The sequence below is a fragment of the Athene noctua genome, chromosome 2 (genome assembly GCF_965140245.1).
Source record: "Athene noctua chromosome 2, bAthNoc1.hap1.1, whole genome shotgun sequence".
Lineage (NCBI taxonomy): Eukaryota > Metazoa > Chordata > Aves > Strigiformes > Strigidae > Athene > Athene noctua.
Genome location: NC_134038.1, coordinates 51,291,394 through 51,363,482, shown reverse-complemented (window position 1 = coordinate 51,363,482; position 72,089 = coordinate 51,291,394).

Sequence of the window (72,089 nt, the reverse complement as noted above, 5' to 3'; positions counted from 1 at the left end):
AAAGCTAAGAATAGCCTGCAATCTGTGCCACACAGTAATGGTTGATGGTCACCTCCCTGCATTGGACAGAAGTCAGGGCTCATGCTGGCTCTCCAAGATGTCTTCTGTCCCAAGTTTTCACCTGAATACCTTCAACCTCAGTATCTGAGACCTGTCAACTGCTTTGGAGAGCCTTGATCTTCTGACACATCTGTAATCCCTCACAGGGGCTGGTGGAACCAGCTTGGAGTGGAATTGCTGGGAAGATATTTGTGTATATATATATGAGTAGAAAATGCTTGTGCAGCTAATTAGAGGTAGTTGCAACATTTTGTGGCATGTTGATATAATGTCATTAAAGTGAAAGGTCTGTCAAAAACCCGCTGCTCTCTGCGACCTCCTACCTGGCAGCACTGTGAGGACAGAGATTAGAGGCACGCACAGCAGAAAAGTTGCTGTATTGCATGCTTTTATTTCAACCAGTGTATGCCATATACAGCACAAAATACAGTAATCTTTATTGTTCTCAATTCTCCTTTAAAGTCCTTGGTGATTGTATTTGTCTGTACGTAGATACCATTGTGAAGAGGGATGATACTTCTTTATAATGTATCTCTCCCTTTCTCTCTTTTTTTTTTTCTTGTTTGTATTAGGAAAAATGGATCAAAGAAGTGCATTTTGCTTAGGAAGCACAAAAATTAATGCCTATCATGATCTTTTTCAGGAAGGCTTGGAGGAAAACTTATACATTGACTCACTATTGATTATCTCTTTCAAAAATGATATGCAGAAAAACTTTTCCTGTACAGAATCTGACCTTTAGTAAAGGGCTAATCATGTTCTAGAAAAGCTGTTTTAAATGAGAAATATCGTAATTCTGGATACCAGCATAAGCAGGAAAACCACTGTGTTGACCAATGTGAATGACTGTTCTGATTTTGAAATAATGACAAGAATGTAACTGCAAATGCCATGATTATGTAGGTTATACTGCTTGGATACTTCCTAAGGATCACTAAAATTTCCACCAGATCTGAACTGGGACAGTGGGCAAAGGCGTTTCTGATGAGGAATTTTGAGTTGCATTTCCTTGCTCACATGCTAGGATCCATTGGGCAAGTATGTCCTTGACAGTAGAAATATACACAATGAGATTTCTTGAGATGGATCATTGGTCATCCTATAGAATGTCTTGATGTAATTGGTAAATTGAAAGGATAAGGATAGGCTACCATCTAGTGGATACCTTGTAAAATTATTACATTTGGATTTAACCTGTTTGTAAGTTGAACAGCTAAACCAAAGAAAATCAATTCAACTCTTTCATGCTGAAGTGCCACCCGACACCACTCTGACCATGTATGCATTCAGACTGATTTTAAAAAATCTTGTTGTGCTTTCTTCTGATACCTCAAAGCAGCTCTACTAGTCCCAAAGCTAAAAGAGATGAGGCAGATAATACCGTATTTGACAGGTGTCCTTATTCCTCATTTACCTCTAGTATCAGGATACAAGCCATACATTAGTATCTGTAAGGCAATTTTAAGGTGTAAAGCACAGAAAGAGGTCTAAGATAGACAAAATAGAGAAAATAAGAAATTTAACTCTAAATATCATGGCACATGTCTAAAGGCACAACATAAAATACCCAGTGTAGTAGTTAAGATTCAGCAATTGCTAAGGAAGGAGTACAGTCCAATTTTGCTTATATCTCTGCTATACCCAAATGGCTTCAGTGCAGTGATTTCTAACCTGAACTGCCATGCTTGCCTCTGGAGGAATAAGGCCTCAAAAGCATCTTAATATACTGACATACCTCTATGTACACTATGTTCTTCGTGTGATGTAAGAATAACAAGTGTAAATCATGTAAACTATGACTCCCAAGTCTAATCTAAATTGGTGGAATCATCGCTGCGACTGGACAGACAGAAAGGGTATATTGTTGCTGGATGCATCTACATGTCTTTGTTGTTCTGAGAACTGCAGCTCAGCTGTAAAGGACATGGTATTAAATGCAAAACTTATGGATGAAGAGCTGGGGACCAAGTTCTTTAGATGAAGCTTCCTGTCACAGAAAGTACTTGCATAAGAGTATGAGAGATAAACACAAAAATAGAGCAGCCTGGTCTATCAGGCTTGTGAATAACACTGATGATGCTTTGTTCTGATCAGATGATGTAACTCCATGTGATACTGGCTTCAGAATTGTCATTGTCTGATGACAATGAGACATGACATAGATCTACCTTATTAACGGAACCACAGATATGTCTAATCAGTTTCTTAAACAATAGAAATATGAGCTGGCCTGTGTGCCAAACCTCTTTGTGCTGCCTGCTGACCTACCCTGACCTTCCACTATCTGCACAGGGAATCAAGGGTGTATGCTGTGGGATGAGCACATGGTATGTTGGGGTGGCTGAAGGCTACCTTTCTCTCAGCACTGAGCTGGTATGGGGGGGTGGGGGGTGGAGTGGGCAGAAACTGCTATTTCTATGGACCTGTAGTAGATGGCTGCCTCTCTGAGGCAAAGAAGAAGTAGGCTGAGGACATGACAAGCCAGATCATGAGATATATTCCAGCTAGCTTTGAGCTAGCTGTATCCAGTAGCATTAGCAATACAGCCATGGGAGCACATAGTTCAGCATAGGTATTTACCAGCTATTTTTTCATGCAGATTTTTGGGCAAGCTATGCCACTTCTGCTGTTTCAGTGTAACTGAAACTAGCCCAGGCAGCCAGCTCTACGTTACAAATTCTTTCCTAGACTAATGGTAACCATAATAACATGGAAAATACAACGTTCATATCTAGCTTGTTGAATGTGCCAACAGCAGCTTTCTTTAACTCATTACCTGTGTAGCTTTGGAGCAGTCTGGCTCAAGGTTTCTCAACCTTCTGTAGCTGTAGCTGTTTCGATGGCTCAATGTCTGTACCTAAGCAGATATACAAAGCAACACAAAGGAAGGAGGTTGAAAAGGAAGCTTGCTCACAGTCAAATTCAGGTGGACAGTTGTCATTCTGCCAAGATGGAGCAGCAGTTCCTTCCTAGAGGTAGCAGCCTCCTCTCTGGTCCATTGGTTTCTGGCTGGAAGCTGGAATTGGAAGGGAAGTCTTTCAGCTGCATGATGTTTCCTTCACTCTCTTGGTGGCAGGTGACAAGACAAAAACCATTAGGTGAACAGGTAAAATCCAAATCAAGAGTCCTTCAAGTTAAACAGTGAGATATAGCAAATTCTAAGGCCTGAGGTTTACTGTTAAAGCCCGTGGGACTTCGTGACAGGGCACCGAGACTGCAGAAAAAGACACAAAATAAGAGTTGTGGAAACTCTCCACCTCTGATAAGGTAGAAACTCTTCACTTTTACAGATTTTTATATTTCTGCTCCTCAGAAACCAAAGAAATCCTCTTCTAGAGTTTTCTAATAGCCTTTGTCCAACTGGTTTTGGCCCACCAAGGTCATACCAGTGAAGTTTGGTTCCCAAAATAATGCTCCTAACTTTCATAGAGTCTGTCCAGATCAGATATTTTTAGATAGGTCTGCCTGAACTGTTCTTGTGTGGAAATCTCTTTTCTGCATGAGTCACCTTCTGCCTGTTACCCATCACAGCACCAGCACTGTAGAATAGGCATTGCTGAACCAATACTGAGAAAAATATTCCTGTTTTATAGAGGAATAGGGTATGATTACCTCTGGTGTTTTAGCTACCTTATTATCCAAAGGGTAAAAATTATGCCTAGTGCTACCAAAAAGGCTCTGTAAAGGAAGCCTCAGTTCATCACCCAAGTTTTGCAAAAAAAGGGCACAAATTAAGAACATAATAGTTTTTCTACATGTGTGGGGTTTTTTTCTGAGTTGCCAATAATATCTGAATCCTTACAATTCTTTTCCAGAAAAAAAAGTTGGTACCAATAACCACAAACTCCTTGAATTCAATATAGTGAGGTGTAAACATGGAATAGGTTCTCAGAATACAGCAAATCAAGGATAATATATAACCAGAGGACACATTTTTGTGAATCGAGATGTTTTGTGAACAAGATGTGAATACTAAAATTTACTGGCATGGAAGAGAGCTGGAGATGCCCCAAGACATCAGAGTTGAGGCACAACAGCTTGTACAAGAGGAAAGGACAAGATGCTGAAGAGGCAAGAGTGAGAGGAGAGCAAGAGTCCTTATACTGACATGTTGATAGTTTTCTAGGATGGGGAAGTTCTCTTCTGATCCTTTCACTTAGCCTGGTTTCTGTCTGCACTTATGAAGATTTATTTCTGAATGGACATTTCTATCTGCTGCTGCACTGAATTTTCACCCCACAGTTGCACCACCTCACAGTCATGTGCTTATCTCTGTTTTGAAGAATGGAAACATTTTTAAAAGCTTTTTCCCCATCATGTCTGTGTGACCTTGCATTGAGCAGAGCTAGGCAAACATTCAGAACAAAATCCAAAAGTGAACCTGAAACCTGCCTTCGGGTTTTGTTATGAACTTGAAACTGAATTTTACCATAGGTTTTATGAGCCTAGACTGAGTTGGAAGGGACTTGGGCTGATTTAAGGTTTTACAGGGAACCATTTGATACTCAGAGGCTTAATGTGATTTTGGCTTGAAACAAAGCCATCCTTGGCTGACTTCAGTCATTTGAATCCCATATCCAAGGCGAAATCCAAGGGCTGTGTAAACTTAGGGCAAATTGAAGCTAGTCTGTGCAGGCGCTAGTGCACACGCAAGTTGCATCTTAACACTCATCGCCAAATTCTACATGGGATTGTGGCTCTGTTGAGAAGCACCTGGACGAGTCTCCTGAAGTACACCACCAGAGCTGAGCACGCTGACAAAATGAGTTGCAGACAATTAAAGCTCAGACCCTGCCCTTCTATAAACAAACACCTCACTCTCCGTATGTTTGTGGAGTAATAGTGACATCCTGTGGCCAGTCCTGATTAGTCCCAAGCACGGACAGGCTGTTTATTCCTACTGGTGCTAGACATGAGGACCTGCTGGGGAAAAGGGTGAAGGCAGAGCCAGAGAGGGAAAAAATCCATCCTTCGTTAATCTAAATGTGAAATTTCAAAGGAGAGGAAAGAGTTACGACACGCTTGCTCTTTAGTCATAATCCAAACATTACGACCCTTAGCTAATTTAAATGTAAAGTGATTTTAAACATGCTTTCTGAAGCTGCGCATAGAAATGAATACCCATGGGAGTTCCTGGGCATAGCAACTGAGATGGGGAATAGGGAAACTGAGCTCGGACCCTAGTGCAGGGAGATGCCTTCGGCGAGGTGGGAGGCAGGAATGTTTGAGACCATCCTCCAGAGCCTTCTGAGATGATCCAGATAAACCAAGTACAAAGGTATAAGCAGGAGGTAGCACTGAAATGGGAGAGCAGTTTCATTTCCCAAGCACACTGTATTTTGATGTTAACAGGCATGGCCGTGGCACTGTGGCAGGTTCAGTGAGGGACAGCTCTTTTTTTTTTCCCTGCATTTGACATGTTCTTGCTCAAGTATAGAGGAAATATACTGCCAGGTGAGTCAAGTATAAGGCTTGCCCAGAAAAGAGAAAATTTAAGAGGGAAAAAAAAAATAGGTGTAGGGCAGCCAATAAATTGTCAATGAAGAGAGAAAACAGGCAAAGAGAGCAGCTGGCTAGAGCCCAGCAGAAGAAACTCAGTGCCTGGGAGACCAGCTTTCTGTGCTACATTATTTCAAAAGCCAAGGAGCCACTGGAGTTCAAGGAGAAAAGAAGCTGGACAGCCAAGGTGACTTTTCTTACTGGTACTTTCATTTTTATTGCCTAAATTATGGTAACGCCTGTGATGTGACAGAGATGCTGTTCCTGCCCTGAGATGTCCACCAGTGTTGTTTGATGTCTTGGACAGTGTGATGCAAGGCCAGCCAGACTCCTGGAAGCCAGCTAGGCACCAGGAGCATAGTGTGATGTGGCTGACCTGAGTGGCAGAAGGGAAATATAAAGAGACAAAGAGTGTCAGAGAGAGACAATTATTTCCTGTTTACAGAGAAAAGGAGGAGCGTGGAAAAGATGAAGTTGGATGTTTTCTCATGACCAAGGCTTCCCTGTAGAATTTGATTGTCCCAGGATATTTCCTGAATTGCACAGGCTTGTTATATGGGATAGAGCTCACGTTGTATTTGGTCTTTCAGAGAGCACATTTGCTCTTGCAGATATTTGATTTGCATTTGGAGCCTACAAGATAGTGATGGATATAAAGTCATCCCTTGGCACTGGCTTGAGGTTCAAGTACATGTTTCCTACTGGGGTGAGAGACCTGTCTCACTGGACAGCTGGCAGAAACAAATGATTTAGTGAATGTGTAGAGTTTTAGACTATTCTCACAAGATGGACTGAATTTCAATTGATGGGACTAGTCTTCTACCTTCTTTTCAGATAGGTGTAGAAAGCCACAAGTCATTTTGTGATATTGGGGATCTGATAGAGAAGGACCATTCCCCCAAAACAAAAAATAAGCAAAATTTGCAAAAAGACACATTAGTTACAAACCAGTCAATGTCCCTGGTGACTGGCACAGCAAACTGTGGGCTGATACACTGGGCTGTAATTCAGTGTCTCTGAGAAACAGCAGAAAGACCAGAGCAACTGAGGGAAGAGTCAGTGAGGTAAAACAAGACAGATGCAAGAGCACTACTAATGTGGCCCTGAAACAAAACAGCTACCTGGAGAGAGAGCTTGGGGACTGAATGCTGACTAAAAGAAGCCAGGAGCCGTAAAAAGTGAAACAGGCTCCTTTTGTCTGGTTCTCTGCCCATGCTTTGGGAAGCAAGGCTTCATGCATTTCTGTAAAATAAAAGGAACTATATCCAAAATAGTAGATCATCATTATTTTCTCACCCTAATGGGGACAACCCACAGAGCCTTGGATTTGAGCTAGCTGCTTGGGCAACAGAAGCTTTGTTTGATAGATCAGCAAAATCTCTGTGGCGCGTTTGTCATCACTGCTGATTCAGTGCCTTCCAAATACCTGCTTCTCATCATTGTGGCGCACAATTCCCGAATTAGGTTGTGATGCCAGGTACCGTACTCTCCCACTTGCTATGCTCTGATTGAGTTTGTAGGCCATACTAACACAGAGGTAATACTATTAGTTTTCAGGAGTCAGATTCTTCGATCTGATCATTAACTTTCTCCGTTGCTCCTTGCCCCCTTTGCTGTAACTCTTTCCTGCTACATCCATAAACTGCTGCTTCTGCTGGAATGGTAAGAGATGGGAGACTCTTAACCAGCCATTGGAGCTCCCTCCACCTTCCCAAAGACCAAGGTTTACAAAAGAAGCTTTCAGGATCTCTCACACTAGAAGAAAGTAATGTGCTAAAGTTTGTCCCTCCCCTTGCTGAGATTTGGCTTTTGTTTGTTTGAGGATGTAGTACTTCCCAGACTTAAAATCAAACATTTGCTTACAAGGGACAAATGTATGCAACTGGACCAAGCCTGATTATAAATCTGACCTGTGATAAAAATTGTTTCTGAACAGATCAATCACAACAAAATTCTATGGGTCTCTTCAAAATATATGTAAGCATAGCTGGCCACTAACATACCAAAGACGTTTAGGTGGGGATGAGAGTTAAGGAGAAGGCCTAGAGAATCATCTCTTCCATCCCTTGAGACCTTGAGATTCTTACATTGGTGAAATTGGTGGAAGATCCTTGTTTTCCAGTTTTGATTTTTTCCCCCCTTTTCTTTCTCTCCCTCTCTTTTCCTTCATTCCCAGATTTCAAGACCCTTTATTCTGTTGTGAAAAAGAATGGGTGGTTACTGCCTCTGTAAACACATAGGCAAAGGAGAAAATCTCATATTTCATGGGGTCTGAAACAGTTTGGAGATGTTCTGCAAAAACACTGACATTTCACCTATTTGCTTTTTTCTGCAGCTTTTTTTCACGATGGCCTTGAGTCCCCAGCATACAATTGCCTTCCTGGCAACATCTTCCCCTTCCAGAGCTATACCGGGTAAGTGCATGTGTGACCTATTGGTCCACGTGTGCTACATGTGGTCCATGCCAGACCTGAACCATTTACAACCTGACTGTGTGCCTTAGGCTGCAGAGGTGCATCTCTGATGGACCCTGATGAAATCCTGGGAAGTCCATAACTGAGTCCTCTGTTGTGGAAGAACCCTTTTCCTCAAAGTGCCTCTCTTTTATCCCATTCAGTGCTTCCAAACTATTCTGTGCCCCTTGTATACAAAGGGATTACAAGGTTTAGGACCCTCACTGTTTTGGAGCAATTGTCAGGGGAGCCCCAGGGAAGATGAGCATGGACAGTCAGACCAGCAGTGCCCTCAGGGCCCTGAAAATAAATGTCAGACAAACATATCAGTGCCCATTAAATCTCATAAGCAGTTAATTCAAGTAGTCATAGGTTTAAGCCAGTACTTTCTTCAAATAACTATCAGCATGTCCCTCAAACTGGCTTTACTAAAACGAGGTTCTAGTATCTTCACCTAGTTTTCCTGTGGACGCTGGTAGAGCCACACAAGAAGGAACTTGTTCCCAGGCACATGACATAGCTGAGCTCCATGAAAGGCAGAGGAAGAATGGCAAGAGCAGCCTGGTGCATGTCTTCATTAGTGAAGTTTCATGAAGCGCAGTCATGGTGCTAGTAACGTACATCCAACACTACTTTCTGTTTCAGACAATTCATTGCTTCCTGTACAATAACTGGAGTACTGGAAAAGTACATATTAGAGCAAGATGTGAAATCTAGCATTTCTGTTAAGGTTAGAAAAATTCTGGCTGAGCTGCAGCAAGAAAACAGGTTGTTAAATGCCAGCTGAGGCAGAAGGTTTTGTCTCATTGGAACTCTACTTATTCCATGCTTGAACAGATCTTGCAGCAGCAGGAACCCAAGTAAACCTGTGTGTACAAAAGACAGACTTAGTAGATATTAAGCTGGCATTCATTTATTGGAATTAATTTTGGCTACTTTTCCTATTTCTCTCCAGGAAGCCTTGTTGGTGGCAGGTGGGAGTTAAGATAGCTGTATTTCTGGTACCTGCATCGCTTACCTGTAGACTAATCTGAAAAATTAAAAGGGACACTTATTCACTAGCACTAAAAAAGATGGGTTTTTTTTAAAGAAAGTTGGGCTCCTTTTTATTATTATTATTTTTATACCCTGAAATAATGCTGTGTTTGATTCCTATTTCACAGAGGAAAATGAAACCTTAGGATGAATATATTGGTCCCTGGAAGGCAATTCCTGTAAACAAATTAATACAACTCAGGCCTGCCTCCTCTACATTTTGTTCCTTTTCTTGTGCAGCCTATTGATTGATTTACCTCAGGGAAGAGATTCCTCTGACTCAGATACTAAGCAAGTTCTTAAGGAAAATATCAGCTTTAAAAAGGGAGCAGAAGAAAGAGCAGCAGTTGCAAAAATTGCTAATCTTTCATTTGCAGGAGCCACTGAACATCTGGATAGTATGAAGCTCCTTTAACCCCCTGAGTGCAGAAAGAATTAGCACCAAAGGGCAGCCCATGCTAATTCAGTGCCATTAAACTTGTATAAGCTAGAAGAATGTGATGTTATACTTCCATAGGGCCATATGGATACCACTTTGCACTTTGTATCCATCAGAGGGACTAGCAAAACTAGTTCAGTACTATACAGTATGGCTTTTAGAAAGATAAAATAGCCCCTCTGCAATATTACACAATATTACACACGTCTGTCATATCACATCTTGAAACCAACCTACCCTTTTAATTATAGGTGAAGAGCTTGTCTGCTGACATGTAACTTCTGAGCTTCCACATTCAGAAGAGCAGAAGACTAAATACTGCAATAAAAACAGAGGCTTGGTTTTTGGTTTTTTTTTGGAGGACTCTTATCTTTTTAAGGAATTTGGCATTTTTTTCATTCTGCTGACTAGAGACTTTGTTTTCAGACGAGTCTTTATCTTATGTCTCCAGCATTAAAATATGACTTCCCGCTAATCTCACTGCTCCCTTCATTCACCTTTGTCCATAACCGAGGGGAAAGCATAGCACATCCCTTGGAGCCCCCTTCACAGCTTTCATGTTACCTTCAGTTAAGCCGTATTTTATTTCCCTCTCAGTATCATCTTTCTGAATGTTGAAAAGCGAATAGGCTTTGCTTTCAAAGTCAACATTATCTGTGTTCAAAAGTAACAATGTCCTTAACATTTTATAGTGACTTTCATATGCAGATGTGAAACTGCTTTAACAAAGACAGAGAAATTATTTTTAGGCCATTGGCAGAAAGGGCAGACATGCACAGAAGTTAAGGCTGAGATTTTTAAACTTAGTTCCTGCCATGAGGGCCTGACAGCCAAGTTGCACAACCCTGCCCCGAGTAGTTCCTTTGCTATGAGTTAGTATCGAAGTCTTCCGGTGGAGTTATTTGCCCTTACATAGGTATAATTTAGATATGAATAATTCCTAGTATCTTACCTTTTAAATGAGCTGTAAAATCAGTCAGCATACACCATACATCTTGCAATGTATGCTTTCATGCGTAAGGAAAATTAAAAAGGATTATAAACAAGAACTGCACTTTAAATACAATAAACCAGAAGGCGAACACTCTACTTACAAAAAAACCCCTACTTCAAACTACATGTAATTATGCAAAATCCAAGTAATCCTTATCTTTCCCTATTGCTATAGGAAGCCTCCTCACTGAAACTCTGACTGCATGGGAAGAAGTCTCTGGATAACTCTTCAGAGACTCAAGGACTGCCAAACCCCAGCTTTTGGAGTTCCCTGGGGCTGGGGGTTTAGGTAAGGACTCCACACTTGGATCGAGCCTCAGGATGTTCTTGTTTTCTCTCTTACAGTGGTGAGTCAGATCAGATCCGATTCACAGGCTCAGCCTCCCGCTGGGCAGTAAAAACACCGCTCTCCTTTTGGGTATAGTTTCCAGCTCCAAAATAAACACCGAGAGCAGCCAAACTATGGTCAAAAAACATCTAGAATGAGCACACTGGGTTGCAGCGGGATGTCAGGAGGCTGTCGCTTCAGACAGTGCACCCTGCCGAAACTTCTCACATGACCTTCAGCATACAGACAGGTCTCTGCTCCCGTCAAACCCAGGAGAAATGTTTGTACATTCCAGTTAATTGCGAAGCTTGGCAGCGGAGCAGCAGAAAATGACTGCAAAGCATGAAAACATCACAGAGCTGTAGAGTGGCCTGCAAACTGCACAAGCTTAGGGGGTCTGAATTCAACACACCCAGACCCAGTTCAGAAGAAACGCCCCTAAATTATACCAACCCCACCCCCTGAATTACATCCCCCAAAATCTTAGAGTGGGGTGCTAATGTTATTTTTTTTTAGGGGAAATGAGCCTAAAGAATACAGCCTTATTTCTTCCCCTGGATTATTTGTGTGCATTGTCAGACTCGCTGTAAAGCCCTGCCCTCTAAAGCTGTTTAAAATAACACACCTTATTGTTGTAGCATGAAAGATAATTCACAAATCTCAGGGGAAAGACGTGTGACTCCTTTGGCAAAGGGCCTCTCAAAAATTGTCTGTCACATTGGAGCCTCTAGGCTACTCCTCCCATTCTGGAAGGCTCCTAGAGTGGGCTATGCTGTGTTAGTGATAATATCAAGGTGATTGCATTGCAAAGGCCAAGCATCTTGTTTTGAGCTATATTTGTCTGAGGTGAGTATCCGGCTGAGATATTCAGTCCCACAAGAGTTCATTCCCAGCGCAGCTTACAGGCTTCACTGGAAACACAGTCTTTGGTCCTGGTATGCAGAGCAGACACCTTTTTTTTTGTCCACAGAGAACTTAGTGATTTCTTTAACAGTGAAGGAGAGTTGACATGTAAGCCACAGTGGGCTCCTTTTTTTGAGTGAATGCTCCATGGACTTAATCAGACTCTGGGTTTGTCCATAACAAGTTCAATAGTTGCTATTTGCTCTTACATCCTCAGCTTCATTAAATGTAAAAGTTTCTGCTTTTGCCAGCAGTTAGTTGCATCTAGATCTATAAAGGCTGTTCTGTCTCTCTAGGATGAGACATAAAACTGAGGTCTCGACCATCTGTGGTCATTAAGGATCCCATGGCATGCTTCAAAAGGTGAAGGTGGTAGCTTTTGTCTCAGGACCAAATTCTAGTCTGAGTAACTAATCCTTTCCACCCTAAAATTCACCCTGAGCTTTTAATATGAGATACAGTGTTTTTCTTCAGAGTTCATAATAGTGGTTCACTGCTAGCTGGTTGCCACATTCTATCACAGAAATTATAGCATTAAAGCAGTGGATTAAATGAAGTGTGCAAGTACACATGTTCATCCTGTTGGTCACAACATGACACAGACTGAGCCTGTCTCAGCACAGTAACGTAGACACATATACACACAAGTGCACGTAGACCACTCAGAATGCCAAGGTTTTCATTTTTATTTATTTATGAAATTATAAATCTGGTATTTTACAGATTCTGAGCTTTTGCTGGTCAGTAGAGAGGCAAATCCCACTGGAAAAGAGGTAACGTTTGCTGCAAAGGACAAGCCATTCCTCCCATGTCTGGAAGCTAAAAACAGTGTGTAAAAGCAGAAAAAATTATCCACCATTACCTCAGTGAAGTGTTTTTAATTTACTGCCCTGCTGGATGCAGAACATATACTTGACAAAAATAAGGAGGACTGTATTTGTCTTGAATGTGCTTTGTGTCCCATAATGCAACACACTGCACATTTAACATCCTGCCATAATGTTTTGGTTGACTTTTTTTGAATTCTGCAAAAAAGGGAATATATTTAACCCCAAGATACCTGCTATTCCAAATCAGTGAACCCATCCGTCTGGTTTGTGTGTCACTGCTGAGGTGTTGTTCTGTGCGGAGCTGAAAGATTGTATTGCCTGTGTGTTTCAGGACATGTTGCAAGTACTCAGGCCCTCTCTACCAGTTCTTAATCTATAGAGAACTTAATGAGGTTTAGCTCTACATATCATTTATCTGTGCATGGACCAAATCCCTGAAATAGAAGGAAAGGCCATAGAAAAATGTCTGGCAAAATAGACACCAGAGATCTCAACGTACTTGGAGAGTCCACTTGATTAAATATGATACAATTATTTGCAGTTTCTTTCTGACTCTGGAAGACAGAGTGGAAGATGGACTACTTGTAGCAGAGCATGGAAGAAATCTGGACATTGCCTAGAGTACAGATTTCTCAATAAAAACCTGAGCTGAGTGGTCAGTGCCTGCTTTTCCTTCTGCTTTTGTGAACACTGGAATTGTAGATCTAACCATTGGAAACAATTTTTCTATAAACTTCAGTTATTCGTAATACAGTAATGCTTCATATGTGCTATAAACTTTTGGTTTCCCTCTCTTACAAGTTGCAAGATTGAAGCGAAACTCGGCAATATTCTGTTTGTTGAAATGAAAGGCCCTAGGTCAGATTCTGATCTCCCATTGGCCTTACACCTGTGAACTGACTTTGATGGAGTCATTTTTTACTTACTCCAGCATAAGCAATAACAGAATCAGACCATGCATATGCTTTTTATCTAAAGCTGTGTTCCAGATGTGTTTATGTAAGCTGTTTTCAATAAAACGTGTGCATTTTAAAATGTAAATGGATTTTTCTTTAATTATAACCATATGGACTCTTATTAAATTTTCATTTTAAGAAGTGCAGATATAGCTAGCCCAGCCATACTGAAGCATCACAATGGGTTCGCTTGACCAGTGCAGCTTTCTCACAGCACCCAGGCAATTGCAGGACTCTTAAAGCTAGGAAAGATGGGAAAAATGTGAGATGGCATCCTCCGGCTTCAAAGTGTGTGAGTTCATCCTTTGGAAAACTGTGCCTTCTTCATTTTCCTGATATTAGCGGGCCTCACCCCACTGAGGTATTTGCCTCACCCCTGTTCAAGAGGAGGCAAAATTAAGTGCAAAGCTGGTTCAGCATATTCCTGCAAGCTGGGTAATCGCTACTACTGGGTTCCTTTCTTTCTGTCTTTGCTGCAAATTATCAGCAGTGCTCAGCGCTCAACTTCTTTACAAATTCAGCCTTGAACCGAACAAGCCATCAAAATCAGATAGTTACATGGCTGGATCGGTCTGTTAGGAGGATCTGTGCATATCTGGGGGGGGGGCAGATCTGAAACAAACATATTCCTCCCTCCCCTTTCCACCTCTATGTTGCAATACCACATGCTGAGGCTCTGGGAAGGAAAGGTCAGCCTGCTGCTGCCCCCAAACCAGCTAACGGCTTTGTGCACAGTATCAGCAGTGGTGCCTGAGGGGATGAGACCTCCCTGACTCTCCTGCTCGGCAGTGCCCGTTCCTGGGGGTCCCTGTGCCCCACACAGCCTTTCATGCGTGTCTGTACCGAGGGGCTGGTTCCCAGCCCGGACTGAGGGATTGATTTTTTTCAATGATGGAAAAGTAGGGGCAAGTAAAAAAGTTTTGATTGATGGATTTTCCATTACAAAAAGAAGACAGATTTGTTAATGAATAAATGTTTAAGAGGGAGATGTCAGTTTTGAGGGAGTTTTTCATGTGATTTTTCTGTAATGAAGAATTTCAGCGAGGTAAAAGAAAATTCACTCTAATAACTTCTTTTAATTTCACATCCACAGCTCCATGAAAGATGTGCCTGCTGTAATCAATACCGTGCTTATGTTTTTCCTTAGTACATTCTGATGTTACAAAATGGAAGGTTTTCCACTATTGTTCCATGAGAATTTTATTTATTATCTTTATGTGTATGTTCTGTTTGTTTGACTGGAACAACTATTTCCAAGTGCAGAGATATCTCTGAAAGTGTATTTTAACAGCCAAACCTGGTAACACTTTGAAGTTCAGTCTTTCTTCTGTGCTATAAGGATGCTTTCTTCCTTGGACAACTGGAGAACACAGGCTGTGCTTCTCTCCTGCTATCATTATTATTTCCTCACCTCTTAATTTCCATGTTCTGGGCACATTGGATATTTATGTTTGACCCATGTCTTCTCCAGAATACAGCTGCCAAGCAATGGGGAAGTTTGATTATCTCAGACTTGGACAAATTAAAAATGTTTTTTTCTCCTGGACTCAGCTATTGAGGGCTCCTGGGTCATATTCAGCTGTGTCCCAGTAATGTATGTCAAAGGAACGATGCTCACACAGAACAACCATGCTGGCCAGAGTACTCCTGTGCTCTCTTGAGAAGGAAAGAGTTTGGTAAACAGAGAAAATGTCTGTTCCTGGCAGTGGAGAATGACAACCTTCACCGCAGGGCTCAGGCTTTCCCCAGACCTTCCCAGGGCTGCAGTCATGAATGCTTGGTTTGGCTGCACTGTGGTGTGTTATGAAGATGTGAAAAGTGAGCTAGATGGCTGAGCTGCCCCATCTGCATTTTTTTGTTGTTGTTTTAAAATTTAATAAAACCCCATGTGGTTACAATTGAAAAAAAATCCCATTAATGTTCCCAAAATGATTCATATCTAAATGAAAATGTATATTAACCTCCCATCCCCCATCTCTAGTGAACAATAAGATATATTTTTCCATTGAATCAGTGAAAATCATTAAATGACTTATTACATCATCAATCCAAACCATGTACTTTTACTTACTTTTCTAATGACTAACAAATGAAGTTTACATATCAATGTCTTTATGTGCATCAGGGAAGAAAGGGTGGGGCATGTGAATGAAGAATCTAAACAGAGATTTTTTCGTATTTTTATATATTTTAAATAGAGGTAGGTGTTTCTGTCTGGAGACCATATGTTTGGGGTTTTTTTTAACAATCTGTATGTATGTAAAAAAAAAAAAATTTGAAGTGGTATGTACTGCTACAGTGTGGGCTCCTCTGGAGTTATGGTGAGGTGACCTAGATATGAAAAGATGTCCAGGTGAAAAATCCTTTTCCTCCAGGCACATGTTCCATTATTTTGATCTTATCTGAACAGCACCAGTTCCACATAGTTCTGGATGTGCTTTTTGGGGAGCAGTGGCAGAGTGGAATTACCATCAAAGGGCTTAGCAGTGTCAGTCTGGCTGATGATATGGGGTGAAAGGCTCATGGGCAACTTAATGGCACCAGTGCTCTGCATGTGGAGACAGTGAAGCTTCATAGCAGCAGACAGGATCTGTACTTCAGCCCCAGAAACTCGAGGCCTGAGTGCAGGAGGGGTTCTCTGTGTTGGCCACACTACCAGGGTTTAACGCATACAGCAGGGCAGTTTTTAATTTCATCCAGTCTAGACAGTGATAAGTTCGCTACAGAAACAATATCCCTAGAACAAAATGGCACTCCCAGCTGCATAAAAAATGAAGCAGCCACCTTTGAAGTCATCCTCAAGCCTGCCCTGTAAACAGCCTGTCTGGAGACACAGTACATCATCAGGTTCATCTTCCACCCCTTGGGGAGTTGTGTGTCATCACCTCTGCAGTATGCCGAAACCCCAGCGAGGGCTCCTGAGTCTACGTGTGCCATGTTGCAATGTGCAGTGCTGCTGCCAAAACACCAGACCAGCTGGTTTATTCATTTTACACAGTGCAAAAATGTTATTAAACTGCACCATACAGATAAGTACTAGAAAAATTGCTAGGTTATTTTTTTTCACATAAAATTATCCAATTTGCTGGTGTATGTAATTGTAAAGAATGCAAAGCATCCCATTCAAGTGATTAACCTCTTAGTTAATAAAAGCAACAATTGCATGTGTATAAATAATATAATAAAAGGAACATTCATATCAAAGTAATATAGCTCATACTATTCTGTTTCTCTCCTTAATTAGTAAATAATTCATCAAATTCTGCAATGAATTGTGCTCCCACCCACATTTCTTCATCCAATTATCGTGAAATAGGAAAGCAGGAGTCTTCCTTCTTTGAAAAGGATGTGATAATGAAACTGTTCAATAGCTCTTCTCAGCCCTCTGCTAGTCTAAATTAGTACTTCCTTGGGCATACTGTTTCTTTTGTTCATTTCTTCCCCGATTCATTACTTTTTTTTTTTTTTTTAATTGAAGATATCTTCTATGTTAAATGTCATTTTACACTGGCACACTTTAAAAGAAGTATGTTCATCACAGTTTGTTTTCAGCAGGCACAAATGAAATTAATTTTACAGTACAGATGAATGGCACTGCTTGATTGTCAAAGTGATCCTTCATGCTTTAGACTGTATCAAACAAAATTAAAAGAATGTTATAAAATACAAGATACAAAAGAAGATGCATAAGCAAGCTCTCGTAAGATCTCAAATCCAGAATTCAGACTGTCCTTGAATCAATATCATGTTTAGATAAGATTCTTCGTTAGGTGATCAAATTCTGTTTCTTCCTGGAGATCTTTACTAGGCTCACTGCCAAAAATAACGAACAACTATACAGTGTTGTCTTTTAGCTATTCGGTGTGTGGCCGTGTGTTTTATGTACCTCACAACATTGAAATCCTGCTCAGAGGACAGAATTCCTCATCTCCTTGTGGACACGTTTATGATACTTGCACTGCAGTACTGGATGGCCTTATACAGAAAGGAACTCATTTTCACAACACTGACATAAAATAAGGCAAGACCGTTGTCTGTGTTTTATGAATGGTGAACAAAGGCACGCAGACATGAAGAACTGAAGTATTCAAGAATTTCAAGTCCTGAATCTGAGGTATCAAGAATCTGAGTTTTCTGAGCAATCAATGTGTCTTTGTGTGTATGAATACATATGCCCTTTCTATATAGGGTGTGTGAGTATGTGTATATGTACACATATATTATACAAAACACTATCTGTTCAAAGGACTGCTGTTATTAAGGTCCTCAACAGCTCTGAGTGCTCTGATATTCCCAATAGGACACAAAAATGAAGGTCCCATGAGAACAACCATCGCTGAGCCAGGCTGCTAGCACCTTGCTGGGAGTCCACCGTGAACATGGGATGAAAGAGCTCTCAGGAGCTTGCATCCAGTCTTTACCCAGCCCCAACCCATCTGTGCCAGGAATTTGCAAACTTAGAGAAAATCCTGGTTGGTCTGTGGTTGGACCACGCCTAGTGGGGACCAGATCTTGAGACGTGAAGCTGCTAAAATCTAACACTTCAGAAGCTTGGTGCTTCACATATTTTGAAGGGTTTGAATGGTAAATGGCCTCCTGTCGAAAAGGTCACACCCTGCAAAATATCAGATCCCTACCAGAATTTTAAATTTGGGAAGAATAATACCCTCACTGGTTTTCTAATATAATTTAGAAAATAGCTGAAAAAAAAAGGGTGAAGATTTTTAAAACCAGTCAGCTTGGGTAGACACCTGGCATTGAGAACTTCAGCAAAAATGGTATGGCAAGTTAATAAGCAGGCGCGCTTTTTTTTACTAGAACTATATAACGCATGAGGCCACCAGCTTTGCTTATTATAAGGTCATTATGGAAACTATATTTAGGGAGCTATATTACTATTTGCTTTATTTTTCCATGTGGGGAGGTAAATTTCACTATAGACATAAAACAATGAAAAAGTGTTAGCTAGTGTGTGGTGGTGTTGGTGTTGCTTTTTTACCTTTATGTGTAAGCACTCTAATACTTAATGCATGGTAAGTAATACTTGGTGCCTTGTAAAAGATTTTTTTCAGAATTCAAGTTGTTAGTAGTGATATACTCACTAGTGAGTATCGATGCTAAAATCTGTTCTTGAAGATTCTGAGTCTATGACATTGCACGATTTGAACTCAAAAGCTCCCACAAGGATTAGAGGAGACAGATTGTCCTCTTCACTCTCTCTGGAGTGTCAGCTTTATTTTTCCTTGTTTTAAAAAGAAGTCTCTTCATGTTATGATAGCAAAGGAAATCTGAAAAATATGACCTCCAAGTGTCAGTGGTGTCCACCTGAAAAAATAGCCATATACTGTGAACTTCCACACTCAGACTGCTGAGTTCAAAGGCTGCTAAATCAGATGCTGGTTGTGTGGTTTTTTAAATGAAGTTTTTATTGCTCCTTAAAGCAAAGGTCTCCTCTTACAAAGATCTATGCTATCTACTTTGATTGACTATTCTTTTGGATAATCTTTTGTCATAGCACTGAGGTGGTGAAGCGAGGAATTAAAAAAGAGTCAGATGTCTATGGCTGATGACATGAGTCTAGAAGCTGGCATTCCAAGAAGGACACACAAGTGCACTTTAAGACAGTCAAAGATGTGGTCAATACTGAGGACTCCTTGTGACTATGGTGGTGTGGAGCTCTGTTTTGAAGGCATGAGCTTCTAATCTGGTGTTTTTGTAAAGGCTGTGAGTAGTTTTTCCAGTATGGAAGACTGAGTTTCCAATTCTTCAGCAATTCTGATGACACAAGCTGTGGAAGGTGGACAGGATTTTACCCTGGTTTTGTTTTTTGTTGGTGGGTTGTTTTTTGTTTTTTTGTGTTTTTTTTTTTCTGTAGGTTTCAGGCAAAGATCATTTTCATCACAAAACAGCACTCCATCTCCTGGGACAAATGGAACACCAGTTTTCATGGTTCTATGAAATGGTATTTCTTGTAAGCAGAATCAGGCTTGGAGTGATGGTGTATTCCTCTGAATTACCAACTCTTTGACAAAACAAGTTATCCCTGTTTCCCCACAGAAAGTGAAATGATACCATTAAAATTAAAGCACAGAAAAAAATGGCAGCTTTTAAAATGCTAAATGACATAGTGGAAAACCTGCTACATAGCCTTACTATGACAGAACAGAATATTAAAGATTATTTTTTAATGAACATATGACTCTTCCCCCCAAATATTTGGATCTAAAGCCAGATAAATTAAAGTATTACTCACCAGACAATTAAAAGCTTTAGTCAAAGGAATTTAAAGATGTGTTAATTAGTCAAAAGAGAGAATCCATACAGTCTTGTAAACATTATAGGAGAAACCGATTAAAACCAGTGAACAGATATTAATTGAAAATGTTGTGTAAGAGCTACAGAGTTCATACAAAGTGCATCTCACTTGATATTAAAGCCTGTGTATATGCAAATTTGGTAGCTAGCAGATTAGCTTGCACTCTGCTTCAATGCCTAGCTGTGAATAACTGAAAAACATCCTCACACATTGGCTGAATATCTGCTAGCAAAGCTGTTATATGCTTCATGGGTATGAAGTGTAAAATAACAGGTGAGGGACTGCCAGGCTTCAGCAGCAGTAGAGAGAGGCTTCACTAAACTCTGAGAGAATCTCTTCTGAGATGGATTTCCTTTCCTCTGTCTTCCTCAATAAAGAGGCTGTGTCAAGACGCTGAGGTTTTGGGTCAGAATTTGGCTCATTTCTAGAGTTAGATTCACGCACTCCCAGATTTCTTTCCTGTGGGCTCAGCCAGGGTGAGCACCTGGCTGTGGGAGCTCAGAAGCACTCCTGGGTGCTCCTCAGATTAGACATAGGCGGCTACCAAGGAAAAGCATCTGATTAAATATTCTGGTTTCACGAGTGGCTTTTCTAGGGAGCTGAAGGTAATCCCTTAGGTGTCTTCATTCCCTCACTCACAAAGTGTCCTCCTGTCTTGCTTTTGTTTTGAATGACAGATTCAGAACAGCCTCTGCCAGTTAAGGGAGAGGAATAAACAAATAGTCAGTCCTAATCATTAATCCTAAATCTGCCTCTGGTCTACCCTGTGGCCTTGTGCCATCCTTACCACCCCTTGCCTCTGCTTTCTTGCCCCTGAACAGTAGGTACTACCCTTTACTTGTCCTTAAAAGGACTCCCAGGTGATTGTTATCATGCAGCTCCAACAGAGATGAGCACTAGCAGTACACAGAGAGCTGTCTGGTGCCTTTCTGAAGCATAAATACACTGAGTTTATTTCCTAATAGTCTCTTGTTGCCCTGCAGTAATTTATTGTGTCTAAGCCCAAAGGCGTGGATTCCCCCACACTGTGATGCCTGAGTTAACAGCGTGGCACCTATGGGGCCTCCATGGACCCAGGGCAGAGAGACAAGCCCAGATGGCCATTCACATCTCAGCGGACTTGAAATGGCTCTCGGAGGAGCGACTCTCTCTCTTATTTCTTGGCTGTAGGAAGTCCAAGACGCCTGCACTCCTAAACTTGTGGCCTCATATTAGCTAGACTTAATTACAATTCCCTCTTCCCCATTCAGCCCAGCCTTCCAGCAGCAGCCATGCTCTCTCAGCTCAGGAACGACCAAACATTAGTTTCCTTATCTTTTTACAGCAGCAGTAGTAATCTCAGTTCATAGGGTTTTTTAAACCTCCCACTCTTCCTACAAAGGCAGAGGCTCCTGCTTTCCAGTGCGCCCTCCTCAATGTGCCTCTGTGGCACAAGGTTTGTTGGTGGCTGGAAACACTCACATGGCTCCAGTTGTGGCAGTGGCTATGCTGTGACCATCACATCTGCATGCACCCGAGCATTTCTGGAAGCACTTTGGGAGCTCCTTGCTTATCAGACTGTTGTGGTTTGCACCCGACCAGCAGCCAAACACCACGCAGCCACTCACTCATCCTCCCCCTACTTGGGGGAAATATACTGAAGGGGTAAAGGGAGACTCGTAGGTTGAGATAAAACCAGTTTAACAATTGTAATAGAACAATAACAATAATAGAAAGTGCCAGTGTGTAATGCACAATGCAATTTCTCACCACCCACCAACTGATACCCAAACCATTCCCAGATAATGATCCTGAAATACCAAGATCCCACAATCGCAATCCTGGGAGAGACAGAGTGCATCCCCCTTCCTGGCCATCCCTCCTTTATATACTGAGCATGATGTTACATGATATGGAATATTTCATTGGTTACTCTGGGTCCAGTGCTCTGGCTGTGCTCCCTCACAGCTTCTTGTACACCTGCACATGAGAAGGACACGGGGAGTTGGAGCATCCTTGATCTCTTAGCAACAGCTGAAACCATCAGTGTATTATCAACATTCTTCTCATACCAAATCCCATACTGAACCCAAAACACAGCACTATTCTGGCTACTAAGAAGAATAATTAACTCTATCCCAGCCAAAACCAGGACACAGACTAAACCAACTGAGTGAAGAGGGAAGGTGACGTCACAGCTTTTCCACTCAAGTGAGTTCAGTATTAAACTATTTCCTCTATTTTCCCCAGTGCTAAGATATGCATACCAGGTCTCTAGACAAATCAAATAGTTGAATGGCAGTTTAAATCCTAATTTTTGCAGTGGTGCAGTGTCAAATTTCCCCAACTTTACTGGTTGGCCAGCGAGTACAGATGCATCTCAGGAGCCAGGAGAATCAGAGAGGCTGTATCTCGGCCATGTTCCTCACAGATCCTGGCCTGGATTGGAGCTAGCATCTTCTCTGGTGTAAATAATAGCAATCCCAAACCAGAATGCAGCTGCTTAAACGCCAGGTTCCTGTGGAGTTGCAACTAGCCAAAGTGCAGATTGTCCACCCATGTATGATCTTACCTCCTAAGCCTCAGGAAAGGTCTGCCTAGGTTGTATATAGGACTTATTCCATCTACGGATATACCCAGTAAGGGGGTAAGTAGGGAGGTACTCCGTTTTGATGATGCCATACCGCAAATTCTTCTATGGCCTAGGAGGAAGGCAATAGTGTTTCTAATTCAGGACCAACCTGAGATATGCTCAGTGAAAGCTCTGTGTGGTTTGGAGGAAGATCATGTCTGAGCTAGAGAGCAGGTTACAGAAGAAGGGCTCTGCAGCTCCAGATTGCTCACTTGTCATCAGCCTTAAAGTGGGCGTTGCCCTTCACAGGGAACTGATAAAATATTTTCTAAAACCACAAACGTTGTTATATGACACCTCTTTCCTCCTCCAAGGATTCTCTTTTGGGAACATGTCCTTGCCAGCCTACTTCGAACATCAGCTCTTAGCTCCCCATCAGACGTGTTGCAGGTGCAAGTATGCGACGAAGTATTTGATGCAATTCTTCCAGATTTCCAAAGTCTAGAACAGGGACTACATAAACAGCTGAATCCAAGGAGTGTTGAGAGCACAACTTAGTTATCCTGTAACTGATTCAAATCTCTGGAGATGTACTGCACTGGGTTACCTCAGATCCAGAGCTGCTTTGGCTATCACCATTCTCCTCACTCTGTTCCTCCATCAAAAAATAGAAGGTGTTACAGTTCAGTACAGTCATAAACACATCATTACCAATGGAAAATTGTGTTGGCAGTTTCTTTTATACCTAGCCAAACTTAGACAAATGGAAAGGTCAGCTATGCAGGCACTGGTTTTACATATGTGCATTAATTACAACACAGTTGCCTTTTGTTATTCATTTCATCTGCTAAATACGTATGAATTTGAATAAGAAGAAAGAGGAACCATAGAAAGACAAACAGAAATGGGAATCCAGGCTGGACTATAAATGGGACTGGTCCTCCCTTTCTGGGCCACACACCAGAAAAGAATCAAAACTAGCCAATTGCAGGGAATGGGAGAAGCAAAACCAAACACATCCCATGTCAGCTACAGCTTTTTCTATAAAGTTTTCGAAGGAGAGCTGGTCCTAGAATTGTTTAGTGGGCCCAGCTCCATTTTTTCCCAAGTAAGGTCTGTGGGTTTAGGCACTCTGATATATTAGCTTCTTTTTAACTATACAGCCATGCTCTTGAGCCAAACTCAAATTTTAATTAGTTCAACAAATTTTTCATCAAGCACCATGACTTACTCCCCCCACTCCACCCCCCCCGCCCCCCTCACCTTACTGGGGATACCCAGCCTTCGTTAATGCTGGAAAATGGGAGAAAAAGAATTATGAACATTAGAAAATTCATTAGGAAATTCAGACTGTGAATTTGGATTCATGTTTGGATTGAACACTTCTGGATATGACAGTGTCTGAAAATTGGACAACATATAGTGAGTGTGGTTAAGAGACTGAATACATTATTATTACAGCCTGCTCACTATTCTTCTTGCAGCTATATTGTAACTGTGTAGTTATCTGACAACGTAGTGCCCAGATACCCTAGGCATCAGGACTTCCACTGTTAAGACATGCACCACAAAAGTTGGCCAAACCTGTCCATTCTCTTCCCAGGACAAGAAAGATGAATGTTGTGAAAGAGTTACAGAAAAGGACACAACTTCCCAGGGTAATGAGCATGTGCATTACAACCAGACTCATGGAGGCTGAGTTAGTGAAGCCTCCCAGCTACGCCAACCTATTTCTTCAGCTTCAAGTAGTACCTCATGGTCTTGGGTTGTGGGAGTCCCCATTGAATCCATCTAGTTAAACCCCTTTGGTTGCAGGAACGTTGTCCAAGTAGGGAGAGCTTTCTGCTATGTTATGGCTCCCCAAAACTTCTGAGCTGGGGACCTCTGGGCTGGGACTGTAAAAAACCCACGGTACCACTTAAGAGAAAAAAGGTTGTGATTTATAATTGTAACATAAAAACTTACATCCTCAGATGATTAATGCAAAGAGAGCTATCCATAGTTTATAAAATATATTTAATTAAATACATATGAAAAATATATTACATAGAATAAGCTGTATAGCCAGGAAGGTACCAGAAGGTTTAGCGTAATTAACTTGACTGCTTCCTCTTAACTTCTAATCCAGGTTATGTGTGGAGACAATAATAGAGATATTCTCACCTCCTCCACACTTCCCCTTTCTGATTTTTTAGTGTGGATTACCTAACCATATGGCTTTACTAACTGCTCATGTAGTCATTTCATAGGAAGCCTCGATCATTTGCTATATATTAGATACTGGTACTGACTTCTAGAGAACATGGAAGAAAAATGGCAACAAACTAGAGGCTCTTTGGCAGGTAGATAATCCAAAAGACCTTCTTCCTGAAACTGTTCTTGTCTCTTTCAAACTGTCTTACAAGAATCCCAGAGAAATCATCAAGTCCACAGCAAATACAAAATTAGCTGTACATTTGTAGCAGTCTAGTCCAGATCAAATTAACATGGATTTTCTCTAATCCATCCATCTACGTTACCATGAATGGGTGTAGGCATTTATCCCAAGAAAAGGGGAATATCATATTAATACTTCCTCTGTGTTCTACAGGGGTGTAGTAGCTTTAATTCCTTGCAGAGCCCCACAAGAGCTGCACTGATAAAAGACTAACAGGAGGTGCTTAGTCAGTGAGATACAATTTAGAGTTTCCTGATGGTGTGATTCCTGCAGCCCCAAGAATAATACTCACTGTGTGTGCATAAGCAATAACATGATGCCTCTACCCTGTTCTCTGTAGGCTGCAATTATCTATATGCTCTGCATCTTGCTAGTCTTTTAGTTAGTGTATTTATTACGCTTGCAAGGGATGGGCTGAATCCTGATCAGATACCTCTTTCTGTATTATCAAAAACAGGTGGGGGGGTGGAGGGGGCTTGCAGGAGAGGTATTTAAGTTTATTGGAGTAGCTGATTACTGATTTGATGCAAAGTTAAGTAACCATACAAGAAGCCACCAACCAACTGCAAAAGCATGACTTAATAATAATGAAGGATTGGGACCTTGCATGCCTCCCTTACCGGCTGCTAGGTAGGGAGCTAGTTTTGATATGAGTCAAAAGCAGGTAGCACCTCTGTGATACAAGTGCATCTTTATACACTGTTCACATTCCATTGCAAAGTGTCACATTTGATATGGCATAATGCAATGTGACTAATTTAATCAGATGTGAAGTGCACTATAGCAACATATCAAGTCTGAAGATTTAAAAAAAAAAAAAAAAAAAAGAAGTTGGGAGGAAAAAGAAAGCTTTTGCCAATCCATGGTTGGATTATTTTTCTCAGCTGGAGGGCTTCATTTTCTGAGCTTGGGTTTTTCTGTTCTGACCTTCCAGCCAAGGGCATGTGTCAGGAGGCTTGTATTTCCCAAAGGCAGTGACACAGTCTATTAGGTCATATGAGCTGGATCATCAAGCCTTCACCCACCTCAACTTCTGGGCCACCATTCCTTGCCCACCCCCGCCTCCCCCAGCGGTAACTCATGATTCGATGCCCTTGCCTTTGACAGATCGGGAGGGAAAGAAGCATTTTATTGCTGAACACGTACATAGCAGAGCCCAGAAACTAAGCGAGCTTACTGTGGTCTGGTGCTAGTCATTTAGTAAGTCTGCATTTAATTAGCTACTTCTGAAATATGACAAGGAGAAAACACAAGATTTACCAGCACAGTTGCATTTCTAACCCAGGGTTTAGCATTGTTCTGTTTTAAGGTGATGATTATAATCATAAATATCAAAACAGCCCATGTCTGCAAGAAGTTAATCAAGCTTTCAGTACGTACCCACATGCATACACTTTGGACTGTCTCTTAGTCTGTGGGTCTGCAGACAGACAGGCAGCTGTTCACAGACATTAGCAATTTTGCTCTTTCAAACACAAATTGACATTTGTTTAAAAAAAATCAGACAAGCCTTTCTTTGGCTTAGTTCTTTCTTTCAGAGCTGCCTTTTCTTTGTACAGCACCTTGGACACAGAAGGCAGTGCAAAAATTCATTTGCCTCCTCTTCATTGTAGGCCTGGGGGTTTTGTGTTGTGGTCCTCAAAGAGTCATGAAAGAGTCTCAGAGGAGTTCACAAGTGCTAGAAGAACCTTGAGAAACACTTAAGCTAGTGAAAGTCTACAAGCTAGATGGACCTAAGGGGGACTGTACAAGGGTCAGATAACCCAGAAGGAAGAGTGTCTTTTTACAAGATCTGGGAAATAGTGCTATTAGGAAGAGAGGAAAAAGTACCTACTCCTATAACTGCAGCAAACACTTGTAGAGATTAAGACTGAAAGAAAACCTTAGAGAAGAGTAGAATAATATCTGTTTATATATTACAACGCAGTAAAAACTATTTATTCTGCCCTTCTCTTATCCCTATACTGAGCATACCTCAACCAAGGAAGACATCCACCCTTCTTTCCCATTTGCCTCTTGGAGGCCCAAAGAAACTTTGCCATGTTGCATTACTTTAAGACCAAAGCATCATGCACAGCTTTTGTGGGCTCTGTTCTCATTTTGCTAGGCCTGATTACAAATGAGAAGATGCTGTGTTAGCTCCTCCTCCAGTGGTTCATTTATTTCTTATAGCCCTAGTCCCCTCTGCTTCCTTATGTCAGTAGAGTTACCTTTGTGTTCCTACCTAAGAATAAGGAAAGGCAGTGCTCTCACAAAAAGGTAGGGCTAAGTTGTAAGGTAAGCTTTTATACCTGGGAAGGGTTGTTGGTGTTGAGTTAGCACTGTGGCTTTGCTTTTCTGCTATAAGGTATGAGGTAAACATGACTTTCATAGCTCTTAGAGCCTGTTTCCCATTCTTCTGTAAAACCAGTAACTTCCTAAATCGTCTCCTGTTCATTAAACTTTATCTTAGCTTTAGGTGGACCCTAATAAAATGGTTTATCAGAACAACCTAAGAGCTTTCCATTCCCCTGGGGAAGATGATGTCACAATAGGCAGCCAAAACCAGCAGCGTGATAGACTACAGCTGGCTAGATCTCAGAGAAGACTGAGTAGACAGACAACTTCAGAGTGGCAAGGAAGAAGCCAAGCCAGGGCCTTGCAAGGTAATCAGTAAGGAGGGGGTAGTAGTTTTGGGTATAGAAAAGGGTGGATTACATTTGATCTTGTTGTGGGTGGGTGCTACTGAAACTGAGTTCCTTGTATGTCTTGCCCATGTGCACATATGCAATTGTCTTGAAGTAACAGCTCCAGGTGACACCCTTATGGCTGTCCTGTTACTTGTCCTTTAGAGCTGCCATTGTCTGGCAAAATGTTGTTTTGTGTCCTTGTATTACTTGTTCTGGTTCTTCACCTAAGGCCTAAAGCCTCCTTCTTATTTATGAAGTAAACAGAAAACTATGATCTTAGAGTACTTGTTCTATAACTTCTTTTCTGTGAAATATGTGTGGCTTTGAAACTTAAACTAAAGCACTCCTTATATAACATTAGAGTTGGTTCCCTATGCTTTGAGTGGAGTTATTTCCCAGCCTCAGGAATATTATCCTCCCGCTGTGCAGATCAGCTCTGCAGCTCACCAAGAACAATGGCACGCAGGATCTCTTGGGTTTGTACTTATGCAGTGTGACTTGGAGTTATAGAAGAAGAAGCACCATATTTCCCACTGATCTGATATTTCTTGTCCTGAGGAGTCCAAAGACTTATATGTAGTAGAAATGCAGGGCAAAGTTACTGCAAGATGCCTTTTTTATAACTGCTAGGCAGCTAGTTTCTAGACCCTACAGACAGTTTGTGTGTGGGAAGTCTCCTGAAGTGCACAGGTGTTTTATAAGTATGGAAATACTGTGACAAGGTAGTAATCATCCTGACCAATTCAAGGGGGACTCCAACCACCCTTCTGTGCTTGCTGTCCAGGGTGGTGAGAGCTCAAATAGCCTTGGAGCAAGCTTTGCTGTTTGACACAGACCCATTTCAAAGCACACAGTTCCCCATTTAATAAGGGGTATGTAAAGATTGTCTGGGAATATTTCAAGGTTAGTAACTATGGGGAAGAGTACTCCTGAGAAGAGAAAGACCATAAATAGAAAGCAAGGACTGTTATATTGGGTGGGGGTCATAGTCAGATGTAAATCAAATGGAAGTTGTGCTCTTGCATGGAAGGTAAAATAAAGTATTGAGGCTCAAGAAGGATTTGTAGTTAGGTTTTACCTTCCTCCAAGGTTTTTTTCTTTTTTCTATGGCTCTAGTCTTCTGTCTTCAGACTCACTTAAATTTAGCAGTCTAGGTGAATTGCAGGATTGTTCCCATTTGGATGGATTTGGAAAACTCTCAGATCCTAAGAGCATTATGACTGTGGCCCCTGAGCTTAGTTCCAGGCCTAGACCACTCCATGTGAGTGCAAAGTAACACTCAGATCCTTAATGATTTGACTTTATGACCTTGGACAAATGTCATTAGTCTTGTGATAATCAATTTACCTCCTTAAAGGCTTGTGGTGAGGGCGTGAGAAATGGTATGAGATCTATTAAGTATTTAGTGATTAGGGGTTGTAGAATAGTGTCAGATGCAAGCTCTTGGCTTTGGATCTTTAATTGCTTTGTTCTGCTTGGTCTGTTTTTGTTGCTTTCTTCTGCAGTCTACAGATTTAGGAGTCGTGCCCCATCTACCAGTGTGCACTACAATGGTGAAGGCTCTTTGGGGTTCTCTAGGATTCTTGCATCGACAGGGGATGGAAAGATTATGGAAATACTGGCTAGGTCTGCCAGTTATTGGGTGCAGCAAGAACCTGCTCGTTGTTGGGTCAGAGACTGCTCTGGGCTGGCTTGCTCAGCTGCAGGTCATCCTTCTAGGACACTGTTGCAACACCTCCTCCTAGGTGAGGAAGACCGCTTGACCTCCCTGATAAGAGAGGAATTTCTCTCAGTGGTTGAAGACAGTGATGGCAGCAGTGGGTGCACTGGGACAGCCAGCTCCCAGGCAGATGTTACGAGTGATGGTGCTCCAAGGAGTCTTGCAGAGGAGTATTCATTGGCTCCCTTAAATATAAGAAAGAAATATTCTGCTCAGCGTTTTGACCAGCAAGTTGCAGACTATTTTAAACGACACTGAACTTCAGCACATCTGTTTGGAATTTGGGAGTCAAATCTGTTGGAGATGCAAATGCCAGTCTTCATGTGCGCAGTTTATAGCAATACAGGATGAAGCCTGCAGTAAAGCCATGAAGGTTCAAAGAGGGTAAAGCCCAGTATATTGCACTTAGATTGACAGACAGTTAGAAAGACAAAACTGGAATGCAAATAGCTCCTTTGTATGAGTTGCTACCTTCTTCAGGAGTTTAAAAACCTGTAATAATCATAAGACATTAAAAATGGAAAAATGACTTTGAGTCTAAGCTAATGTAATGACTATTTCTTTTGCAATTGTAAGGGATATACCAAGAAATATGGTTGTATTTTGTCTCTTTCTCAGCAGTAGAGTCTCTTTTTAATAACTTCTTGAAGGATATTTGAAATTCAAAGCCCTCGTATATGCCAGTATTTCCTTTCACTAAGTGCTTTAATTTACTCTATAGAGGCCTAGAGGGTTTAGTATTTTTGTGTGTGCTTTTTTCTTGATCTACATCTAAAAATTCTACTCCACTGCATATATTTGATTATTCATATATAAACAGCTATGTACAATAATGTGGTACAGCTAGAGCGCCTATTTTAAGAAAAGGAAACCCATACCCTCTAGCTGTGGGTAACTTGTCATATGAATTAAAAAAAAAGAATTTGAGGACCATATTGAATTTTTCTGTTCTTTTTGTGAGATTGTGATTTTTCAGCTACACACTATCTAGATTTCTCGGTTTAGAAATCAGCTCAGATAATTTTCCTTTATTTTGTCAATGTGTAGACTTCAGAAATGTAGCTTAGCCTAATGGTAAAATTACAGTGTGTGGTTACTGTAAAACAGGTATCTTTCAGGAACCTGATCTTTCATGTTACTTGGAAATGCATCCTATTGACAAGGTTTGGCTATGTCTCAAAGGTGGCTCTCTTTAAAATTAACAGACTTGAAATATTGCAGATAATTAAAAATACTTTTGAAGCAAGATTTTGGTAGTGGAATTTTCTTTCTCTACCTTGACAGGTAGAGAATTGTAAGTTATTTCTTTATTATTGCTCATTTGGTTTGTGTAGCTTCTGATATAACCCTTTTTCATGATACCACATATTTACAGTGTATTGCTTTTTGCATAGTTAAACTTCTGCAAGCAAAAAGTGAGTCTTCTGTTTTGGATAGTAGGAGCATAAATACAAAAGGAGGGGTGGTTGTCTGTCCATCACACAGGATCAGGCAGACTGCCTTACTTTTCTAGCAGTTGTGTTGTTGCAGGAAAAAGTCAGTCACGAAGATACTGCAAATGTTTGCCTCCTAATCCAACATACCAATAAATGATATGCTTAATCTCTAAAGACTTGTTGACTTCACTTAACCTGTCTGTGAGCTTGATTTTAAGCATATGCTTAACCTTATTTGCTGAGTCAGTGTCCTCCTTGCACAATGGAGGCACTATATATATATTTATGATAAATCTTACATACTGTGTAAAATTATACTGGAGTGGATCAGGCAACTTCTGCTTTAATTTAAGCAAGTGCTCCTTTAGTCAGATCTTACAGTGTCTACAAATTAAAGTGTGGGGGTTTTTGGTTTGCTGTTGAGGTCAGTCAAAACGCTCAAAGTTGAATGCTAATTCTATGTATGTTCCTGGAAGGAGCGAATGTGAATTGCTGTTTCTTCCCTGATCCCCAAATTAAGTCTTAATTTTTTGAAGGATAGCTGATCATCTTTCTAGAGCATTCAAACACAATTTTAAGTTGTATGGGGTTTTTTGTGGTTTGAGGTGTAGGGGTTTTTTAAGGACTATTCATTGAATCAGTGAGACTTTTGTCTGTACCTTTTAGTAAGGCATTTGGCAAAAAAAAGGACTACTTGGTGTAGCAGGAATTGCTTAGTCCTTCCTGATGTGTGTGTTGTTTGATAATTTGGGGTTTCTGGCAATGCTCAGAATCTGCACTCAAATCCCTTAAGAACTATGAGTCTAGACCAAAAAATGGAAGCTTTTTCTCAGCTGAAACTAATACTGCCTTCTATTTGGTCTATGTTAAACCAAAACAGTATTGTAAGCATGCATAGCTCAATTCACCTGACAAGCTTGCTCTGTGAAGGTACTACAGGGTATGATGCAGAATTAAACTGTTATCTGGTTGTTATAGCTGGAATGCTGTAAGGAATCTACACACACCTCTAAAATAATGCCCTTGATTGTATACATTTCAGAAAGTGATGTATTCATGAAAGTCAGCCTGGCAATGCTTCATGTAGTATTCCAAGAGCTTTTGTTTTCAGAGAACAGCTTGTGAAACATCTTTTTTTTTTAATAAAACAAAAGCCCCCAGAAATGTCACCAGTAGGTAGTAAGATACCAAGCATTGTAGAAGTGTCAGCTTTTTGACAGCATGATTCAGTATTGTGTATTTTCAGCTTGACAACTATACAGTTTTTCCTGGTGAATCTGAGATCCTGTAAGCATTTTTGTGCATGCTTGTCTTTTTCACAAATGATCCTACAACTGGGATTTTTATTACATGTTGAGTTAAACACAGGTATAAAGGTCTGAAAGATCAAGACCTCTGAGGAAAAAATCCTCTCAGAGTAACTTCATAGGAAAGAAAAACCTGTGAGGCATTAACTTGAAATATCTTCGAAGAAAAATAGATCAAGCAAAGCTGAGGAACAATTTGGAAAAAATAAAGTAGCTATCTCTTGAAGAAAATGGATCAGAGGAGATAATATTTTTTCTTTGAGAATTTGAATTCCTGTGCTTCTTTCCAGTTTGACTCTCAGTTATGTGACTGTTAGTATATAGGAGTGAAATCAAGGACTCCAGGGCCAAAGTCCAGTGATGGAATAGCAGCTCCCATGAGTCTGGGTTTTCTCATGTTGCTGAGCTTTAAATCATCAATTTCTTCCAATGTGGGGGTTATAATGTCTCCTGAACTCATGACATGTGCACAACAATAAAATGGCAAGATTGTTGTATCTCTTAATCTAGCTAGGATGGATAATGAGAAAAGACAAAGCAGCCCAGTCCTTGGTATATGAATGCATCAGTCCTGTGCATATACTCTTGTTACTGGTACGTGCTAGCTTTTACACTGCTGCAGCTTCACTGCTGCTGGCACCCTTTCTTGCTCCAGCCAAAAGGCTTGAGTATCTGAGTACCAAAGAAGGCTGTTGACTCTCTGCAACTATTTAATTTTTCTTTCCTTCATGCAGGTTTACAGGGCTCCCTTTTCTTAGTTTGACTAAGGGACTGTGAGAGCAGGTGTCCCTATGGTGCTCTTTTACCATTTGCCTACACCTGCAGAGGTATATGTGTGTTTTTGTCAAGTAAGAGCTGACAGGAGTAAGAAGGTTTGAGAGGAGAACAAAATCAGTGAGCTTAGAGACTAGACTAAGACCTCCTGAGTGCTGGAGTTGTCTTTGTTCTGCCTTTCCACCATAATTAATACAGTGGGGCCCTGTTCCATGACTAGGGCTCTAATATAATACAAATGATCATTAATTATTTCATTACAGTAGCCTCCTTTCTCTTCCCCACATCCAGCTGCCATGTAGAAAGGCACTTCATAATATTGAAAACCAGTGCTGTTTTTCTGGGCCTAGCTCTAAAGTCAATAGCCTATTTTTGCTGCTTTGAGAAAGGATTCAAGGCAAACTTTGGTAAAGGATCAGGAGTTGGGGGTTGGTTGTTTTTTTATTTAAACCAGTCTGTCTGTGCCTACTTAGAAAGATCCAAAGAACCTGTGTCAAAGTGTTAGCTGAAGTGCTACAAATAGCATTTTATTCCTTTCTCTCCACCTCCTCCCCCAAATAACTCTATTGTTCTTATAAATCCGCAGCATTCCAGCTGTGACTTGACAAGAGCCCTGACAGTCGCAAAAGCCGAATCACAGGAGCAGTGTTCTTGTTCCTTGAATTATTTTACACAGCTAAATTTAATACTTTCCCCCCTTTTCCCCACCTCTCATTCTGGCAGATATTTAAGCTGCAAATTAGAGATGTACTGAATTAGCCTTCAAACCTCACAAATGCTGTCAAAAAGCTGACTCTGTAATGATGTGACTTTGATATCAAACAGATTATTGCTTATGTATAGCAGCACTTACAAACATGTGCATACTTGTAACTCCTGGCCTTTGTGACGTGAGGCAGCCAGCAGGTCATTAATGTACAGTACAAACAGGACAGAGCCCCGTGGACCTCGCAATCGGCGCGCTGGAGAGGAAGAGTCAGAGTTTCCAACAACCACTTTCAGTTGGCAGAATTGTGATTGGAACCATGTGACAGTTTGAGGCAATGTACCACAGGCAGCCAATTTATTACATATGGCAATATGATTAATGGTATCAAATGTTTTTATAAAAAAAAAGTCCAAGAATATTATGGGAGCCAACTGCATGGAGTCCAAGGCAGTATGAATCTGTTCCATGAATTTCAAGTCAGGCAGATGAGGTTAAATGAGAGGGCTAGAGCCAAGATAATGATTACAAAGTAAGTTGTTTCAAAAAAACATAGTGTTTAGCATGTGTTCATGAGCAACAGCCCCTTTTCTCTCCTGTCTTAAGCCTTAATGGATATAGTCTGGAACAGATCTCTGAAACTAAACTGCCTTCTGCTCTTAGCCTATTTCCCTGTAATCCAAAGACTCATTAATGGTATCCAACAAAACTTGCAAGGCAAACAGCAGCAGGTTAAGAGGAAGAATGGGCTATCACTTTGGTGAAGAATTTGTTTGCTTATGATGATTGTTTTTTAATCAAACTTTACAGTTTAACAAACACATGGTTGGTTCTAGTGTCTGCCGAAACACAAAAAAAAGTAATGTTAAAGGTACTGATATTGAAGAAAAAATTTCAGAAAATGCAAGTGTTAAGGGGAGGTCTGCACACCACAGGAACTTCCCAGGTCTCTTATTGGCCATCCTGATGAGTCAGGAAGGTCTGGCACAGTTTTGGTCTGTGTCAGGTTCCCAAACAGGAGCTGGGCACAGTTTAAGAATCAGTATGGTGTAGAGGTAGTTTCTTGGAGTCAGTGTGCAGAAGGCTACGTTGCTCTGGAGGGTGATAATAGATGCAGGCTGGCTTGTGCTGGTGTGTCTCCATGCCACAGAGCAGTTCTAAGCACGTTTCAGTTGCTAGTGGTGACATAGCTGAGGGTTACAACAATAGCAGTACACTACACAAATACAGTAAATTATTTGAAGTGTCTCATGGCTTCTGAAAAGCACAAATGCCAGTAATGCACTTGGAAAAAAAAAATAATCCAGAAGCATGAGTTATGCACATCTAAAAGGTCTCATGAATGTGACCTTATGTGCTTCTCTGGCCAGCTCCTTACACACCTGGGGCTTCATGTTTGTAGGGCTGTATTCCCTCCCAATTTCCTTTTATGTGCTGAATGCAGCTGGGCATGCTACACATGATCAGTGCCTTACCTGGGTTGTGGAGCAAGTGAGATGTGGAGGAGCTCATCTGCAGCTAGAGGCATAAGGTAGGAGCTGCTGCCCACTCAGCAACAGCTCATAACCACTACAGCAGTGCTGGAAGACATCTATAGGTACACCTCTTGTGGTCTCACATAACTGGGGTTGTGCTGGCTACATATACATTCAATCTGCGTGCAGATTGCCTGAGCATCCCTTGCAGTGCTTAGCCCTTGCCCCTTCAGTTCCACGTAATTGCATGATGATGATGTGTGTTGAGATTTGTGTGTTTGGATGCTGGGTGGTTGATGGGATTGCTGTTAAAGACTGCGCATGTGTTCAGATGTAAATCTCAGTGTCCCATGGAAGAGAAACCCTATGCCCCAATGACTTTTGCCTAATAACTACAGCAATTGCAAACTGCTGTGTTCCCCAGGGTAGCTTTGAAGGTACAGAGGTGCTAGTCCTGAGTGAGCACACTACAAATATTTGGCATCCAAGTATGATTTCTTTTGTCTACTACTTTTTCTCTTTTCTCACTTGGCTGCTATTATCTATGGTAGCACAACCCTTTTGTTAATACCCAAGGCTCCTTTGCCAGAGTGCTGTAATACACGGCATGAAGAGTAAGGTATTTATACCTCTCCTGACTCAATACAGAATGTACAGCAGGAGGTCCGATATGGCCTACTGCTTCATTTCATACGGCTTGTGGCCACATGGTCTCTCTTTTATGTATGTGTGTTTATTATTGTTGGATAATGCTAAAGCTTGTAGTAATGTGGCCTGCCAAGGGGATTTTGAAAGGCTTATTTGGTCTCAGTCAAGGAAAAGATTTCCTATATTTGTCTGCACTAAAAGAATAGTTGCCTTGCCTAACTTTAGGCATCTGATGTAGATGCTGTGACTTGCCCTTCAGAGATACCCAGCACTGTTGACTGCGGAGGGAGCTGACAGCCCTGACCACAGGAGCTCAGAGCTGCACCCACCCTAAATTCTGAAAGTGGGTGATGCAAATTCCCCCCTCCCACAGACTCATCAGGCTGCACCTTGTGGCCCTCTGAGCTCCTGCTTATGAACGACAGCCTGGTCGTACGTGTGTTAGCATTTTAACAAGACACAGAAACCTTTGAACAAATTGACAGAAAACTTTTAGCAGGGTGAGTGCGTGCAAGCGCTGCCTGCACCAAGTGACCCTCTTACCGCCAGAGAGGGAGAGACAAAGTGCGGCACAAAGAACGAGCAAATGAAAGAGCTGGCTTGCAACTCTGATCCTTACGGACTTTTCTTGAGCTCTCGCAACAAAAAGTGTAACTCTTGTGATGAATACAGTCCTACTGTTGTATTCCTACCTTCCAACAATAATTTCAATTGAACCCTACAGCATGTGGAGTCCCTTTGCTTTTTAGGTCATAAAAGCAATATGTGGAGTAGAGACTTAAAAAATGGACTTTTAAAAGACTCCAATGCCTCAATCTCTCCAAGAACTCGACTGATAAATCTCCTGTGTAAAATGATCACATTTTATAGAGAAGAATCTTTGTTAGACATTCATTAGCAATAACATGTGAGCCAATTTAGGGAATGAAACCTTTCTTCTATATAAAACCCACTGTGGTCACTAAAACTAATGACTTTTTCGGCCTACCAGCCTTTAATTCAGTAGCAAAGCACGTGAATTTTCTGTATTGCTTAGTTCTCCAACAATTTGTTTATCTTTGAAGAGCAGGTCCCTGACTGTGTGAACTCAGGCACATCCAAAAGGTTAAGTAATAATAAAAAAGTAGATCAGGGCCACAAATGTGGTATTTAAAATCATGACAAAGTTCTGACTGTATTGAGGAGGTCTGGAAGAAGAACAGTTAATGGGCTTACTTCTATTTCAGCTCATCTCCACATGAGAAGCAGCCTGGGCAGGAGAGAATTGAAAATACAACATGAATTTAAGTGCTCTGGGGCTGATCTGAACCCATCAAAGTTGGTGCAAAAAAAAAAAATCCACTGACTTCAGTAGCCTTTGGAACACTTGATGTGTGTTCTGTTAATTACCAAAAAAAAGAGAAAAATTAGTTTATCAGCAGTCATGCATTAAATGGAGGTATAAGGAAGGAACACTTGAGGCTCAGACAGTTTTTGTATGTGTTTTTCTTTAGATAGGAAATTTTTGAACAATGAGATATGCAGATGGTAGAATTAACAAAGAACGGACCAAGTTGAAAAACATAGGTGTTTTTCCTGTTTTTAAAACATAGCTGACAACAGGAAGATTTAGGTTCAAATAATATAAGTTATAAAGAGGAAAAAGAAGAAATTGGCCTAATAATTATAAAACAAATTCTGTCTTGCATTTGCTAAAGCTGTATCTATGTTTCTGAGGGCACATTAGCTGTAATGTGCCTTTTCTGAAGGGCTGACCAGACTGTTTCAGGGCTCCCTTTCAGCCTGAGCGCCAGGCTTTCACTACCATCAAAAGGAAGAAAGAGAAATTGCCTGTGTGCGTCTTGGCCAGATGCTGAGGCACTGCATGCACTGGTATCTAGCAAATGGTCTCAGGTCTTAGAGCTTTGAAAAAGACACTGAGTTTCTTAGGTCAAGTCTCCTGGATTTATTTTTCCTAGAGGAATACAAAATTTGAAGCCTGTTTTGTTTTTACATAATCTCCATAAAAATGTAAGCATCTCTGTGAGGCAGAACTCCTTAGTGCCTAATTTGCTTCTATTATATTCCAGGCGAATTAAGAACAAAACCATGTGGGAATGCACAGAAAAGTGTCAAAGTGACTGAGAGTCAATTTCCTGGGACTTTAGCTGAAATTTTAGTTCCCAAGTTGCTTTTAAAACATGAATTAGGTTCCTGAGTCACCCAGGAACTAATGAAAATGTTCCTTTGAAATGTGTCGGGGAACTCAGAGCAGAGTGACATGCAGTCCTTGGGGCAGGATCGCCCAGAGGGAGCGGTGGTAAAGCACATTTCATGTTCGTTGCAGTGTTTTTAATGCAACTTATTAAAAAATAAAATTAACAACGTGGTGCAAGGAAGTGACAGACCTGGGTGGATGAAGAGGTTTTAAGGGTGCTAAAGAGGGAACATGGTTCACACAGTGCTTGGAAATGGGGAGACCTCAGAAGTGCTGGAGTGCACTTTGTCCCTTAGAAAGGCCTTGTCCAGCCTCTTCAGAGCGGTGGCGTGTTGTAATGAAAGCCGTGGACATGAGTGCTAACACTCACAAGGTGCTCTCCAAGTTGTCCCAGTATGAGCAGCCTCTTTTGTTGATTTCCCCAGGCTTAGAAAGCTTGTGTTGAGCTTCATGATCTCTTGATACCAACGTACTGTCAATCTGTGGGCTCCCAGTAAAAGTCGTCTTGGCCGCGTGTTCCTGTGGCCTCCCCTCGTGCTGATAGGAGATGGGTGAAGGAACCGACTAGCTGCAAGCTAATCCAGCAAAAGAAGGCCAGGGCTGAAAACTGATTTTCAACCAGATCAGTTTCTCAATCAAGCTCATATCATGGCTGTGTGGGGCTAATGCTGGTGTGAAGGAAGGGGACCTATTCACAGGGAACATGCACCTCCACCAGTTTAAATCTGCTGTGAAACTGCAGTGTAACTAAAACCCAGCAGATGATTTCTGGATTTATTTTTTTTTTTTCTCTGTTACAGCAGAAAGACTTTTAATTTACCCGCATATTATGACTTTATCATTAATAAGGAGGAAAGTAAGTAATGAGACAATATGTACAAAATGAACAATTTAGTACCGTAGCAAGTTGTCTGGCGAATTCTTTCATGAATGCTCTCTGTGTGATATTTCTATAGTATAATAGATTCTGGCTGTTCACTCTAATAATTCTGAGCTTCAGGGTAAGATTTTATTTCTCTTTTGAAAGTAATATAATCAGTGGTGCTAGCACAAAATTCCCTGTGTGTTTTTGTGCATCCTTAACGCTTCTTGGGATGAAAGTGAAACTTATATTATTTAGAGCAGTTCAAAGAACTAAGTTCCTTCTGTAACGGTGGTTCCTGCTAGAATTCCTTATGAAAAAACATTAACCAACCTAACGGTACTACAAAGCATGGTAGGTATTCTATGTTTGCAGAAGGAATGGGTCCAAAAAGCTTTAGAAAATGTTAGTTTCTTTGCACAAAAGGCGTATTTTAAAAGTCACCCGAGGACAATGTGGATATTTGTCTATCCAGGAATTTTATTTATATGCTATCTGTGTGAACAAAACTCCTGGAGATGAGGGTAAAGGGTTTTTGGCAAAGCATGAGGTAGCTTAGGACAATAATGATGCAGGCACCAGCACGTGTTTTGATTGAATTTTGTCTTTGCTTGTTAGTTTAGATTCACTGCTCTGTTGAGAGGATCACAGAGCTTCCCTGCCCTGCCTTCCTTTCCTCTGTTTGCCAGGGGGAGAGGACTGCTCCTGCTGCATCCATTCAACTCCCAAGCTCCCAGTCCTTTTCTTAATTTCCTGTGAATCTCCACAGTTTTTTCAGGGGAAAGTTTATCATGTCCTCTCCCTGCAGAGCTAGAGTTGTGTCTGTGGCAAGCCAGACTATGCAGTTGGAGAACTTGCTCAGGCAGTTCTTCCCAAGGCACAGGGAGGAATGAGTTTCTCATCTGCTGGCACAAGTGTGTAGCTCCTAAGTGGTTCTCAATATTATAGGGTCTGAGATTTCCCCTCAAATTGCACAAAGTTTCTCATGCAAGAAGAATAACTTCAAAACCAGAATGTGGTCATCTGTGCCAGACACATCCTTCCACTGTCTTCCCACAGTTGTTTCAATCTCTCTAGTGGCAACTATCCTATTTGCTTCAAGACTGAGAAGAGCTTTCCTGCTGCCTCCTGAGCAGCAAGGACCTTTCCTTATGCTTGAACAGGCAGATCTCCTTCCTCTCCTCTGCTCGCTACTGTGCTAGGCTATTCGTGCACGTGTCCCCAAGGCCTTCACAGGACTTTGTTGGGGAAAACTAAGGTCAGCCTGGAATCACTGTTGTGTTTTAGCATGTTGTTGCTGTGCTATGAACTAGATTTCTTTGTAAGAATATTCACAAACCAGAGTAACTTCTGTGCTCATTTTTTTTCTTCTAACCAACTTTATCAAGGTCATAAGTCATTATTAGTGGGTTCACAGGACTGTGAGTTCATTAATATGTAGTAATGCGTCACCTTATGATTTTTATCCATTAAACCAAACGTGTTTAGCTGTTTTCAGCAATTAAATTAGACCTTGGTATGTCTGAAAAAAAAACGAGCATCAAGCCCTGCTATTATGAGGACTCGTTAATAAACAAAACAATCTTTGCAATAAATCATGCCAGGGATTTTAAAGAAAAGGTGATTACCTGCTTCAACAGCAATAAAACTACCAGCAGAAATTCTCCCATCACCTACACACACACACACATGATCCCCTAAAACAAACATATGTAAGTACTTAACAGATGGACAACTGAACCTTGGGATGAATGTATTAGAAAAACAGAGCAATCACTGTGTTTTTCAGCAGAAATTATATTAACATCTAAGGACTAGGTAAGAAATATTTTGATTAGCTGGAAGCATAAGCTCAGTTCATAACAATCAGTTTCGGTCTTCACCTCTCACACAGATAACATATGATTTGTCTCAATTGCTCTGAGATTTTTAGATGGCATGGATCTGATGTAGGATGAAATTTTTGCTTTGTCTTAAACCAGTAGCAACCTTGCTATCACATTTTTTCATTCTCTGTGCACACTGAGGTCCTACAGTAGTTTGAGAGCTGAGGTTGCCCTGATGCCCTTGAGGAGTACTTTTTGCTACTCAGCTGTGCAAAATGCCATGTGTTGCTTCTCATCACTGCTCTGCAGAGATGACTGCATTGCAGTGGACTCCTACCAGTTCACTGTGAAGCCTGTTGTAAGTGTCTTTTTGATGGCCTGAGAGAGTCCACAGAACATTGTTAAAAGCTGAAGAGACCTACAATGAAAGCTAAATTAATGGCCAAAACAGACTGCTAATCTAACAAAGTATATCAGATGAGGGACTTTGTTTTTGGAGGCTGCATTAGCGAATTTTGTATCGTACTCTGGGATGAATTGCATTACAGAAGAATGAGATATGGCTGTTAGCAACTATTTCACTGCTCCAGTTTAGCTTGTACTTGGCTCTCTGTCTTTGCATCCTTCTTGTGTGAAGAAATGCATTGAGATCCTCTTCATCAGTGTATTGTGCAGCAGTATAAATACATTAAAGGGCTTAAAAATGAAACCTTCACTGAAGGATCAAGTTGTGAGCCAGGAACTTTGTACTAACAGGACTTTGTTGAACTTCAATCAGGATGAAAAGCGCTCTGCTCATCCTGCCCCTACTCTCTCGGTGGATTGGGGTAGCTTTCCAGTTTGGTGTTTTTACCATTGCAGTCAAGGGATAATAACAGCCACCATGATTTGTAAGAGGTTGCAGTGGTGGGATTTTTCCATGTCAGTGTATTTTCCCATTTTACTTTAACAAAGAAGCTTCTGAAGCTGGTAACTTTTAATTCTACCCATCATGAGCAAGCAGATTCAGATTCCCAAAAGTCAGTCTGTGACAGTAAGATTTCCTGTCTAATTTTTAAGGAACAAGATGGTCAGGTAAGGTTTATCTTCTCCTTTACACTTCAGATTTTTCCCTTCAAGTAACTAAGGCAAAGAAACATTTTGAGGTTTGAAAGGTTTCTATTCCAAATCCACCCATAAGTTAGGAAGTCATTTGCGGTTTGTTTGACAGTAGTTTCCTCTTTAACTAACTGATAAATAACCTGAACTGGATATTAGTTACTATCTGAAAACTGTTCTTACGTTTATGGGAGCCTTTTAGTTTTCTGTGACTTAGATTTTACTTGTGAGGTAATTCTATTATATCAAAATACAGATTATTATTATGAATATCCTTTAGTCTAGATTGGGATGGATGGAGTTTGTATAAACTCTCCCAGTTTTACATCAGTTTACAATTCTGTGACTGAAATAATAATTTTCTAACATTAATAATGTTCTATAAATTTGATTCAGAGGCCATTAAGGTCAAGGGTAAGACCACCTGTGCCAACTTCGGAGTCCTCTGGGAAGTCTCCTGTGCCTTAATTGACTGCAGCAATATCCGAGTCACAAGGTGAAACTATGAATGGTGCTCTACAGTGCTGGGAAGCTCTTTGCTGCTTTTCCAGAAGATCAGGTTTCCTCACATTGATGCCCTGGCATGGACCTTTGGAGGTCACCTTGCTATAATATTATGATTACATTTCCAGATCATTCCCTTCCAAAAGGCTTTTGTTCCCTGAAAGGTGCCACCTGAATAAAATAATATTAAAAGACAAGAAAAGCCACCAGCAATGAAAATGATTCTCTGCAGATTTAGTAACTGCTACAGCATCTTCTTTCCTCCCTATTCTATTTCATTGACATTGGCAATAAAAAATAATCACTTGGAGACAATGTTCTTGCAGGCTGGCAGTAAGTCTAAATGGCAACATCTAAAAAGACCCAGAGAAGAACATTTAAGATACATCTATTTCTGCTTTGGCTTTTCAAAAAATGTCAAAAAAAGTCTCTTGCTCAACATTTGTGTATGCTTGGTGGAGATGGGAAGAGACAGAAGCTACTGGGATATTCTTTCTCCTATTTTCATTAGCTGTCAGATAGGGTGATGACTATATAGAAGGCAGCAGACACTGAGTTTACGCTTAGAACAAAAGGAAGATCTAAAACAAGACAAAGCTTTATTTTGGCACAACCAAAGCACTTTTGGTAAAGACTTTTCTGTGCCCTTCCCAAAGATAATTCTTTATCTCCATCCCAAAAGCTGAGGTGTCAGGGTATCACCTCCCAGTTTCATATTTTTCTTTCCTTCATGTTTCCTAGCACTTTATGAACAGAAACACTGCACAATAAATAGTCTATCTGCTGAGATGACACATTATGGTAGATCCCTTAGGAAAGCTGCAGCTGGATTGACATTTTTGTCTCTGAAGAATGGTTTTGTTTGTGGATTCTGAAAATGACTCACATAATGACCAAATATAAGTGCATTCCATAAACATCATAGGTTAGCAGTTAACTGCATGGCTGGCCCATGTTCCTCTGCCTGCCCATGTTTGTGTAGACTTAATGATAAATATTCTTCTGAATGGAAGGATAAAAAAACTCCTGGGAAATCTGGGCATTAGGATGGTTCAGCCAGTCAGACTTACAAGCTGAGGGCTTTTTTGTTTATAGTGAAAAACTATATGTATAACAGATTCCAATTGTGGTATCTGAGGCGTAACACTAACACCTGGCTGGAGTGCATGAGGACCATGGGTTTCTAGGACAGTTGGAGCTGCTGTATGGTGGGAAGAGCAAGACCCAGATGGGCTGACTGGGTCCTCCCTGGACTCCTGCTCTTACCTGCCTGATTCTGTGGGCACAGGGGTTTCCCTGAGCAGCCCTGGCTGCTGGGCTGGAGCCAAGACAGTCGAGGAGAGGAGTCATCCTGCTGAGAGCCAGACATATTTCTTCCCACAAACACACGTGTGGGTATTTAGTATAGCTGAAAACCCATTTCTGATCACCTACCTCTAAATAATGAAGGACAAACTTGTCCTGTGTACCTCCCTCCATCTACAAAATTCTCTTCTTCCATCTTCTGTGTTGGAAATTCAGAATACCAAATTCAGTGTAGCACTCTGTGTATCTGACTTTCAATGCTGCTTGGAAAACCCTAAGGCCAGGACTGAAATAAGAGCTGAAATCCAAACAATGTGTGACTGAACACAAAACAAATCATGGCTTTGCAGGAATATGTTGTGACAGCTCTGCCTTCTCCCATAACTGCTAGTCGATTTTCCCCCTTACGTTTAAATAACGTAGTATACATATTGAAACAATAATCGAGTACAATGGAAAATGCATAGTGAAGCTAAAAAATGCTGAGATGTAAAATCTTCTAAAACCCTTCGCCAGGGGCTGGGTGATATTCTCCTTTTTTCTTTCTCTCTCCTTCCCCCCCCCCCCCCCCCCTCCTTGCTTTTTCTCTCTTTAAAAGCAAGGGTGGGGTAGGGTTTGCTTCTAAAAAGATAACAAGTAACAAAAGCCAGTTCAAATCACAATGAAGAAAAAAGGGTGGAATTTACAGTAAACTTAGGAATGCCTGTCATAATGAGACAGTGTCTGCACGTATGTCAGGTGAAAACTCTGACCTGCTAAGAAGCTTTGGCAATAAAGTTAGAAGTCATCTCTCTTCACTCAGTGAAAATGTCTACTAAAACAACATGCTCCTGCTGCATTCCCCCATCCCTGCCTGTGGGGACCACCCTGGGGTGGTGAAGATCGGAGTCCAGCTGGATGGCTCACCTCTTCCTAAGGGAGATGGTGCTCGGAGGACTCAGCTGTGTTATCTACAGGCAGCGAGGCACTCGCCTGACCTGCCTCTCCGCTAAACCAAGGTCCTCAGGGAGCAACCGCTGGTGATGAGAGACTGCGTTGAGCCCTTGCTCAACCCTGGCTTGTACTTCTTGCCCATGCCCAGTCAGGGAATAGGGAGGCCAAGGAGCATGTGGGTGCAGGTCTCAGCTCCTGATGAGAGCAATGCTGGTTAAGCAGCTCCCATCTTCAGCTGGATTTTGACAAAAGGCTTAAACTATCTCACAATGGAAGTGCATGAGACCTTTCCCATTTCAACCATTTCTCCTTGCTCACAGCAATCTACTGGCAGAGATTCTTCCCTCCCGGGGTTCCCAGTAGGGCTTTTTCAGGGTCAGGTGTCAGTGGTGGACACCCTGAGCCGCTATACATATGCTGCTCCACGGGAGCACCAGTATTACTACATTCTTGTATAGGCAGCTAAAGGAGAGGCAGATGAGGAAAGAGCACAATGAAGAGGTAGTGGGCAGCTCCAACTCGCCTTATTTTTCCCCTTTGAAAACATTATTTCTTTTCCAGTTTTGAGTGGTTTTTAGGGTACTCATTAATCTGGAAAACAAGAACAACTTCCAGACCATTAGTGCCATGGTGAATTGAAACACTAGCCAGGCTGGGCTAATAGTGCCAGGGTCATACAAAATACCAGTCGGCACAGGCTATTAAGTGCCAGGGTGATTTGAGAGAACAGCTTGTCCAAGATATGAATGCCAAAGTAATTGGAAATACCTCCTCAGAAGTCGATGTATAAATCAGCAAACTATTTTAATTTAACAAAGTATGTGTGATTATCTTTGGCCAGGCAAAGGAGTGGTGCAGGCACGGAGCAGGGAACTGCTGATAGTTTTAGTGTCTCTGAGTGCTATATTTCCTTATTCTTATGGCATTATGGGTAAAATTTCATTACAAGAGATCACAAAACTGAGGTTGCCAATCCCTGAAAGCTGCATACTGTGTGCTCTGATATCCTTTGAAGAGTGGGGAATTCCTGCAGATTCCAGAGACCTGTCAGTATGGGAAGTGGAAACATAATTTAGCGCTTATGTCCTACAGATGATTTTGGCTTGAACAGTATTATTCAGCACTCTCCCCTGGAGCTCTATAAAGCCCATGCTAGCTTTCCTAAGTATCTTATTGTCCAGCCACTGTTCTGGCCTGTCACCTGGCTCTGGACTGTCACCCTGTCTGAAAAATCAATTTATGTAACTCTACACTAATGGCAGATGATATTCAGGATAGACTGCCAGCTCAGAAAACATGACATCCTCCTCTCCCCCCTGCACACTCAGAAAGTTTCTACTTTGCTAAGGGAAGCTATGTTAGGATCTATGGCTTTTGGGCTGCACGGTCCAGACGCCCCAGCTAAATCCACAGTGATGAGTGGTCAGATTATTTTGCTTGGGAGTAAGATGATGGGAAAGGTGACTGAATATGGAGAAATAGAGTTACTGGATGGGACTGGGTTTGAATCTGAACCCTTCTTTGAAATGTCAATCACACATTCCTTTAGCTAGATTTGAGAATATAAATTAGTTTTCTCAATGTTTCTAAAATTCCTGTAAGCTTTCTAGTTCTACAACAAATAGCTATGAGAGTTACAAAACTCAAAAAAGGGGTGGTTGTTTTTTGTTTTTTTTTTTTCTATAAGCCTTGCTCAAAGAAAGCAATAAAACTGTGCTAAGATTTGTCCTCTTTGGATTTCAGGCTTGAATTTTGCCATTTGAAAGAATATAGGGAAGGTCTGCTAGAAGTAATCTAGACTTCCGATACACCTGAGGTTAGGTCATCATGTTCTTTGAAAAGCCTTGCAAAAGGGAGCCTGAATTAATCCCAGAAGGTCATAAGAGGTCTTAATGCTGCATGAAAGAGTTCAGAACACTTAAAATGGGAAATATGGAAACACAGACACATCACAAAATGAAAATAGGATCAGTAGTTGATGGTGATGTGACTGAGATGGATGGATCATGAAATATGTTTTCAACAGTGGTGATGGTAATAACTTTTCTCTTACACAGCAGATTATGTAACTGACTTCAACTCTGACACCTAAACTGTATAAATTCCATCACACGGACATAACAGGCAGCTTCCTCACATTAAAGGAAGCCATACCAATCAACAGCTGAGTAACCTGTGTGTCCTGTGCGATGGAAACGTCACCTCTCAATAATCATCAGCAGTACAGTGCTAGACAGAGTTTCTGGGCAGCTTTGGGTGACTATGGATTCATGGTTTGCAGAAGAGATCCCACAGTATTTCAGGAAGTATTATCAAGTGATTTATATTGAGCTACGGTTATCTTACTGAAACATATAAGCTATATTTTGCAAGATGTTGTTCTTACTAGTGTGTTGGTACCCCAATTTGCCAAGGTCATTTATGTTTGATGATCCCTCCATTTATTACTCTGGGAATCTGAATGCCAAAACCTTTTTTCCACCACCTTGATATAATGAATAGAGATTCCCCGAAATCTAAACTCCCCACTGCAAAAGTAACAGTGGAGAAGAATACCTCCAGCAGTGCCTTTCAGGAAAAAATAAGCCCATGTGTCTGCTCAGAAAACACAAAATGTGCACCCTAAAGAAGAGATGACATCCCCACGGTAGCACAAACATCCATATATGATCACATATGTGCAAAACCAATGTCTACTTCTTCTCAGAGATGCGCTTGAGAAGTTCAGCATTTTGTGGTTCCTTCACAGTTGTAAACCTTCCTGACCTTCCTGAACATGCACCGTCCATAACCCACAGAGCTGAGACCTCATTCAAGGTGAGGTTGAGGTAAGTACTAAGAATACCCAAAGCCAACAAATTATGATCAGATTAAGATCCTCTCCCAGTATCTTTTGCAGTACACAAACCAGAGGTTTTCCAAGTATTGTCTTGCATGAAGCCTGAGAAGTCAGTACATTTCTTTCAGCATTCATGGGAATTTTCTAGGACTACAGGGTCACTTACTAGCAGGTGATCGAATGAAGATGGAAGAAAGAAATCATTAGAAAACAAAACTGTCAGTGTTTCTGTTTTCTGTTTCATGCAGCTAATTTTCCTGAGGCTTTCTGAGGGAATAAAATTAGTTGAAGTTAGCATTTTTTAGGATAAAGCAGACAGATCTTGCCCAGGTTGAAGCTTTATAGAGGCTTACAAATGTTAACAAACCTGGATTGTATTTTTACATCTCCTGAGACAGTTTTCATCCTATAGTTAGATATCTACCAATTGTTGACACAAGTGAAAACAGCACAAAGTATTCTGTCTGCTGCAAAAAAAAATCAATAGACAGTATTTCAGTCTACAGTACTGAAAATAAAATATATATTTCAAGGAATAAATTCCACATGTGTATTGAAGGGCAGAATATGGCCCCTAGATTGAGGAGAATTTCAGACCTAACTAAGACAAATCCCTGCAGCAAAGAACAGAATAGCAAGCAGGGTCTGTAGAAAAAGGGTGGAGACACTTCTCCTTACCTTTCTATGCATAGAACAGGCTTCTTACAGCTTCTTTGGAATTATAACTCCTATCCACAAAGGACCAAAATTTCTGCAGTCCTCAACTGTGTCTTTATTCAGAACTCATTACACAACACCTGCCAAAGCCTCCTGAAAGTGAAGGTTAAATCATGTCTGAAGGATCTGGCTCTCTATAAGTGAGCTCGTCTTGTTAAAAACTTAATGGAGTCGGAGAGAACATTCATTTCAGAAGTGAATGTGTCTTATTGTCTGATTTATTTTTTGAGTGAGAAAAACAGACTTTGCTTTTGCAAAAACCTTTAATTTCATATGGGAAGCCACCTTTAAGACTCATCATTTGGCAACATGCTCTACCATTCCCCTGGCTCTTTTTCCACATCCATTGCTAGTGGCTTGGTGTGTTCTTTATCCCTTGGGCCACCTCATTAGCTGGATGCATGGCTGCTCACGTCTATCATCAGAGTCTGCTAACAAATCCTGTAGGACTACTCCAGGCCCAGTAAGAGATATATTTGTTTTGTGGTTTGCGTTTTGCAGAAAACAGTATGTACTTCTCAAAGCCTAAAGTATAGTTTTTTTTTTTTAAAAAAAAGAAGCGGCAATTTTCATACAGTGCTAAATAAAATAAATTACAGGCCCCAAATGATCTAATAATTCCTAAGGCAGAGTTCAGATGCAGTAATTAATTATCCCAACATGGAATTCATAATGATCAACTATTAATATGTGCATGGGGGACTGGATGTCTCAGGATTTGGTAATGGGATATGGAGACTTTCACCTCTAGGTTGCTGATTTGAATCTGACCCAGATCTCTAGTGACTTCTGAAAGCTGCAAGCAAGTGCTGTTTGTTCTGTAGTGTATATAAAATGAAACGATCTAAGCCGCTTCCTAGCATTCCTAGCAGTCCTGTGTCCATACCAGTGGTGCCAGAGTACAAATAACCTTCTCTTTGATTACTTTAGTTGGGAGGTCAGGGGCTCTTCAGGTAACAGTAGCACCACACTCTGTTCTCAGGGGTGGCTTCCAGAAAATTTTCCCATTGGGGTGTGCCTCTGTGGGAAGCATCCCCCCCATACACTATGGAGAAGATAAAGCATGGGAGCCTGTGCCTTCAGTTACGTGTGCCCTTAGCTGCAGCGGGTGCTGTGAAGATCACAGTGAAGTCCCATGGGCTCCCCAGCTGCAAGAGGCAGCTTCCCTCCCTGCCCACATGCCTCAGATGGGAAAGAGCATCAGTCTCTGGGGCTGCCTGTCCAGAGCTTATCTCAAATTGTAAATCCAAAGAGGAACAGAATGTCTCCCAGAAAAAGGGAAGTGGAAGACGGGCTGAGATTTGGGTTTGTAGAGTTTGGTAGAACCACGTCTCTTTGGTTTAAAACTTTGGACAAATCTGCTTGAATCAAATTTGCCCAAATCTGAACATTATCAGCTTTGCTCAACTCCTAGCAGTTGAAAAATGTGAAAGATTGGGTAGCTGTTGTATAAGAGGCAGAGCAAATCTCCTCAGGCACAGGTAATACTAGGGTACAACATGGGAGTGTGTGTGCTTGGGAAAGGGGCCAGCGCTGTCAGGAAAAGGTAAGGTCTTTTCCATCTTCACTTTATTTGATTTTATGAATTATATTCTGTGGTACCTGTTTCTGTTTTGGCAAGGAGCGGGATCCTGGTAGCTGCCAAAGATTTTAATGTTTTCTTCCATTTCCTTGAATGCTTGTAAATAGGTTGAGGTACTGAGTGACTGAAAGTAGGAACTCTGCAGAAAAACACTGCTGTAATCTGCAGAACATGTAAAAATCTGCACCCTCCTGAAACCAACATATCAAAGAACATCTGTCTTAAAAACAAACAGTCAAAAAGTATTTAAAACAATTTAAGGAGAAAGTTTAATCCAAGTTCCATCCTTGGAAGAAACCACCTAATTTCTGAGAAATAGGAGCTCTGGGCCAGTTCAGTAATGGATATTGGTCTTTTCCAGATTTTAGCAGAGTTTGTAACTGCCATTAAGTCCATCTGAGCACTGTACTGAGAATTTAGCTCCTCTTTGTGAATCTTGCTGAATGTTTCTGAAACAAAAACATACACCATCTCTTTCTTTGCAATGATTTTAGCCATAGTTTAGCACTTCGTATGTTAGTGGGGTACTCTGTTAACGGTATTTCCAAGTTTGATGCAAACATTCTTAAAGGAGAAAATAAGAGTGGTAGGTGGTAGCTTACAGAAAATAAATTGCAGCAAATAGTAAAAATGGGCAAAACTGCAGCTAATTCCAGATATTTCTCAAAACACTCTGGATTACAAAATCCCTATGTCAAAAATTATACAGAAAAAATTGCATGTTAAGAACAGAAGATACTTTAAATTTTATTTTCCTTTAAATAGTAAATAAAATTAGCCGGGCAGTAATTACTGCTAATGAGATCTTTCTGTCGAGTCATGAGAGAGAAAAACCTTTTTTGAAATCCACATTATTTTTCCATTTCTACCAATACAACTGAATATCAGGGGATGTGTTGCTCTGTGCACCAATACAGGCTTCTGGATTCCTGCTGAAGGTAATTTGGATTCATCTTCACTGTATCCCCTGCACCAATATGCACATGTTACTCGTCAGGTTTTAGAGTTCTTTTGCCTTTTTCCAGATATATTTTGAGCAGATGGTAGTAAAAACTATCCCTTGTATAGCCCTTTTCACTGCTAAGGATCTCAGATGCGATTCACTTTTCCAAATGCAGGCACATCTTTGGTGGAACAGGACAGATTTTTAGCTCAGTGTCGCACTGTCTGGTGACTGAAAGCGAAGGTGAGGATATGAAAGTGGAAAAGTAGTTTTGGAAAGAATGTGAATGATGAGGATGTAATTTACTCGGAACAAGAAGTGGGGCCAATGCCTTGTCCTTGTGGAAAAAATAATGGGATCCTTAACAGCTACCTGGTTTCAGGAGGGTTTGTACTCAAGCAGAAACCTCTTTCTTCAAGACGTTTTAAAAAAGCAACCATGCTGATGTAGCATGTGACAGATACATCTAAGGAAACACTGATAGTGGGGCTAAACAAGGCAACAGAATAGGTCCTAGCCTCTTCTAATTTCTGTGACTTGGGAATCTTGGCTTTTTATTTCTCTGAAAGATCTCACCCACAATAGTGTGGTACCTCTAGTGGTTTTATATTGATCATGAAGATTTCCAGTTCTGGAAGAAGTTGCTTGGCTTGGCAGGCTGCAGCAGGGATCAGACAAGACTTGGCTTACTTTTTAAGCCCTAATAAGGTCATACACCTACAGACAATAAGAATTGAGTTCGGTGCCACTATGTCAGATTACATCTCAAGATTTCTTGGGCTTTGCTTGGTGCTCTCACCGTCTATTTCTTTTCCCTTTTGTGTAAAGAAAGCACATTACTTCCTCCACATCTTTCTCTTGTGTTGCTATAATGAATTCCTTGCTATTCCCTCAGGGGGCTGACTCACACTCTTGCATTTGAAGTGAAGTAAACTGGAATTTGTATCTTTGTGAAGGTCAGTCACAGTGCATATGAACAGGAAAGAGGGGTCAGAATGGTAATGCAGATCAGAGGTATGCCAGCAGTACAAATGCAAATGCTGACCATCAAAATATTTCAGGGCTGTCAACTTGCCGCAGCATTTGTTGGGCTGGGCAGTGTGATGCTAGCTGATGTCCATTTAAAAGGTTCCAATCCGCCAGCAGGAAGCTAGCCCGTACAGCAGAAAACTCATATCTGTCAGAAAAGGAAGGAGATAGCTATTAAAAAACCCCACAAAACCAACTTTACTTCCTATCTCCTAGAAAATTCCTTCTTCTCTCTCAAGATTCAGAATACACAGGTGAAACGACTAGTGTTTACAGTGGTCCTGGAGCCGGAGAAGCGAGAGAAGAGCACGGTGTTACTGTCACTTTTGCCTTGCGTGGCCAGTGCAGGATTACTTTCTGCAAATGCTTTCCCCAGTCTGGTTTGGGTGGATTCACATACAGAAAGTTTCTGCCCCTTCCTCTTTTTCAGCTTGTTGAGGGCTGAGCAATCTGGTCGTCCTGACACAATCGTTGAGCTTTGTTCTGGATCATGAGCAAAAGGTGTGGAAAGATGAGGAGTTGGTGGCAGGTTCCATTTGCAATAATTAATTTGCGAGCCACAGAAAATGGCTTAGTGCCTATTTGAAGAGTCTGGCCTTGTGTTTGGAGTAGCTGCAAAAGATGAAATCTTTAAAATAATAATCTAAATACCATCTCTCTTTCCTCTCTGCTTGAGTTCTCAATGTTGTTAAGCAAGTGGTCTTAGAAAGAAGAGTTGTAGAAAACAATGCTTTTTACATTGCAAACCCATATGTTCTGTTGTGGTATTTCAGCAGCTAAAAGAAAAAATTGGAAAGAAAAAGAGGGAGTCAGATAACGATCAAAGCAAACATGTAGCAGCTTTTCAGAAAAAGTTGGCCAATACAAAGTATTTGAAGCTCAAGATAAAATACTGAAAAGAAATGAAAGGAAACCCAACAAAATGTAACCAACCAACAAACAAAAAAGACCAGCAGCAATACACAGGAGGAGAAGGGGGAAAAAAAACCCTCTGACCTTCACTAACTTCAGGTTGATTTTGCTTCCATTTGTTTTCCTTCGCTCCAGTGTCCCAGCTGGTGCACCGTTGCATCTTGCTAGATAATTCCTTCCCCATTGACAGGGGGTTAGGTAAATTTGGGTTAACATCACTTATTCTGTTTACTCATGAACACCTTCTTTATTTCTTCAGATTTGGTAAAGACGTATTTTAACACACCATATACATCAGCTCAGTTATTTTTCTTTAATCCTTCCTTTATCACTTCAGTTGAAAAAATATGCTGGCACTTACCAGGCGGTAAGGCCAGACCCTAGCATATGCAAAGCTGTCCTTCTTCTTCTTGACTCACCAAGCTCACTAAAGAAAACAGTATCTTCAGATCTTTGTGGCAAGCAGGAATAAAGACCAATCCTGCAGCCCTAACTACTCCCATGAGCAGGGGCTACATACAATGTGGGTGCCTGAGCCTCTGAGGAGAAGCACACAGCTTTTGCAGCCGCTGATTACACCCCAAATTAGTTGCTGTTGCAAGATTTAAAGTTATTCTCCATGTGCTGTTCTGCACAGGACCAATGTGAATGGGTGCAGTGAAGCCAGGAGTGTTACCTTCTGGGTGTTTTATATACTGCCCAAATAACGACTTTTTCTTCAAAACACTATTTTAAACAGAAAATCAAAGTTACATGGATCTTATCTTCTTTCAGAGCATAAAAAATACAGTGTGTCCAGAGGTGGCCCATCCTCTGCTGTTTTTTCTTGATGACCGTGCTTCTTCATTTGTGCAGACATCTTCTAAAACTGAAGGAGAACTATTCCACTCATGAAAAAAGCAGAAGTATAAACAGACCACTACATGTTATATAAAACTATGGGAAGAAAAGAGCATCTTAGGTAAATACCAAGCTACTTATTTTATGATTTTTAAATGTCATTCTTTTGTCCAATATTGACTTTTTTATATGGAAGTTGAATTATAGATCTTAGAGCACTTGGGAGCCTATGGCATCGTTGCTTTGACACAGCTGGTCAAGTTAAGAATTGAAGTCCCAGTAATTGGTTACGAGTTTCTCTGCACTGGGGTGTCAGGCCAGGGTGAGAAAACTTCGTGAGGTTACTCCTCCCTCCAGGTAAAGCCAAAGCTACTGGAAGAAAGCCTGACTGTCCTCTGAAGGAGTGCACTACGGCATCTACATCTTGTTGCTGTAAATAGGTATTTCTTCAGGCAGCAAATCTGTAGGCAGAAATGTCATGTGCAGCCTTTCTCTGCTCTGACTTTCCTCTCCAACAACTTGTTCTGGAGCATTCGTATGCCTAATGGAAATCACGGAGTATGATAGAAACTAAAAGTAGAGCCTGTATCTAAACTTCAGAAATTATTTGTTGAGGCAGAATCTCCAGGCTGAGGCTGAGAAACAATGATGGGCGAAAATAGAGACAAAAAGCAGGTGACAAAGGAGAATTCACTTCAGAAATTTGGACAAAGGAAATGAGAAGAAGGAAGGAAGGAAGGCAGGCAGGCAGGCAGGCAGGCAGGCAGGCAGGCTGGCTGTTTGGGAAACCAATTTCATGCTGGACATGTGGATCCATATCAGTGTAATGACCTGATTGCTCTGAGAACATGGAATTTTCATATCCATACCCAGGGTGGCAATTCCTGGGACACACGCATCTCTAGTCTTCTTCTTCAAATGTCTTTAATTATGGTTTTAATATTATTCTGTACATGGAAGCAGGAAATCAACATTTCACAAATAATTAAAACAGACAGTGTAGTCTCTCAGAACACTGGGCAAAACCTCAGAAGATCTGGGATTTCAGAGCCATTGCTGTCGTAGACAAATCCTTCTCTCCTTCTGTGTCACCAGGGGGTCATTAGGAGCTCTCACAACACAAATAAATCATGGAAAAACAATACATTATGCTACCCACGGAAGGGAAGGGTCTGAAATCCAGATATATCTTCTTCTTCTTGGTCTGTTATTCCTAACTCAGGACTACACTGGATTTTTTATTTTAATTAACCTTTGACAATGAATGAAGGCTCATTTCTGACAGGTTCGCAGAGGCACCCAGACTTTAGCTTGTTTTTCAGATATAATCTGCAACATTTATGCATTGTGGGCATACAACACCATGCAGGAATTCTTGTGATGAATTAATTGTTTCTACTGGTTTTTGACAAACAAATAATGCTTGATTCGCACTGCATTTTGGTCACTTTCTAAAATATTTTTTTAAATGTTGGAAATAATTTATCCCTATTTCTATTTTTAAAAAATTTCAAAAATAGGAAAAGGAAAAAAGCAAGGTAATTATTTTATAATCTTCCCTTTTGTTTTCACATACCATTGAAATACTGTCTCATAACATCCACATGAAGGATCAGAGAGCTGATCAAAAAGATGTGATATTTCTAAAATCTTTTTAATGGTATTTTCCATGAAAATGTCAAAAAATGAAATTATTTACATCCTTTGAGAAGATTTGGATAACTGTTTATATGAATTTATTTTTATGATTATGTTTTCAAAATAAAAACATTTTCCTATTTGACTTTTTTTTTTAGTTCTTGTTTTTTTCTTTACATTTTCAGTTTCCTATTCTTTCCATTTGTCCTCTTTTTTGTTTTCTGTCTTGCTCTGGAGCAAAAAGGGAATGGGAAAATAGAGCAAAACAAAACCAAACCATAAAAAAACCTGTTAGAAGTTCATTTTCTTATTTCTGAAAAGAACAAAGATACATACAATGGAAAATTTCAGGAAACTAATAAACAATTTCAAGGAAACTGACAATTTTGTGACTGGTCACTTTTCAGAATGACTGCTACTCAGTTTTATGAGATTCAAAGATGTATCATGATGAATGGAAAATATTTTAAGCATGATTTTTGACTAGACTATCCTTTTAATTAACTAGAGCTAGCAGTTTAATTGTAAGTTAAATATTCTTTGCAGATTTAAGATTTCCAAAGGCACTGACCTAATAATTCCAACTGGTGTCAATGGAAGAAGTGAATGTTCTGCAAATCTGTTCTGTATGGTTTTCATCAAAAAGGAATTAGCCATACACTGCTTATGAATTTTGAGTGTATTTTATTTTCATCTCCAAACTTCAATATGTTTTTCTTCGGTAATAAATTAATACTTTAGGAGCAGGTTTGGGTTTGGTTTTTTTTTTGAGATTCTTATTTAGCCATGCATGTACAGAGTAAGTTCTTGTGCAGACCTTGCTGTACCTAGAGTAAGACAGCTATGGCATGTTAAATGTTACCCTTGAAAACTGCAACTTCTCATTATGACAGAGGCCCAGCAGGTGACAGAAGGAAAAGCCACTGGCCCATGAACTAGGAGCCCAGAGCCTCATCAAGCTTCACTGCTAACCCCAAGGAAATAAAAAGAAAAGGGTGAAAAGTGAACCTACAGGACCCAGAATGCCAATTTTATGGACAACAGCTTTATTTTGTCCCTTCTCTTTGCTGCTTTGCCAGTTGCCTGTTGAGGGGCAACTGTTAGAGGCTGGAAATGACCTCCCTGTAAGAGCACAGGAAGGGACACTATTTCTCTGCTGTTTATTTCTATATGAGAGACTGTTCTGTTGTGAGGTTTTTGTTTTGTTTTGTTTTTTCAAACCTTTAACTTTGCTTACGTTAGCTTTGGGAGAAAAACAGACTGATAAAAAGAGCAAAGCCTGCAGCCACTCTGTTGTGTGTTTTCACACGTAAACCAGACTGCCAAGGTGTGTACACTTCTGTTGCTGTGTCAGCATGAGGATTGGCTTCTTTCAATATCAAAATCAGAGAAGAGACATTAAACATCTCTTTGCTTGTATGCAACAGATACTGCGTGAGGTGTCTGCAGGTCTAGGTTACCTGCACAGATGACATACACTATTCAAATACTGGGGTTTTTTTGGAAAGCTAGTAGAATCCCATGGCTGCATGGTGTATTTGAGACTGGAGATACCTTGTGGTTTAGATTTGTTTGAAAGGATTTAATTGCTTTTTGTGTGCTTATCCTCTTAACTGGATGACACAAAGAAGCATCAGCCACATCCACTGAGGCATTTCAGCATCCTGCAGCACCCTTAAGGTTTTATCAAAACCGTGTCTTACCTTCCAGAAAGCTTCTCCTGAACAGCATGACATTCTCACCTTGTCACTGTCTGAAGCACTGTGGGTTTTCTCTTTTGTACAGATACACAACTCACTGGTCTTGTGGCAATGTGCATTGCAATGTCTGAATAGATCTGACAACACTGAAAGGAACAAAAGTAGCTCATCTAACGTAACATCTGCCAGCCATATTACACTCTGCTCCACAGTGGATCTGCATATGTACCACATGGTTGATGTGTCCCATGTGCAACAGATTTATTCTCTATAATAAGGTCAGCTCCCAGCATACACTGTTATGTGTCACGGCCAATTGTCCAGGGAGTGATGAAGTCTGGCTGAAGTCTCACCATGTCTCTTGGCAAGCACTATTTGGGTGATTTCACTGGAGTGATGTGTGCCACTGGTGTCAGTATAAACCCGTCAAGGAAGCTACACTGGAAATAGAAACCCTGAAGACAGAGCTTTTGCTCTATATTTGCAGTGGGAGTGTGAATGTAAATAATATTGCTATTCTTCTCATTCCTTGCTGCCAGTGTCCACACTGTTCTTCTGCATTTGGCATTATTTTGTATTTTGTTACGTTACAGGTCTCATGTCCCACCTATTATAGTCCTGTTATAATGCTGGCTCAGGAGTATGATAAAGGCCAACCTCTGCCACATTTTTTTTACTGAATACAAAACTTCACTACAAGCTACAAATTTTCACTCATTCATTAATGGATTTATTCCCAGAAACCGAGGGTGTGGTGTTGCTCTGAATTGGAGACAAGTGTTCAAATGAGCTAGGAAAGGTTTCTAATCATATCTCTGTTATTTCTTCATTTGTGGAGTCAACACAGGACATGAGATTCTTTTTCCTTTCTATTATTAGACACATTTATCAAAGCTCCCAATGTAAGACATATTCTACTGCATAAATCTACAAGTATATTTATAATTTCAATTTTTTTACTAATTATAAAGTAGATACCAAATGTTCTGGGAAACCCCCTTTGCTGCCAATCACAATCATTGTCTTAACTGAATGGAATGCAAAACATGTTCCACATTTAGTGCAGGGTTATTTTTGATCAAATCCTCATCCAGAAAGGAGCCTGTCTATGCCACAATCTATGCAGGGTGCCTTGAAAGTCAACAGACTCTTGTGCTGATAAAATGAGCAAGTTCAGTTGTTATAATACATTTTCATCAGGGTTTCAGCTTTCCTACTGTTGATCTCAACGCTTGAGATAGCATCTTAAGGACAGGCAGTGTATGCAGTTTTCAAGAACATGGAGACAATGGTTTTCAGCCCATCATCCAAAGACTCTCAAAGGCTACCTCAAATGGAAGCAAGGAAAACAACCTGTTATCAGGAGTCCACAACTCTACAAGAACATTTTTAGGAAGACTGCAGTTAGATGAGATCAGGCATCAGTAGATAAAAATAAACTACTTGAGCTGAACTCAAAAGCATGTAGAATGTCAGTGCAACAGAGGAAAGATTTTCTATGTTTGACATGGCTACCTTTGCTAAATGAAAAAAAGGCCATTATCTGCATTAACTAAAGTGTTTGGGAAGCTTCCAAGCACAGTGCATCACTCAGATACGCAAAACCGAAGAGACTTAAGCATTTATCTCAAGAGCCAGTAGAGATGCAGTTATTTCTTGACAGATTTGTGTGGGATACGTGGCCTTGTTTTTGAAATCTCTATGTTATTACTTTGGTGCAAGCTGTTATTTGTATGGCTAGGTGTGGCATACCTCCAGAACCACTCAGATACGTAAGGATTTATTTTCATTTGTGAGGATTACTGAGTGACAGTTTGTACCATATTTGTCCAAGCTGGCCTGTTAATATCTCCATAACTTATTAAGTCTTGATGGTAAACCTTGTTTGTCGAAATAAAATAATGACAGAAGCTGCAGTATTTTAAAAGTATGGCTCACTTTTGGCTCATGCAGAATTGGCTAACCAGTGATGGGTAAATTACGGTGTCTTGTCAAGCTACCCCACATCAGGTGCACTTTGCAGTTGTCTGTATTAACTACCTGCTCAAGTGAAATACTTGAGGAATAATATTGAAAATGCAAAGAGGTCTCAGAAAAAAATCATTGGAATGATGAAAAACAGAGAATACACTGTTTATAGTGGAAGACTGAAGATGTTTGAGCCTTTTGGCTTATCAAAGAAGAGAGGAATAAGGAAGTTTATCACAGACTGCTAATACTTTCTTAAGGATCAGAAACAATAATAGATGGCTCTGCAGTCTGGCAGATAAATAAATAATAAGAATATAAGTCTAGAAAACAGAAAAAATCAAGTTGGAAATAAGGTGAACTTTTTAAACAGAAAGAGTGATTGGTCATTAAACCAGTTTGCTGTTATTTCAGTGGAATTTCCATTGCTGGATGTTTTCAAAGCTAGACTGAATTTTAAAAAAACCCCAGTATAATTCAAATCAGGAGCATCTGTTGATCTCAAAGTAGAAATTAACACTTGTGAATCTTCTGGCCAAAGTAATACAGAATATCAGATGATCAAAGTGGCCTTTTTCCAGCCTTAAAATTTTTATGTCTAGCACAATACAGAAAATATTCCCATTAAGAGAAGAAACTTAAAAGAAACCCGTTCAAACCCTAACATTGTTTGAAAAGTGAGTTTGCACCCTACTTCTGATTATTTGGGTCAGCATTAACTTCTGAGGACAGAGCGGTGACAATCCCATCCAGCCTCCTTTTCTGTATTAGTGGCTCTATTCTTACCAGATTTAGTAATGGTTTTCTGCTCTTGTTATGCCTCTGTCTAGTGGACTGAAAATATATTATCAGCTCTGTGTTCCACCATGAAATAAAATAGCGTTTGATCGAGTTACCTCTTAACCTTCTCTTTGATAAGCTAAGTCGCTGAAGCCTCCTAGGTCTTCTGACTTGGAGATGTACAGGCAGAGGCCAGAGGGGGGGGGTGAATTTGCTTAGGTAATGTAAGCCTAAAGCTTGTTTTCTTAGGAGTGTTTTATGAAATGGACTTAATTGATGTTACTAATAATTAGAACCAGCCAAAAATACTCTAATCAATTTTTATCTGTGCTTCAGAACATATTTTAATTGTTTCATCTATCTGCTTCCTTTCACTCTTTGGTAATGGTTAATGAATAATGACTTCCAACAAATGTCTGGGTTTTCATGTATGAATGCAAGTCTCTTCTTTGCCCTACGCTTTCAATAGCGAGATCTTTTCGCCTCTGCATTTAGATGTGCAAAGAAGATGCTCTGCGTGCAGTAAAAGCAGAACAATCAAAAATCCACCCAGAGAAATCCCAAAGCAGTGATTTGGAAAGGAAACGGAGAGCTCCTTTTCAGATGGTCCATCCCCACCCCCTTGTCATCAGGATTAAGACAGTAAGGGTGCGGGTTGCATATTTGCAAGTGAATCATCTGCTTTCTGAACAACTGTTATTTTTTCAGTAAAAGAAATAGCATGTAATTGTTAACTTACTATTTAAGTGAAAAGAGTGTTTTGAGGAGATGTCTTTCTGAGAAGCAACTAGATGGATTTCTAGGTATTGAATCAATTTCAGGTATTGAAATGTCACAATCTTTGTTTTGTCTTGGGTTATAATGATTGTGCTTTAATTGTTTATCAATATGTACAAAGTGTAGAGAATTCACCAAATGAAAGGGACAATAATAATTCCCCACTGTCTTTATAGCCTCCCTCTTCCCACACATAGCTCTCTCAGTGTTTATGAATCTAAATGGACAGGTGGTTTTGGGCACATCCATTTACTCTTCTCATTTTCAGAAGATAAGGTTTCAGCGTTATAAAAAAGCCAGGTCCCTGAAAGATTTGTAAAGGTGTTTGAATGTGCAGTAAGACAGTCCTCCTGTGTATGTATCTTCTGATAAGTGTAATAGCCTCCTTTCCTAATGACTGTTCCTCCCCTAGGTGCAAAATTATACTTTACAGCAGTTCAGTATGATGTATCTTCATTGTATCTTCATTAAAAAAAAAAAAAAAATTCTTTTTATCTGCCAAAATTTGAAAAACTGTAAGCAGTTGTTTCCATGTTTTTCTGCAAAATTTCCTGGACAGAAACAAGTGCCTAAATGCTACACAGTGAATTTGTAGCATCTATGATTCATCAGACCTACCGCGTATGTGCTGTACAATTGATCAATGCTTACACAACAATTTCAGTGAGCTACTAACACACCGGGTGCATGCACAGTGGTGCAGGGTTGCAGCACCACAGGCTGTGGCGTCCCACGTGTGTGGGATTTGGTGTGCAAGCTGTACAGAGACAGCCTGTGCACACGCTCTGGCTGTCTGTGCAGGATCTCTGCAAGTCCAGCAGTCCAAAAAAGAGCTCCAGTAACCTGAAATACTGTCTGCCTCAAAACAACACACACACACACACACACACACAAAAAAAAAAAAAAAAAAAAAAAAAAAAGAAAGAAAGAAACCCTACTCTTGTACAAATATAAAAACTTCTTCCCTAAGAGATTGTGCCCAGATGACCAGAGAGTGCAGCAGGGCAGTAGGTGGTGGATAAACGTGGTGGAAGTGGCAGGTATCTTTGAAGGATTTATTGAGTTTAACGTGTCATTTTTCCCCATCATCGCGGCAATTTTCAGTGGCAGTAACAATACCAGCGCTGATGTATGGACCAGCAGATGTCAGTGTAGTTCTGTTCATTCATCTTCCGCTTTGATGGAATTCCAGTTATTTTCCTTGGTCCCCGCCGTTCAGCTTTCTTATTTAACCATTGTCTTTTCACAGCTTAATGCATCGTAATATTTGTAATTCATGTCTTCTGTCAGTGTGTTTGGAAATGGACATACATCTTAACAAACAAAGTCCAACCCGAGGACTAGCGCTGGAATACCAGCCCTGCCAGGCAGACAAGAGGCAGCAGGAGAGGACAGGGAGACAAAGCACCAGGGTGCTGAGTGGGGCAGCGCTGCGAGGGGCACCGGGGTCTTCGTCGAGACCCAGCCTTCTCCAGGGGTCAGGTGTGTTGTGATGCAGAACCACCCCCAGTTCTTATAAACCCCTTTCCTGCATTTTTAAGGGGAACAAAATACAACATGCACAAGAGAAGAATGTGCCCCCATGTCCCACTCTCTGAAATAGTTTCTTTTTCTCTTGATAGTGCCAGGCAGGGTGCTCTTTCCAGCCTGGCTGAATCTCCAGTGAAAGCTCACTGAGTTACAGAGATACATGGTTTCTAAAGCACGTAAAGCCTGTGAGATCTGAGCAGAAGAAGGGAGTATTGGTTTAACCACCAGGTTCCAAGACTTTCTGTAGGAGGTGAAGGTGTGAGATAAAGAGGAGAAATTCCTGAAAAGTTCATTTAGAATAGTTTTCAGTTGTAGTCATAAGAGTGAAGGGAAAAGACTATGTTCTAATGCCAAAGATGATAACCGCAAAAAAAGCGCTGTTATTTTCATGTGTGGTGGTATTATATTTTTTGGATGCCCTAACATCTTGACTACATGAGAATTGTGTCCTCCTTCATCTTGGACTGACATGTCTTGGATGCAAAAGCAGCTACTCTGTCAGTAAACCTAAATCAGATTCGTTGGCAGAATGAGCGGTGATGCTTATTGTAGTGGGATAGCCTATTCAAGCCTCCAACCACGAGCAATCCAGACCCTGACCTTCTCCCATCCTTTAAAGGACTATGACCAGTAGTGTGCAAACGTGCAGAACTTGCGTTATAGCTCATTTTTGGTTGACCTGTGGGTGGGAACGTCAGTCTGACTCACCATAAGGGCTGGGGCTGTTTTCACACAGCCAGCCGCTGGAGCCAGAGACCCGACCCAACCAAGGGAGCACTGCACATCCCCTACCTGCAGCGAACCAACGGCAGGCTACACACTGGTGAGCTCTCCTGGAAACAAAGACAGGGCCCCATTTCGACAAGTTTTGGATCTGGATGGATATGATCCCAAAATAGATAGGCTTCTGATCCAGGATTTTGGCACAGCCTGTTACAGAGTAATTGGCTTTGCAAAGAGTTGGACTGGGAGCCAAATCTCAGAGGTTGGGATTATTTTGGGGTTTGTTTCATGTCCATTTTTAGTGTAAGAGAAATTACATGATATGCTATGCTAAGCTTGTGACATGGCATCATTATCAAGTTATAACATGATGCTATTAATTCATCGCACTCTCTGTAAGTTGCTGTGACCACAACCCTAATTGTTTCTTGAAACTCACAGTAATGTGGCCTCTGGCTCATAATAAAATTACATGCAGAATCTCATGAGATGCAAAAGGAAAAGAAAAAAGAATGAAATCCTCTGTGGACCTTTCTGAGTTGTGCAAGTCATGGCTTTTGACAGGGAGAAATATTCCAATAACGGAGATTGGCAAATATTAGAAAGTTTGGCTATAGATACTTGGAAGTTTCTCAGAAGCTTTTCCAAACCTCATTTTAAGATTATCCAAGACACTACGCAGATCTGTTGGGTTACAATTTCTGGTCTTTGCTGACTCCAGCAAGCACAGACTTATGTGAAAATTGAAATATAAAATAAACAACTACCTACCCCAGAAAAGCAAATCTCTCTCCTTTCTTAAATCTTGACTGACTAAATCTTTTGAGCTTCAGAAAAGTGTATGCGTATGTTCACTTGGATAGAAGATTTGGGTCATATCCTAATATTCAGCTGAACCAATTTGAACAGCCATTCTGATCCAATAATTTTCTTTTAATGAATACGATGTGGAGACCCAGACTCTTTATTGCATTTAGCCTTCCCTGAGTAACCTAGTCCCTCTCTTTCCTCCTTGTACATCCCTTCAGCTGATCCCACAACAGCAACGTACCACTCTGATCTATGCCAGGTGGCGATGACCCTTAGGCCTGCAGTGCAGGACCATGTTGTGCTCTGGCTTCATATGTTTCCACATCACTGCCCTGGTAGCAGACAACCCATGTGGTGCCTATCAGCAGATCTACCCACCAGGGGAACCTGCCAGAGTGGTGTCCATGAAGCCACTGATCCCTTCCTGTGTCTGTCCCAGTGTTTCCACCCTGATGTTATACAGTAAGAATATAAGCCATCGGGGTGCCTTCAGGACTGCAACCTCCCCTTGAGCATGTTTCCCATGGCCGGAGCAGAAGTGCCCCCATGCCCTGTGCTAAAGCCCTTGCACGAAATGGTGCTCGCTTCTTGGGAAGAGAGCTGCAGGAAATGGATTCAGTGTGAGTATCAGAGACACTAAAAACTGGTTTGGAAGGTCTCGTAAGCATCTCCAGGTGTTTGATACATTAAAATAGCTGTAAAATAAAATGGAGGAAGAGGCTGTCAGTCATCTTAAATAACATTGTGGGCACTTCTGACAGTCAATGCTATCTCATACAGAGAGAGCTCCTTTTACTTTGTGCTCCCAAGAAAGGTTTTGTTGGGTCTATTAGTCTTTGGGTAACTCAGAGAAGGGATGTGACAGGAATTTAATGTGCCCCTTCTTAAATCCTCACTGTTCTGATAATCACAAAGAGTTAAAGTAACGCAGCAGAAGGTTTCTCTGGGCCTCTAGGAGGTTCAGCAGATTACTAATACACTACAGGCAGTTTTAATGACAGAGCTTCCAGCTCAAATCTGGCCTTTTTATTATGATGAAGGGCCTGGCCCCAAGTGGTACAGAACACCTGCAGCTCTCATTGAATACAATGGGATCTGATGCTGATGAAAGGGGCCATTTTCAAACTTCCTTAGAAGTAGGCGCTCCCCAGATGTTATGCAAAAAGCCCTGCAGAACAGGCATCAAGTGCTGTGATACTAGGCAGGCCAGCCACTATTTTCCTCAGCAGGATAAACCCAGGAGTTTGTGTGAATGGTTTATGTGATCGAATCTCCTATCCAGGAGCAAGCAAATTAAGGTCAGTTGCTGACTGAATTAATGGAAATATTACCCATTCCTTGAGAAGAACTGGACATTTGAACAAAGAAGATTTTCTCTCGCTGGGAAGGTACCTGATGACATCTGAGTTTTGTCACTGACAATAGTCATAGCAGGACTTTGAATATTATCCAGAAGAAAACTTGTGAGAAACTGGGAAGCATGTGTATAAGGAAAGACAAAGGGACGCACACAACGTCTTATGCAGAATTTCATGTTGAGTGTCAGAGCTTCAAGAGAGATTTACTTTATCTGAACTAGTTCATGTCTCTAAATTTCTTTGTTTACCCGTGGGCAAGAGAAAACTATGCTTTCCACTCTGCTATCACAGTTTTGCAATGCCCCTTCTTTGCAATTCCCCTTCTTTGCAATTCCCCATTAACCCCTTGTTTATGCAGATGGGGATCTTAAGCCCTGGGTGGAACTGATCCCTCTGGAACTGACCACTTCTGTAGGCATGGGTGGGATTGGTGCTGGCAATTATGGGTGAAGTACTGTAAAATTGTTGTTGAAGTGCAAAGCTATACCATCCTGTTGGGGATTTTATTCTGTCTCATGTTCTATGCCTTTTAGCCATTGCTCCTTCCCTTCCACATTTTATATATCTACTTATTATATAGTGAGCTGGTTCTAATTAAAGTCAATCAAAAATAAAACAATACACAAAAATCAGAATATATTGTATACTTGATTAGCCATGGCTGGGCAATAATATACAAGGAAAAATCTACATTCCTATTCCTTTCAGCTGGGGATAAGATCCAGAATCATATTACCAATATAAACAGCATAAAGCAGTCTGCTTTATTAATACCTAATATATCAGGTATCACACATTCATTGCAAAAGGCAAAAGAATAAAAGCATGCCTGCATTCTGACATTGACACAGATATTAAATAACACGTGTCCTGTTCTGGATTTTCCTTTCTTTGTTACAGGGTGGCAGGGAAAGAAAGGAATACATACAATAATAGTAAAAAAAGAAAAGTTCCGTGACAGTTATGTGATGATGGCAACATTGGCCCATTGTATGCAGTGAGTCAACATAAAAATGCACCAAACCCCCCAGATAATATCCATGTATCGGGCCAAATCCCAGCCATCACCAGCTGTCCATGCGCTGTGGATTTGCTGCGGCAGTGCTGCGTAGCTGGGAGGAGGGAGGCAATATATGAGGACTTGGACAAGTGCTTTGTGCATCTCAGGAATGTCACAGAAGTGCTGGGTGTTGTTGGTTTATTTTTCTGCTCTTGGGTCTTCGCAGGGGCTGGTTTATCCTTTTCACAGGGCTGTTGTAGCTTGCATTCCCAGTGCTGAGGGACTACTGTCAGGCAGAGAAAAGCTGAAGACTTAGTATTCCCTGGTGATGTTTCCTTTCTGGTCTTCTCCCTCTTTTCCCTAATCCCTTCCTCCACCATCATCCTGGGGGTGGAGGAGGAGGGGAGGTCCTGAAAGGGAATGCAGAGGCAGTGCTAGATAAATGCTGCCAGATAAACCCCTCTCTGTCAAAGTTATTTCCCTGGACAGTTTCTTTGTGTCTGTGTAGCTGGCATAAAGTGGCCAAAGCATTCTACTGCCTCTCATCACAGTGATTGTGTGTACAGTGTAGGTATGTGAGTATAGAAATGAATAAGGTTGGAGTCAGTATCTCTTACTGGGATTTAAGTTTTCTCCAAATATAAAACCCACTAGCTGTCTTCCACTGGATGGAAATAAACCCATGAACTTTAAAAAGCAGTGAAGTAAAACTTGCACAATGGCTTTGATACGGCTGGTTCTTTTTTAAGTCACTTGGACTTGGCATTGCTTCCTGCCAGCCTGCCAGCCTGGGATGCTGTTGTTTTTATCCATGCTGGAGAATCAGACAACTTGCTGATGGCTTGCAGTATATAGTGCTTGCACGGGTTACCTGGCACCATCTTGAACTCAAGGAAATTCCAGTTCTCATCCTTTCACATATGTGTGGCTAGCGGCAGTCCGAGCTGAACCATGCACAGGCATGTAAAAACCTCTCTTCCCTTTCTACAGAATGTAAATGTCCATCAGACTGGGGTTACAGTATTACCTCCTTCATCCCGCTACTGCTCTCTGAAGCCACTTGACCTAGGGCCATACTGCACCTATTCATCTCACCCCACCGCCAATTCAACCTTATACCTTAGTCATCTACCTTTGCCCCTCATGCACCTGCCTTGACACTTTAGCTATTCACCCCCCGACACACAGCAAGACTCTCGGAGCTGACGAAGTTACTACCAGTCAACTGATTACCTGCTAATCTGCTGCTTGGCAGCAGCTGGTTGTGTGAAAGCTCTTATCCTGCAGCTCAACTTTTTCACAGAGGGAGGTACGGCTGAACACGAACTCCTGTACAGAGGCAATTACACAAGCTACAGGGTTACTGCCTTGACATAGGCAGCTGAAGCCTGCCGCCTCCAAGTATCATTTGAAGTATTTCACACACCAGCAGTGGTGCACATATCTCAGCCTGGTTTGGTGGACTGGGCATTTGTGAGCCTGTCAGGTTGACTGAGGTCTGTTCTGCATTGATGGATGTGTGTGTGTGTGTGTGCATGGTCAAATTGTTTTGCTTCCTGTTTGAAAGCTTGAGGGAGAGGTTGCTTCCTGCAGCATCTATAGGGGTCTTGCATAATGGGATGCATGGTGGAGCTTTGAGGTGTTACCATTACTGGCAGTCCAATGCATGCATTCAAAGAAAATCAAGACATTTCCTTGATTGCATTTGCTTGACTGATGCTTTGAAGTGTGGCACATGGCATTGGATTTGTTGATTAAGTGTTACGGTGAGCCAGAAGGTGATTTGCTGTGTCATAATAAGATGTGACTGATGTGTCCTGATGTGATATGAACTGAAGTGTTGCAGAAAGATGCACAGTCAGACCCACATGGGGGTAAAACCTAAAGCGCTTTTTCTAACACCCAGTTGTCAGATATTTGACTTGGACAATTACAGATTTGCCACCAACGTTCTGCTGTCCTCAGTCACCACACTAAATCTTCCTAATTGGCAAATACATTAGTGAGAACTGACATCACCATGTTAGTCACTGCGCAAACATGGAGTTTGGCGGAGAGGTACAATCGTTCAGAGTTGTCCATAATTAATCACAGACAGGTAGTTCAGAAAGGCTATGGGAACAGTCTCCACATTCACTTACTAACACTTTATGATCCAAAACAGAATCCAGAAGTTATTCCAAGACAGGTGGTCATAAAATCTTGAAAACTGGTACTGAGAGTTGCTTTTGTTGTGCCCTACATAAATCTGTCTGATTTTGGCTAAATTATATACTGTTTAAAGTCAGCACTTAAAGGAAAAACAACCTGTGTTGTGTTTAGAAGAACCTTTGCTGCTGAAACCTCTGAGTATTTGCAGTATGCTGTGTGCTGCAGAAGATTAAGCCTTGGAGGAGCTGAGCTTCCCCTACAAGGAAGTCCAGATGGGGCATTACAGAAGGCTTTATGGCTGTATGCAGCCACCTGGGGTCAAACAACAACACAAGGGCCTTATCAGCAAGGGTATGCCCACCCTGTACCTGAGCTAAATGGAAAGCACTGAAACAGCTCTGCTCTGCGTCACTTAACCTGTGTCTTGTGAAGTGCCTGTTTCACAGCCATGGACTGGGCATTATGGGCAGACCCAGAGTGGCCACTCAATGCCGTATGGCACCAGGAGTCAAAAGCAACAAGGAAAATAACCTCCCTGCAAAAAGAAGGAGCAGCAGCAAGTCCTCTAAGAGTTAAGATGCTTCGGGAATAGGGAGTACAATTGGAGAACGTTTGAAGGGTGCTTCTTTCTGTGTCTGCAAGAGGTGGGGGCAATCACAAGGCAGACTTACTTCTAGCAGCAACTGGTGTGTCTGCCAGACTGCTCTTAAGTTAGAGAGCAAAAGCTGATTGTGAAGCTGTATTTTAGAAATATGAGGAGTTTCCATACTTCATGTAAGAATGAAACACAGGAGAGGAATGTTGTTAAACAAAATGAAAAGGAAGGAAAAAATCACAGGGGTGTTTGTGGATGGGCTCAGGCTGAAGACTAGGTCTTGCAGTTCTGAAGGCTACCTGAGACCTGATAAGACTGTGACTGTGATCAAAACAACCTGGAGGTGATTACTGACAGATTTCAAATTAATCCTTTAAGAAAATATTAGAATTCATCACAGTACAGCTTACAGAGGATGGACTCTCCTATGGCAAACTAGACAGGATACAAAGAAACTCAAAATTACTATAAAACTGAAGCTGGAGAGTCAGAAAAGACCAGCAAAGCATCACAGGATGTTGCCCATGCTGGGCTAACAGCACGTGCCCAACTAAGGGCCAGCAAGTGGGAGAAGGTGCAAGAAATCCCTTGAAATTATGTCAGTTTGCCATCTTTGCAGGCAGCAGGACAGTATTTGCAGTACAGAGGAAGAAGCAAATAGTGATTTAGCCAAATGAACACTTCATAAGAGCAAGCAAGAGTGTTGCATTAGACCATTGACCTATTGGTTGGAAAGCAAATGTGTCCTTAACTTTGCATGAGCTGAAGAGCATTAAGTCCACATTACCACAAAGAGGTTTCTTCACACTGCAGGAAAAGCTAAGGCATTGGACAAAAGACAGCTAAGACCTCAGAATCTTCATGGTGAATTTACCCTGGGTGTCTGTGGAAAAGATACCACTCTCATTGCTACAAGAGAAAAGGCACTACTGAGAGGCTGGTCTCTTGAAAGAGCATCTCCTTGGTTGAGAGAAACCTGCCCTGCCTTGCCTCCTGAGCTCCTCTGGCATAAGTCTGTGGCATAAGCCCACTTTGTGGGTGCATTTTGTTTCTCACTTTATCTGAGTCTTTACTCCTCAGAGATATTTCTTTGAAGTCCATTAAATGGACATATTTCTCTCAATAATCTCTTCCTTATTATCTCTTTTATAACTAGCATTAAAAATTGTCCATCGGGGCGCAGAGCTTGTAGGTATTTGTTGCCTTTTCTCCTTCTTCTCCCATCTCATTCATCATTGGGTCATTTGTTTCAGTTGTTATTTTCCGTAATGTCCCTCTTTTCAATATTTTTCCAGAGTAGGGCAGTAAGGCAGTGTTACATCCCCATTCTCACATTTACACCCCACAGCCATCTCTGTGTACAGCTCCAGTTCTGTCTCTGAACCGCTGCTCTCCTGCGGTTTCTGTGCTTGGAAATTCAGGCCTCCCAGGGTCTTGATTCCCACTGCAGAGCATCATAGTTCTTTCTTGGTGCTACTTTGTGTTCCTTGTTTTCCCTTCCTTGCAGCAGGGTTTACTTGACCTAATACTACAGTAGGTCTCTTGAAGTACCTCCCAGGCAATAATGTCCATGGACCCTGTGCCTACGCACTTTCACTTCTAGTCGAGTATTTACAGAGGAAAGAAACTAATGAAGAGTGGTTTCTGAAGAAAGGCAGGGAAAGGGAGGAAACATGAACCACTGGATAAAGAGAAAATGCTTTTTATGGGCATTGTGGGTAACAAGAACCACATGTGGATGGAGCTGGTTGGAAAGAATCTAAGTTGGTGCATTTTTGCAGTTTTAAAAGAGAAACCAATGCCTGGCTTCTTAGAGGTGTGAGGCAACATATATGGCAGGGGAATTGTCTCGTGGCCATCACTGTGGCTGGGGACAGAAATGGTAATACTGCAGTATTCTTGGAACTGTTAAAAAAGATGAAATCTGAAATAAGAGGAGCTTCCTTTTTCTGTCCCCTCAAATTCCTTGTTTTACTTCATAGTGCAAATTCTCACAAGCACCGGATGAAGACAAACTTAATTCTTTCATTTCCTGATTCTTCAGTGCTTGCTTTCAACCTTAATGTTCTTTTAATGGATGTTTTTGGATGTGGCATAAATATATATATAACATAAGCTACAGTTAGAGGCTGAACAGTGCCATTTATCATACCCCTTCACTCTTTCATCCACACGTCCACTAATTCATATTACTCTGGGCCACATGTAATAGCTTCAAACAACTCCTCTAAAAAATCAAGGCAAAATGCCTACGTCTTGCTCTTTCTGCACATGTGTTTGTATGTATAAAATGCAGTAGCAACTGCCTCTGAGAACAAAGGGAGTAAGATACTGAGTGGGGGGTGGGGAAAGAGTTCCCAAAAGTCAGGATGTGGTATTTCCTCAACTGTTATATAATATTTATATTACAGTAGTGCCAAGAGGCTCCAGTCGAGATCAGAGCTATCTGATTATATGAACTTCACAGAAACATACCAAGACATAACCCCTGCCCCAAGGAGAAGATAATCTAAATGGAAAAAAATACAGAATACACTAATATGAGGAGGGGTGCATGTGTGAGTGAAGCTGATGAGACTGAGGGACAGCCACCTCAGAGCTGAAGCTGAATTTCTCTCGCAGTTATAAAGGGCTGGCTATCCTCAAAGCATCTAAGGCAAAGTCCCTTCTGTAAGCAGAATGATTAGCCCCACAGGGAATTCCCACTGTAAGTGGTTATTCATGAAGAAAGGTGCTTGAAGAGAAGGGATGAATGCTTATAGGTTTCAAGAAAAAGGTCTTTGGGAAAAATACTGATAGATTTGAAGATTGACCCTGGATTTTGATGGTAAAGAAGGGAATTTTTATCCATTTGTTTTCTCCTGTATGGGAGCTAAAAGTGGAGGAACCACTATGTACACTGGTGGAGTTAACAGAGAGAAAGGAATGGACTGTATTTAGTCAAGAAGACAATTCGTTTCATGAAACTGGCTGATTTTCCTACTGCCTGACCACACTGACTTAAAGTCTTCACACCAGCTCTTATTCTCTGAATTTAGTGACAGTCTTTGCTGGTTCTGCAGCCTTTCTGGCTGGACTGACTGCCCAGCTTCATGGAGACCATGACAGAAGACTGCCAGGCACCTCACACAGGGCTCTCTGGCCAGAAGGTGCCTGGGCTGACTGCAGCACTTCACAGTGAGGGGAAAATCTGCCCATTCCCAAGTGCTAGGATTATTGCTTGCTTGAGCCCACTGACTCGAGGGCCTTTCTGTGGAGCCAGAAGCTTTTCTGGAGAGGAGAGGTTGTCAAGGCACTGACGTCCCCTACACCACTGGTGGGCTCTGAGGAAAAATTGGAGGCATGGGTGTAAAGAGTTCTCATAAAAGTGGAAATAATTGCATATGGGACACTGTATCTATTCGCACTGAAGAGCTCTGTGGCAGGAAGGGAGACTGCTCTTCCTGGGAAAAGCTTCTCTGCCAAGAAGCAGCGCTGACCCATGCCCCAGTCCTTCTGCTGTGACAGCAGCAGCAACATGCCTCATTTTCCAATTTGGTTACTCGGGCTAAATAGGCAGAAGATAACAACTATAGTCTTACCATCCATTGTCCCCCATCTTGCCAGAAAGTCTGCTGACCTAGACACCTTCTACTCTGTCCTACTCCTAAAACCAGGTATGTGGTTCTGTATTTTAGTGCATTGATGTGTATTTTGATAGTCTCTAAGGGCAACACTCATGGTGCAGGGCCTTTACCAGTCCAGACACTGGTTAAATCTGTAATAAAAGTATACATTTTATGCTGAGGAGTTATAAGTAAGCAAGTTTCAAGTCCTAACTGACCTTCAAAAAGAGTTGCATAAAAAGCTGCAGATATCCATGGAGCGGCTGAACATAGGCTTTCTCTTTCACTGGCAAATGCAGACATGATGCTCTTGACAAGTGCTGTGCAGTGGT